At 50.7% G+C, this 71,471-nt stretch overlaps 1 long non-coding RNA gene across 1 annotated transcript; it reads right to left on the minus strand.

Annotated features, from left to right (window-relative positions):
* Positions 1 to 14,929: 14,929 nt before the first annotated feature.
* Positions 14,930 to 31,705, minus strand: LOC125151119 (uncharacterized). Its single transcript, XR_007146647.1, has 3 exons — positions 31,627 to 31,705; positions 16,874 to 17,020; positions 14,930 to 15,126 (listed from the first exon to the last, which is right to left on the minus strand). It is a non-coding gene; the product is annotated as an uncharacterized LOC125151119 (long non-coding RNA).
* Between the last annotated feature and the right edge of the window lie 39,766 nt (positions 31,706 to 71,471).

The raw sequence follows: 71,471 nt of genomic DNA on the forward strand, positions 1-71,471 counted from the left end.
GAAAGATTGCCCTGTGAGGGGCATGACCCCACAGAGGGGAAAGTGGATTAAAAGCCTCTGCTTTGAGACAAGCCCTCTTCTGTTTTACACTTAATCCTCCCCCAACCCAATGATGCAGGCACTATTATTATCCCCATTTCACAGATAAGGAAACCGAGGCTCAGAGAGGTCAATTATGTGTCCTTGCACACAGCCAAATGGCAGAGCTACAGTTTGAACCAAAGTTTGGCTGCTATGTGCTGCCCCTTTCTCCTGCCCACATTTTTTGGTGCCTGCAGAATGGCTCCAGGAAGCTGTGGCTCCTGGGGTAACTGTCCCCGAGGCCGGGAGCTCCTGGCCCCGCTTAGGCCTCAGCAGCATTGCCAAGTGGACACCCACATTCCTGGCCCCCTCCCCCATGAAAATCTGAGGTCTGAGGGAGAGCTGCTGGCAAGGTTCACAGCAGCTTAATTACCAAAGTGATTTTGATTTGTTTTTGTTAATTGAAATCTCATTAAGCAAGTAATTTACTCCAAAATAGCTCAGGAGTCCACAATTCTACGGGTGAAGAGGCTAAAGGGGTTTTTAGAACTCGCCTTCATCTGGGGATTGTGTGTCTTACTTTGTCCCGTGGCCTGTGTGTGTGTGTGTGTGCACGCGTGTGCATGTGACTGGGTGTGCATGTGAGTGGGTGTGCACGACATGCACCTCCTGTGGAAGGGCCCCTCCAGCTGGCCAGGGGCACCCTTTCTCCTTCTTAGCCTATACTCCCCTGTCCCACCACCCAGGGCCCTGGACTCCACCTGCTTCGTCCCGTACCGTGGGATGATGAGAAAAAAGTGAACCCAAGCCATCTGTCTATAGAGTGTGTGTGCACCCAGGTGTATGGCCTGTGATATAGACACACACACAGACACCATTTGGTATTCGTCTGACTTTGTGGCAAGCACTTTTCTAGGCATGAATTGGAAACACACTGGGGGCATAGACAGCACCTTTTAAGGGAGGTCTCTTCTGAACCCTGGACTTTATGAGTTCACCTGCTAAATGCCCCTCTGGGGTCCTCTTTCCTGACTCGGATCTCACACACTGGAACCCCTTGCCGTGGTCCATGGTCATGCTTCCCTGACTGTAAACTCCAAGAAGGTGGGAGCCACTTGGCTTCTTCATGGCTGTGGCTGTGGTTTTGCTGTGGGGGTTTCTTACTGGGTTTGGGGTGGGCGATTCTTCATTGGATGGGACTCTACTGGGAATTGCAAGCCTTTTAGCATTCCTGGCTTGCTTATTTAGTACCCGGAGCATGTCTCCAAGTAATTGTGATAACCCAAATGTGCCCTTTACATGTTTCCAACCTTCTCAAATGGAGTGGGGGTTTGAGACCAAGACAAGTGCCCACACACTGCCTGGCACATGGTAGGTGTTCTGGGAGCATTTTGTGAACGGGTGACTGAGCACGTATGAGTGGCGCCTCTGATCTGGTCCGTATTTCTCCACTGCGTGTGTGTGTGACTTAGCAATGCGTGTGCTGCTCCTGTGGCCTGTGCCCCTGGGTGCGCTGGGCAAGCAGGGGGTTCTGGGCCTCGTTGCAGGCCGGGGCCCTGGTTCTCCAGAGCTCTGTCTGCACCAGGCATCTTCCCTCTCTCCTCGTGGCCTCATTCCCTGTCTGCCTCTCCCAGTCCCCCGCCACCCAGTTGCCTCCTCCTTTTGCCCCCGACTACGGCCACTTGGTAGTTTTCCAGGCCTGACATTTCGAACATGCAATGCCATATGTATTGCCACTCTCAGGTAATTATCACGTAAAATTAAGCTAGTCTTGTACATGAAACCAGCAATTAGCCAGGGATTGAAGGTCAGGGAGAGCTCGTTTATAGAGTCGCTAACAAAATGTTAAGTGGAAGTGTGTGTCAGATGGGCCAGGAGGCTGGATTAGCCGGGGTCGAAGCGGTGGGACTGGAGAGCCGTGGAGACTCCCCGCTCTGCAGCGCTGGGCACAGCAGGAGGAGCTGGGGATTTATGGCTCACACTTTTCTCTTCCAGCTCTCAATCTGGGGCATGGCTTTGAAAGGAGGTCGCTAAGCCTGCTAAATCCTAGTGCACACCAACACCCCATTCATCTGGAAACCTGCTAGGTCCTGCCTAAAAGCCTGTGTGTCAATCCTACCTCCCGCCTGGCTGCCCACCACCCCAGCGTTTTACACTGAAGCCTTTCAGATCTGCCTTGGGTATCTGAAGCCAGGATGATCCTTCAAGACTCAGTAACTTTGCCCATGCCCTTCCCTTTGCTGGGAACACCTTTCCCTCTCTCCCAACTCTCTTATCATCAGCCTGCAAATTTTCTATTTCCCTTCCCACAATTTCAGTTCTTGTGTCTCCGGGAGCCTTCCCAGATGCCCCAGCCCCCGCCCTGCCGCAACGCCCCGACTTTATTCCAGAAGAAGTTATCTTCACTTTTGTACCATAAGCATATCTCCACTGTTGTGCTTATACTCGATGGCAATTGATTGGTGATTTGTCTGTCCCCCACTACTGGGCTGTGAATTACTTATCTCTTCTGGCAACCTGGAGGTGCTCAGTAAATGTGTGTGGGATGAATATAGAAATTACTCCCTTTTGCTCTCTGTTCTTTTACATATCCTTCAAGGTCCTGCCCAAATGCTACCTCCTCTGGGAAGCTTTCCTGAATTTCCTTCCCTGGTAGGATGAATCATGCCTTCTCTGTTCCCGTAGCATTTTGTATATATTTTATTACTGCACCTGCAAATTCATTATAGATCTACTCGGGGCTACCACGTTGCCCAACTCCAGAGGGTGACATTCACATTGAGGAAGGCAGTGCAGAGATGGTGCCGGTCCTTGCCCACTAGACAGTGACCTTCTGCAAAGCAAAGACCCTGTAACTTTGCTAAAAGCCTGCATATAATGTGCTCTCATTGGCCACCTTAGCGGCCATTCAGTGTAGGTATGCAATAGACATGCAATAAACGTGGGTTTAGTTATTGACCAGGAACAGATGGTTCAGTGGAGAGAGCCCTGATTTGGAAACTGGGAACTGGATTCCAGTTCTAGCTCTGCCACTAGATTGCTGCGTGGCCTTATGTGAATCACTCAGCCTCTCTAGTCCTTATCCTTTAAAATCAGGTTTTATGTGTCAAATTGCCTGGGACAAAGCCGGTGCTCAGTGCATGTTAGTTTCCCACCTCCCTTTTTTCATCTGTAAAATGGGAATTTTAAGATTCCTTGTGGTGTATAGAATTATGGGCCTTCAGGATTAGAAGTCTTGACAGGCATCTGGTCTAACCCCTTGCATCTCCGATAGATGGTCATCTGGTTCTGGTTCATACGTCTCTAATGCCAAGAAGCATTCTTCTTCACAAAGTAGGCCATTCTATTTTTAGACAGCTCTGCCTTCAAAGAGAGCCCCTTATCTGACATTTGGCTTTCCAGAACTCCCATTATAGAGCCTTGTTCTGCATCATGCAGCCAGGCCCATTGCCCAAGAAGATATTCATAGATGATGATCTGCCTCAGGCCTGCAGACACAGCCCCATCACCATCACCGTGACTTAAGTTCAAGCCCATTCACCCTCTTTGTTACCCTCCTCTAAGCTTGTTCCCCTTTGTCCAAAGACCTCTTGAGATGGAGCATCAGAACAGGATAGTCTATAACCTTCCTTTGCCTCGAACCTGTACTTCTATTAAAATCCGGTTGGGGGGCACCTGGGCAGATGGATTGGTTAAGTGTCTGACTCTTGGTTTCAGCTCAGGTCATGATCTCACGGTTCGTGTGTTCAAGCCCTGCATCAGGCTCTGTGCTGACAGCACCTGCTTGGGGTTCTCTCTCTCCCTCCCTCTCTCTCTACCCCTTCTGTGCATTCTCTCATTCTCAAGGTAAATAAATAAACTTAATAATAATTAAAGAAAGAATCCAGGTTGGAACCCAAGATCATGTTATTGGGACCTGTATCTCTCTCAACCCTAGCAAGCATTTCACCATGGAAGACAAAGCTGGGAATGAGCAGAATTCTTCTTAAATTTTATTTTACATTAAAAAAAGTCTGCAAAAAGAAAAAAAAACATGATAAACAAGTCCAACTACAAATGACAGGCTAGGGAAAAATTATTTGTAACTCATATCATAGGCTAATTTCCTTAACAGATATAGAGAATCCACAAATCAATATGAGAAAGATCCACAACCTAAAAGAAATAGGAGCAAAGGATAGATAATTGATAGAAAAGGACCTGAAAATTGTTGCTAAATATATCAAAAGATGTTTAATTTCATTAATCGCAAGAGAAATGCAAACTTTTAACATGTCACATTGGCAGAGATAAAAAAACGTGATAATGTTTTGTCAGTAAAGGGTGAGGAAACAGACACTCTCCTCCTACATTGCAGGGGTAAAACCTGGGACGACCTCTCTGGGGGGAAATGTGGCTTTATCTACTAAAATTTAAAAATGCAGGGAGATTCTGATTTGGGATTCCACCTCTAGGAATGTGTCCTGCAGATTTGCTTACACATGCACATCGGAAAGCATACTCGACAAGGCCAGGATATTTTGCCTGTTTTGTTCCCTTTTCTATATTTGCCACCTGGATTGCTGCCCAGTACATAGTGGTACTCAATAAATAGCTGTTTAATGAATGAATGAACGAATGAGTATGTAAAATGACATATATTCAAAGTTATTTATTGCAAAATTTTCGGTGAGAGCCAAAACCCAGAAATAATGTAAGTGTCCAATGATTATGGAATATAATACTGCTGTTAAAAAGATCCAGGCACCTCTCCATGTGTTGATGTGTATGGACCTCCAAGATATTAATCCTAGTATGTGAGAAAATCAGGGTGCAGTACAACGTATGTAATAAGAACACACCTGGATATTTGCTTGTCTATGTATGGAACATCTCTGGAATTAAGTTCCCAGAGTGGCCACTGTGCTTGCTTTTGGATAGAGGAACTGGGGTTGTGGTGCATGGTGTTGGGAGTAGCTTTACTTTTTCTGTTTATTCACTGAGATTCCTTTGGATTTTAGGTCAGGCAAGTGTACTACCTATTCAAATCAATAAATACAATTCAAAATTTAAATTCCTTGAGCCAGGCTCAGGAATGAACCCTGTGCTTTTGGGCCTCTACACTCGTGCATGCGCGTATCTGCACATCTCCAAGGATGCACGTGTATGTGTATGCATGCACGCACGTACAATTCCAATTTCCTTTGCTCACGACTGTGGTTTAGCCTTCCTAAATGAACACAGCTCGCGAGGCCTTCCCTTGCTCAATAATCTTCGACGGCTCCCTATTGTCTATAAAAGTCCAAACTCCCCGTCCTGGGTCTCAGGACCTGCTGTCATCTGACACGGCCTTCGCACGAAAAATGCTCTTTCAATGCACCTGCCAGCATTCCAGCTGCACCTTGGACTATGCTTATTGGGAAATCAAGAACCCCTCTCCTTCACAGCTGCAAATCATCCCCACTCTTTAAGACTCATCACACACCTCTTCCTCCAGGCGCGCTTCCTTGATGTCTCAAGCTGGAAGCGGCCTCTCACTTTTTATCTGCATCTCTCTTACAGCATTTAGGTTTCTTTTAGCCTTATATGAAAGCTATTTCCATACCTGAAAACTGTTCTACGCTATTGGAAGGAAGGCAGAGTTCAAGTTTGATTCCTGTTTGTATTGTCCTCAGACTCCAGTGAAATGTCAGGCACATAATAGGTATTCAAGAAATGCTGAAGGAATGCATAGGCCTAAGTCTAGGGGGTGGGTAAGTCTGTCTGGTCTTTGTATCGTCTGAGCCATCATTATCATCCTCGTCATCACCAGGGAAAAGCCTTTTGCAGACCTACTTGAGCATGGCCTGTGTGGGGCCTTCTGGAGAGCGGCTCAGCATGAACCCACTGCAGCCCATCCACGCCCACCAGCCTGGCTGCAGAAGAGGGGCCCAGACGTGACCAGACGGTGAGGCAGCCACATTCCAGACGGATGAGGCACGCCTGGCAAGTCACATGTCTGGCTCACCAACCCACCTGCAGGCACTCAAGCTTTACGGACCCTCAGGCTGACCTGGGGTTCGAGTCCTCACTCTCTCTGTGACTGTGCAAATGGCAATTCTATGAACCTCAGGGTCCTCACCTATGATATGGGAACATCAGGGCCTGCCTCATGTGCTGCTGTGAGGACTCAAGAGAGTGTCTGGTAGGCTGTAGGCCTGGCATCTGGCAGGTTCTCAGGGGCTGATTACCCAGAACCCAGGGCTGCCAAGCCACAAACGTTCAGGAAGTCACATCAGCCCAAACTAAACCTAGAAAGGTAAATGGATTGCCAAAAACCCCATATGCCAAGCAGCACTTTATTGCAAAGCCAAACAGATTTTTTTTGGCTCCACCACTGTTTGGGATTATTTTGCCACAGTTAATGCTCTGTGAGAAGTCGAGACCCACCCAGGGCGTGGTGTATATGGTGGATACACACGTGAATGGACTGTGCACAGGTACACAGACACCTGGATGTGTGTGCTTATTGTGTAGAGGTGTGCGTGTCCACTCACATGCCTGCGGGCTCCCCAGGGGTCATGCATGGGAGTATCCACGTGAGCGTCCACGTGTTCACACACGAGTACGTTTGCATACGGCCATTCACACAATAGTGTTGGCCTGGGTAGACTAGAGCACGCTGTCAGAAGGAATAAAGGCTGGGCAGAGAAAATCTGAGAAAAGATGGGGCAAAAAAGGAAAAAGACGTTTAAAGACTAAAAATGTGGGGGAAGGGTGAAAGGCAGTCGAGTGTGGGGGCTAAGAGCATGAACGCGAACCTCTCCTGGGTGGAGCCCTCCTTCTGCCGATCCCTAGCTTGTGGACTTGGGCAGGCCATGGAACCTCTCTCTGCCTCAGTTTCTTGAGGGCTGAATGAGTGAATACAGGCAAAGTGCTCAATGGAGCGGGGCACAAAGTAAATGCTGGCTTAACAAATGGTGGGGAGGGGAATGGTACCCACCAAGACTCTTTGCCCAGCTCCCAGCTTCTCTCCCTCCTCCCCTCTCTCCCTCACATTGAGCTTCCCCCCCCCCCCGTCCCCCCCCCACCCCGCAACCCACAACATCCTGGTCTTTGCCAGAGCCAGGCTGGGCACAGGCAGTGCATGCCATAGGCAGGGAAAGCGAGCCAAAGGGAGCAGGAGGAGGTAGAGACGCTGGCTCGGAAATGTGGCTTCTTTCTTTCCCGTTTCCCTAGCCATGCTCCCAGAGGCGGGAGGTTTGGGGGGCGGGCAGTGGGAGGGCTCCAAAGAACAGACAATCCCAGCTATTCCCTGGTGGGCTGGGGGTCAGGCCCCCTCCTCGCTCCATCTGCCTCTGCCACAGTCTGTGCCATCCGGCCTGCCAGCCCAGCCCAGCCCAGCCCAGCCCAGCAGGCTGGGATCCCAGGCTGTGCCAGCTCCGGCCCTGCTCGGGGTGGGAGTGGGCTACAGTCCGGGGTCTGTGAAGGGTTCTGCCACTTTTATTTTTCCATATCTCCTGTTTGCTTTCGGAGCCCTGGTCTTCCCAGCCCTGGGGCTCTGACTCTGGTCTGTGCCAGCCTCTGGCTGTCTCTCCGTCCCTGCATCTCTGCCACCACCTGCCCGGGGGCTCCTGCCAGCTCTGGGCTCAGAAAGCATCAGGCGCTGTCAGCCTCAGCTTCTGCACACACCCCTCTCCACCCCCTGGCTGAAGGCTGGCGGCCCCAGCATCTGGAGGGGCTGGCTCTCTGCTCCGGCCCTGGGCCTGGGGTCCCCAGCCCTGTTCCCCACCCCTCCTTCCTCTCTTCCCTCTCCCCAGCGACTAGAGTCCTCTTCCCACCCCTCTGCCTCCTCCCTGCCCAGGACAGCTTGCTTCCCTCCAGGCCTTGGCTGGAGGCTCACAATGAAACTGCCTCCCCCCACAGACTGGGAGGTGGAGAATCACCATGGCAACCAAGAAAGCCTCCCCTCCCTCCCCTCCCTTCCTTTCCTGGCTTCACTGAAGGGGCCAGAGGTCTGGTGGGGAGTCCAAGCTCTCAATGATGCAGGATGGGGTACGACAGGCACACAGGAGAGTGGCTGACAGGGCGTTTGTGTGAGAGATGGCCGATTGTGGGACCACAACTCTTGAGGAACAGGGGCCAAGTGTGTGACTAGTGTGGCCTCAGTCACCAGTTGAGTCCCCACACGTGGCTGCGATTCATCTGGGCGGCTGGGTAAATACACAGCCTCAGGCAGCGTGTTAGACCTACTCAAGCCCAATCTCCAGAGTTGGGTCCTAGGAACCTGTATTTTAGAGATTCTCCCCAGGTTGGTTAGTCCTACACACACCACATTTGGAGACCACCACCCCCCACCCGCCGCCCCGTATCCAGAAGGCTGAAATACAACAGACCTGTGTTTATTTTGTTATTATTTTTAAAGATTTTATTTTTAAGTAATCTCTCCAGCCAACATGGACACCCCCGAGATCAAGAGTCATACGCTCCACCGCCTGAGCCAGCCAGGCACCCCCAGGCCTGTGTTTGAATCTTAGCTTGCTCACGCAAAGACAGGTGGCAAGTCTTGCGATCTCTCAAAGGCTCAGTTTTCACTTCTGTAAAATGGGATCAAAGGGTCAGCTCCGCAGGGTGTTGTGAGAATTGGCCCTCCAGGATAAAGCACCTTCCACAGAGCTTGCCCACTGCTGTCTCCTGCTCTAGGCTCTGCCGATGGGCAGGGTCTGGGTGGGGAGCATGACCCCCCTTCCACCAGGGCCTGCCACGGCCTGGGCCTTCTCTGCCATTATGTGTTACAAGACACTGCGAATTCTCCACGCCAGAGCAACACGAAATCATTAAGGCAAAACAATAAATAAAGGCCCAGAAGTTATTACAGTGCTGACAAGCATACAATGCCGTCCTGCAAAGCAAATATGAATTATTTCAGAACATTTTAAGATGAAAAATCCTCTCTTCTTCCTGACCAGCCCTGTCATCCATTAACTCCTCTTTTCACCCCCTTTTTCTGGGAGGGGAGGAGAGTGGCCAGGCCAGGGGGGTCCCAGAACAGAGCTTCCTGTGCCCTGGGTGGACATGTTCCTCCTGCCGAGTCAGACTAGAAGCCAGCCTGCTGCTTTCTTGGCCTTGAACACCTTCTGGTTGGTTCAAACCCTCTCCCTGTTCTTGTCTCCACTTGGGGTCAATGCGCAAGCAGTACCGTGAACCTCTGCTACCCCCAACATCACACACGCTGTTCACAGTTGACAGAGAACCCCCCAACAGCTCCTGGAAGATGGGCTGTGTTCTTCCCAATTTAGAGACAGGGAGAGTGTCGGAAGGGTTCAGTGACAGGCCCAGGGTCTGGTAAGTCACAGAACTGGGACTCAAAGCTGAGTAGGTTTAAATGAGATTAAGTGAGATAGTGCATGCAGGGGATTTACATGGCATACTGGAAACTACCATTACTGTTGTCATTATTATTATTTCTAAGTACCCTTTCTAATAGGCCCCAGCTGTCCAGGACAACAATGGTACTGCTTCCCTGTTCTTCTGGAAGCAGCACCCCTTTCCTTTGGAGTACTGACCCCCTCTTCCCAGGTCACTTAATGAGCTTTCAGTCCTGTGCCTTGCCTTCTCCTGCTCTCCAGCGTGGACGCGAGGTCCCGACCATCCTGCCCCATCCTTCTGACCACAGGGATTGGACCTGAGCTGTGTTTCAAGCACTTGCTCTGATGGGTACAATGCTGTGTGTGCGTGAGGCGGTCTCATCACCTCCGCACCTCTCCATTGGGTATAGGAGTCTGTGGGTGCCCTGGACCAGGAGCTCAAGCCTGGGGGTATAATCCCAGCAAAGTCACTGATTCATCCTCTGAGTGGTTTAAACCCCACCTCTCTGGACCTCAGCTTTCTCATTTATAAAATGAAGGTTAGGACTATGTTATCTCAAAGGGGTCTTGTACCGATAATGTTCTAGAGTTCACTCTGTACGTCAGCGTGCAGTAGGCATGGCTTCCATGTTCCCACTCCTGCTCGCCTCTTCCCTTCCATCTCCCACAATTCTCCCACCATCATCTCACCCCCTTGTACTCTGCCTACCTCTGCAGCCCTACATTCTCATTTACTTGTAGCTCCTGGAATAAATCATCCATCTGTCTGTCTGTCAATCCATCCATCCATCCATCCATCCAAATAATCAATCCACACACCCATCTGACGAGCTCCTGAAATGTGTCAGGTACTGTCTCTGATGCTGTAGATAGCACAAGTCATTGCCCTCATGGAACAAACAAGTGCATGCAAGTGTGTTGAGAACTAGGAAAGGGGAGGCATAGGACACTATGGCAACATCTAGAAGGGGGCTGTAGCGCTCTCAGAGGAAAGGATGGTTCTTTAAGGCAAGTCTCAAAGGTTAAACAGGGAATAGTCATGGGAAGGAGGGAAAGAACATTTCAGGCAATTGGAGCAGCGTAGAGACTAGGGAGTAAGAGAAACTCGTAATGGAGAGTGCATAGTCAGCAAAACGATAAGTGCAATGTGTGGTCAGAGATGACAGGAGGCAGGCAATCATGATGATCTCTTTGCCATTCTGTCCACTTGGTAAACTCCTATTCATCCTTAAAAACCCTGCTGAGAAAGTGCCCTCCTTTGACCCTGGAGTTAATTGCTCTTTTCCTCGGTACATGGCTTGTATTCCTGTAACTGCACCTGTTCCCCTGCCCTATAATGACCTCTTTCCACATCTGTCCCTCCTCTCAGAATATATGTTCCTTTAGGGCATGAGGCCGTTTGTAGTTGCAGCGCCTGGACACGCTCAATAAATGCTTTTGGACTGAATTGAATCACATACTGTGTATGTAGCCCTGAGATAACTATGTTTGTGTTTGAGGAAGGGGCAGGAGGAGTGATAGGCATGTATGTGGGTATCTCTATGTTTGGATTTAAATTCAACAATGTTTCCAGAGAGCTGTTTGGAGTCAGTGGACTGTGACAAGCTGCTGACCATTTTCTCAACACTAAGAAAACTCGCTTGGCTGGGGGGTGTGAAGCCAGTCGGGCCTGAGGCTCAGCTGCCCGCCTCTCCGCTCCCCTACCCCTCCTTGTCTTCCTTCCCCCTCTCTACACACCTCTGCCCATTCGATGCCCTCAGCTCTTCAGGGCTCTGTGGCAGGGTGAAGCTGTGGACTGAGGCTGTGGCCCCACCCTGGGCGCCCACTGGCTGCCTGCCAAGCTGGCTTCTTTGGCAAAGAAGCTGAGCAGTGGGGACCCCAGGCCCCAGGTCCCAGGCCAGGGGAGGCCCTTCTTTCTAATCCATATCGACTGCTACATCCTTTGCCTGCCAATTTGGATCAGGTCACCGTCTGCGTTGGTGATGGGGAGCCCTGGCCCCACTCACGGTGGTCCGTGAGGGGCACCAGAGGCCTCTGTGCGGCTTTGGGGTGGGCAGCGGAGCAGCCCGACACAGGGGGACAGACATTTAACAAGCTTGAGTTCCTCCAGAAAATGGCGGCCCTGGTGTTCCTGATCTTCTTTATCTGCTTAAACTCTGAGGGGGCTGCTACTTTCCCGGAGTAAGAGAGGCTCGCCAGCGGGGAAGGAGGAGGAAAATGAGCCGCTGGCCCCTCACCCTGCCCCGCCACGTCACCGTCACCTGCACGCCAGGCCCAGAACAGAGGCCCTCTGCAGTCCCGGTGACCCACCTCCAGCCACCCCCATCAATCAAAGCACGTAGTCCACCCCGAGATCTCAGGGTGGGAGCAAGCCGCCCGCATTTGTGGAAGGTGTACCATGTGCAGGCTCCTGGCGCGGCCACATTTAATTCTCTCTACAGTGTTGGGTAGATACCATCATCCCCGTTTAGGAGATGGGAAAACTGAGGCTCTAAGAAGTTCAGAAGCCTGGCCGAAAGCCCAGAGCTTTGCTCTCTTCTCTCCTGTTCTGCTTCCCTGAGGCACTGATGCCTGACTTCAGGAGGCCCCCAACAAGGGAGTAGACAAGACACTTACCCCTGAAGAAGAGGTAACCGGTCATGGCCTCCACTTCCGAACGTGTGGCCTGCAAGCACTGTTTTTCCGCAACGACTGCCCGCAACGACAGTCCTCAGCTAGGACTCCCTGCCCCTCTCTCTGCTTCCAAAGATGCCTGGATCCTCTTCTCCCTCCTCCTCTCCTGGCCACTACTGTGGCCTTGGTGCAAGAATGAGGCCAGAAGGCCCCTGCTCCACTGTCATTGTGGGGCGGGAGGGAAGAGAGGGGGTTGGATCCCGGGCCTGGAGGCTCAGGTTGGACCCAGAATGACCTTTCCCATAGCATTCTCAAGGTGACGTGACCTTGAGCAGATCGCTTAAGCTCTGTTTCCTCACTTGTAAAATGAGGCTACACCTTGCAGAATTTTATAAAGGAGACAAAACGAGATAATGTGTCTACGGCGATGTTGCCGGCACTCAAAAGTTTGAAAATAAAAATGATGAGTTGGAGTATGGCGGGACAGGAGAGACAATGGAGCTGGTGCGCGCGGAAGGGCTGGCAAGGATGGGGGAGTACAGTGGTGTGGTGGGTGGGGGGAACCAGGAGACTGAGTCACAGGAGTGCGGCTGGGCAGGGAGAGGTTGGGGAGGGTTCTGAATGCCAAGCTGACTTTGGATCTTGTCTTACGGATTAACGTTTTTCACATCTGGAGTCCTTGGTTCAAATGAAGTGCTGTTTGGGAGTCCAACAGGGCAAGCAGATCATTGGTTAGACTGAGAATGGGGCCTCCAGAGCCCTGCTTTTAAACCCCCATCTGCACCACCCCCGGTCCTAGGAAGGGCTCCGTGGAACTCAGAGAGGGACACTGAGCAGGTCTGAAAAGGCTCCAGAGTGGAGAAGGAATCTGAGTAGAACCAGGGGGCCTGAGCAAGGAGGCTCAATGTCCTTGTCCTCAAACTTAGCAGGCACTGCCCTCAGTCCTCCTCGTGAGCCCCCTCACGCTCACACTCACCCTGTACACAAGTCGATTGTGGCACCTGCTGGGAAGGCTGGGTCCAGCTTTTAGTTCCCTCCTGGGTCCAGGTGAGGGAGTGCAGTGGGTGTCATTGCTGGCATTAAGGCTCCAAGGTGAACACCTTACGGGGTGCACCACCACAAGGTCAAGCGCCCATTACGTCCCCTCGGCACTTACCCTCTACCACTGACGTTCCCTGGTGGGGTTGGGCACATCCTTTTCTCGTTCCACTTCTCTACCTGGCCAGCTCCTGCCTGTCATTGGGCCCCAGCCAGGACAGAGCTTGCTCCAGAAAGCCTTCCTTCTCCCCCTCCACACTGGATTGGATGCCCTCACTCTGTACCTCCACTGCCCTGGGCCAGCCTCTCTCGTAGCAAGAGTCCCTGAGTGCTGTAATTGTCTGCCCATTTGTCCGTCTTCTCTGCTACGTTTTAAGTTTGAAGGCAGGGATCCTATTGCGAGAGCCTAGTATATTAGGCTCTGCCTGACACTGAGTAGGTGTTTAATAAATGCCGCTGCTGCATGGGTGCAGGGAGAGGTCAAACAAGGGTGTGAGCTCTTGACAGATGAGGGCTGAACTTCTAGAAGCAACAGTGATGGCTGAGAGGCTGGGTGGAGAATCCAGGCACTGGGGTTCTGGGGCTGGGGGCGACATGGCTCCACTAAGCATGTCTACCTCTTTACATTAGTTTTTAAATGCTTATTTTTGAGAGAGACAGAAACAGAGCACAAATGGGGGAGGGGCAGGGAGAGAGGGAGACAGAATCCCAATCAGGCTCCGAGCTGTTGGCACAGAGCCTGACGCAGGGCTCGAACTCACAAACCGCGTGAGATCGTGACTTGAGCCGAAGTCAGCTCCTCAACTGACTGAGCCACCCAGGTGCCCTGTGTGTCTACCCCCTTTCGCTCTTATGTCCGTCCTGCAGGGGGTTTGCCCTCCAAGCTGCACTTGCTCTCTGTGCTGTACACCCACCCATAGCTTTGCATCCCCATCTGTGTGTGTGTGCATATGTTGAGGCGTATTAGCTAGATCTTTGTGTCCCTGGGTCTGAGTGAACATGAGTGGGTGCAAAGCTGCCTGTGTGTGTGTGTGTGTGTGTGTGTGTGCACACGCACATGGCAGCAGTAAGGTTGGCATGCACATGTGTCTTTGTGACTCCAGGTATGGGTGTGACACCTTTGCGTGCACAGCTCTGGGTGCGGAACATGTCCAAGTGTGTTTTTGTATCTGTGAGTGTGTACGTGCTTGCACAGATGCAAGCGTGACCACTGGGGCTGGGCAGGGCCAGGTGTGTTCTGTCACAGCGCCCTGATTAGCCTTTGCTTGCAAGCATTTAGGTGACAATTTACAGCTGCACCTGACCCTGGCCTCTCTGCCCTGTCCCGCGTGTGCTGCTGCGGCTGGCCCCTGGCCCCCGCCACCCCCCTCCCTGCCCCCTGGCCACATAACTGTGATTTATGGCTGGCCTGTGGGGAGACCCCCCCGCCCCACCTCTCTGCGGCTCCTGCACCAGATGGGCTGCCGGCTGCCCCCGGAGAAGCTCCACTAGGGAGGGTGAGGCAAGATGACTGTTGCCAGGCCCCGCTTGGACCCCTCCCTCACCCACTGCTCACCCGCTTTCAGACAGTCCCTGTCATCCTGTCTTGGGCTTGTTCTTGGCCATTGGAATTGTGAACCGAGGTGGGAGGTCAGAGTCTGTGACACAGAACAGAAACTGCCCCCGGTCTTCCATGCATCTCCACCACAGACACAGAGAGCCAGATGGACAGACACACACAGATGAAGGCACCGATGGGTCCTCCTACAAGGATGCTTAAAGGGTCAAGTCTGACAAATGCACGTGTATACACACACACACACAGTGAGCATTCATGGGGGATCTGCATATGTGTGGGGGCTGGGAAGGGAGCCAGGCCCTCTGCAGCCAGGCCAAGCCTCCCCCACTCCCCGCTGGGGCCCTGCCTCTCCACCCCTGCGTCTACACTCCCTGATGCCAAAGGGTATCTTCTCCAGCTCGTGCCAATCTATTATGAAGGTCCACTCAACCAGCAAGGGCATTTCTGGGGGGGGGGTGTCCCGAGGTGGGCCCTTGGGGGCTGGGGTTCAACCCTGTACACTGAGGCTGGCGTTCCTGGGTGCAGGAGGTGGTAGAGAGACCCTGGGCTGTGTCAGGCTGAAGGTGAGCGCTGGAAACAAAAAGATTGGAGTAAATTATTATTCCCCCCATGGCTTTCCCAAGGAAAGTGGAAGCAGCAGCCTGAGGCCCGTTTTCCTATTTGATGGGGAATCAGATAAATGGCAGGCAGCTTGCTCTGATAAGGCCTTGCTCTGGGCACAACCTCTCTCTCTGAAACCCTCTTACTATGCATAGAGGAAGGCTATCTGTGCAGCTGCACCTTGACACAAATATATCTGCACCCGAGATGAAGCAATTCCCCAGAAATTACAGCAGGGGGATTGCATCTGAGGAGGGGGCCCTGGGGAGGGGTGGGGGCTGCAAGGGAGGGAGGGAGCAAGGGAGGGAAGAAGGAGAAGCCTGGGAAGGCAGGGAGGAAAAGAGGGAGGCAGCAGGGAGATTGGGAGCGGGGAGGAAGAGGTCAAGAGGACCGCACCAGGGAGGGGCCCAGAAGCATCTCTGTATAAAATTTATACATTTTTCCCCCTCCAAGCGGCTTTCACGGAAATGCTCTTTTCCTCCTGCATCATCTTCTTAACAGGGCAACCCCTCACCACTCCCCTTCCCCGCTGCCCTTACCACATTCTCCTCTGCCCATAGAATTAAAAAAAATATATATGTGGACAATAAAACAGATTTTACAATTAGTTGCCTAAATGGAGGAGGCTCAGCTGCCTTAAAATTTTTCCTTCCAGAAGGAGTGCGGGTGGTAATGCGATTTAAATAAAGTATACAAATAAATAAATGTTTTTGAAAACATGGAGACCACAGAGTTCTGAGTGTTCGGACATTTGAAACACTCTTCCAACTTCTCACATGGCTCTGTGTGTGTATGTGCGTGTGTGTGTGCATGCACACGTGTATGGGGGCAAAGACGTGCATGGACACACCTGCCTGTTTGTCTGGGTGTGTTCTCACATGGGTAACTTTCACATGGAGACGCACACACCCTCTGCTCTTTTTGCTTAGCCTGACAAGACACCACCCTCTCCCTCTCTCTCCTACCATCAGTGTCTGCCCATCTCTGTGAGCTTGGGTATCTGGTCTCCGCTCTCCCCCGCAACCCAAATCTGAAGAACTAGAGCCTCCAGCCCCCTAGGAGGTCCCAGAAAGCCCTCTGGCCCCAGTGAGAGAAGCTTAAGTGAGAGACATCCCATCAGGCACAAGGGTCCCGTCTCCTGCCAGACACCCCCTCCTCCTAGCTCCTCCTTGGCCGGGCAAAGGTGCCCAAGGGCGTTGGCAGCAGGCTTGGCAGCACAAGTAAATGGGGGAAGGGCAGTGGGCCATGTGGGATGGGGGTCCTGTCCCCAAAGTGCTGGGTCTTAGAGGTACAGGGTGGGCTTACTAGGGTGGGATGGGCACCAGGAGGCATTGCATGTGCAGGGGTGCGTGTGGAGGAGGAGGAAGTGGGGTGTGAGTGCCTGCGTCCATGTCCCCTCCCTCCCCAAACTGGCACCTGCCTTGGGTCTGACTGTTGAGCAGCTGCGAGACACAAGAGTCGGCCGACAGATGCTACGGCCAGGCTTTTGTCTGCGTGAGAGAAAAATCACACCCTCCCCTTTAGCCCCTGCGGCGGCTGAAGATGGGGGTTTACCCATCTCTCCCTCTGTCTCCATCTCCAACTCTGGAAAGCAACAGGGGCCTTCCTCCTGACCCCCAGCTTCTGGGAATTGGAAGATGATGGGGACGATGCAGGAAGGTGAAGGTTTGGGCTGGGGAGCTTTGCCCAAAATGTGTGATAAACTCCCAGAACTCACCTATGTCAGGGCGTGGTGGTGTTGGCAGGGGATGGGGGGATTCTGTCATGTCAACCTAATGCAGCTGGAAAAGGGCTGAGCCAGCAGGCAGGAAATCAGACTTGTAGTTCTACCTCTGCCACTCCTCTGTGGCCTCACTGTTCTCATCTGTAAAATGGGGGAAGCAATCATTCAAATATAATGACAAATATAAACGACAAATACAATGTTGAATGACATGAATAACTGGTTTTTAGACATGTATCTGACCAATCAAGCAAGAACTGACTAGTTGTGACTATATCTCACCTGCTATGGGTTTGGGCTCAGCCTGGGGGGCTCCTGAGGCCTGGTCTCTCTGCAGGAAATAATCCCCAGAGAGTAAGTAGCCTCTTCTGGGCTGGAATACTCCAGAGACAGGATAGGAAACAGGAGTCCTCCAAGGAAAACTGCTGTGGATAACCAGACTGGGCCCTGTTACAGGCAGAACACGTACCCCATCCCACATTTTTCTGCAGTGGAGGACTTAGCCAGAGGGTTGAAAGAGCAAGGGAGTCCGGGAACTGTAACTTTGGATCAAATAAGAGAAGTAAAAGCCACCTAGGGAAGCTTAGAGGGCATGGATAGGTACCCTACTGTTCTCCAATATTGGCAAGCTGGTGTGTACATTGGGGCATGAACCCTATCCATTCTGATAGTGGGACTTTGGCTATCATTGATCTCACATTGGGACACTGACTGTCACACCCATTGTTGTATATCATTGCCTCCCATTGATCCTGATACCGGGACATTGATTCCCTTTAACCAACTCTGAATTGAGGCATTGATCTCTACATTGGGATGTTGATTCCTTTCCCCATTCCTATGGTGGGACATTGATTCCTCTCAACCGACTCTATTGGGACATTGATTCCCACATGGGACACTGATTACCAGATTACATGGATCAACCAAACCTTCACTGGGGTATTGATCCCTACATTGGAATGTGGACTCCTTTCCCCTCCAACTCTGGATTGAGACATTGATCCCACATTAGGATGTTGATTTATTCTTCTCTCTCAGTATCTGGACATTCTCCACCACCCAACCCTGAATAAAAGATACTGCTTTTTATTTCAGGGTCCATCCATTCTATCAACCATTCATTTGTTACATCTACTGTGTGTCAGTTTTTGTGCTAATCATTAGGATCTCTGCTTTTCTTTCTCTTCCTACTGTCAGTCCCCATGTGAAGACCCCAATTCCCCTTCAGTATTCATGGCTGAAAACGGACGCAGCTTCCTGCATCCACCACCCTATTCTTCTGCCAATGACTTCAGTTCAGCTCAGTGGTCACCAGTTAGGTGAAGAGAGCCTAATGAAGTTGGGGGCCATGCGTAGCATATTGGAAAGAGCACAGACTCTGGAGTCTTTAGTTGGAATCCTAGACTTCACCCAATACTTGCCTCAGTTTCCTCATCTTTTAAGTGGGGATAAGGACACTGACTTTTCAGGTTTTCTGTGTAGATTAAAGGTGAGAATATAGATGTGAGAGCACTGAATGGGGACCTGAAGCATAGAGACGGCAGTACTTTCATACCAAGGCTTTCCTTTCACTCCTTTCCTTCCCCCTTAGCCCAGGGAGATGGCTCTTAAGTTCACACATCCATGTGCACATCCATGTGCACCCCCGGACCCCCATACAGCTGATGTGGCCGAGACCCTCCCTTTCCCCAAATCCACCACTGGCATCGTCCCTCATGAAGTGGGGCCCTCACAAAATTCCAGATCTCTCTCTCATTTAAAAAAATCCATATTCTATAGATAGCGAAGAGGAGAGCAACTTTTCCACCCCAAGCCTGTGTGTAATTACATATTTTGGCCGCGTGCTGGGCCTGGGATAAATCTGTATGGTAATGCAGGCCAGGGGCTTATGATGTAGGCACACATGCTAATTTTTAAACCACAAAATCGCGGCTGTTTTTCATTTTCATTTCCAACAACACTGGCGGAGATTAGGTCCCATTAAGCACCATGGGGTCTGTCCTCCCCCTGGCCACCTGCGGGGCTCCTCATGGCTTTCATGGGCTTTTTGGGCCTGGCGCTGAGGCAAACACAGCCTTCCTAATTGTAGGGCAAAGCTCTGCCCAGGAGGTGGTGCCCAGGTTGGCAGACCAAAGCTGTCTACTCCCCTTACTCCTACCAGAACCAGGGCCAGGTCTCACTCCACCTGGGGAGGGGGGACTTGGAGCCCACAGGACCCACAGGGATTGAGATTTCCAGACTGATCCTCTCCTCATGGGAAGGGAAAGTCGGCTGCCCTCTCCAAAGCCCAGAGGCTGTCCTCAGGACCCTGAAGAGTGAGGGCTTGGGTCACTGATTCCTTCAGTCCTAGCCCAGTCCCCTCCTGATGTGTGGCCTTGTGCAAGTCACTTCCCTTCCCTGGGCGTTCGATTTCCATGTGTCAAATCCATGAGAGTGCAGATGAGACAATCTGGACCATTCCTTCCGGTTCTGATGATCTGCATTCTAGCGCCCTGCTTCTCACTAAAGGGATGACAATGACTAACACGGATTACATGTGGACTATGTGTTGCACTAAAAATGTTCACCGTCTCATTTGCTCTTCCCCTTGACTCCCTGAAGTAGTAGAATGGTAAACAGCAACTCCCATATTCATCTTTCACTGGCCAGATGATCTGTTTTCTCATCAGTACAATGAGAGTGTGATTGATAACTGTACTACTGATAAGGTATTTCTGAGATCAAATGAATTGGCACACAGTATACAAGACTCTTAGACCGGTGCCAGGCACGTGGTCAGCATCATATAGATATGCTGGGTATCACTATTATTTTACAGAGAAGGAGACGGAAGCTCAGAAGAGGATGAGTGACTCACTCAAGGCCACACTATTGGAACTCAAACTGGACCCCAGGCCCCCATTAGCTCCTTGACTGATGCTTTGTCCCAGTCAGAAATAGTAAAGAAGAAGCAGGGGCAGATCCTCTATCTTCCTTAGTCCCCATTCCTGGGCACTGAACAAAAATGGCGGCAGAGATGCTGGGATAAGCCCAAGGGTCTGAGAGACCCACCGAATGGGGCTCTGGCCTGGTCGCCACCCCAACCTTGACTCTCTGGGGTCCTCTGGCCCAAGGGAGTCAGCCCAGACTCAGCCTGATGCTGGGGTCTGGCAGACCCTCTGCTCATGTCAGGAGACAGGAAGGCGGGGAGGGGCTGGGGAGGAGGAGCTGGCTCAGCCCCCTTCCATTCTCCCTCCATCTGCACCCAGAAGCAGCCGAGCGTGGCCCAGGCCACCCCTCCCACCCCGCCCCCTCGGCATTCTCCCCTCCTGGGCGAGGGCTGCCCTCTCTCTGGGGGGAACCTGGTCTGTGCTCAATTTCATGCCACTTAATTCCCAAGTCTGCCCGTGAAAATGGCGACAAATCGGCCCCAACTGCCCAAATGTCCCATCCCATCTCCGATGTCTCTCTGTACCCTCTCCTCCTCTGCCAGCCCCTCACCCATCAGACTGGAGACGGAGCGTCTGGGGAGCCAGCGAGCTGAGAGGGCCTTACTGCTACCTCAGACTCAAAAGGGGCTCTCTTCCCTGATCCCCAACACACATCCCTTCTCCACCAGGGCAGAGGCGACCCACTGCGTGCTCCCTCAAGTGCACGGCAATGTCTGGGCACTGTTTCATCTTGAAATTTAATGTTACTGCAGAATGCTTTTTTCTTTTACTTATTTGTTTCTTCTAAGAACAACTTATGTTTTGAATAGCTAACATATTCACATGATTCAAATTTCAAAAAACATAAAAGGGAGAGTGAAATGGCTCCCTCCCATGCTTGCACGGTCCCTGGGGGGCTCCCACAGCCCCCAGTTCCCATTGCAAAGGCAACCAACATCCCCAGATGCTCGGGTATTCTTGGGTATCTGTTCTGCAAAAATAAGCAAACACATACAGTCTTTGCTGCCTTTTCCAAAAATGGTGATACCTGCCAATCTGCATGTTGCTGTTTTCTCACTATGCCTCAGTGACCTGTCTCTTACCTTACCTCCCCCCCAACACACAGGGGCTATTTGAACTTCTCCGCTCCCTCCACCTGCCCATCATAAAGGTTTTGAAGCCATACAGACCAGAGTCCAATCCTACCTGTGCTGATTACTCTCTGGGTGACTTTAACAAGGTGAATTTCTTTGTGGACCTCAATCTCCAAATCAGTAAAATGGGACTATTCATGTATACCCACTTCACAAGACTACTGGGGGTGGGCTGGTAATAAAGAAGATAAAGTGCCAGGAGGTGAAGCATAACTGCTCGTTCCTTTCCCCTTTCTCTCCATCCTCCCATCAAATGAATGCTCACTCATCCTTGAGCTGAGTACGGGGACAGAGTCAGATATGGAGGTGAAGAAGCCTCCCACTCAAAAAGAGCATAAAGTCATCAGTGACAAAAGCTGGATCAGAATAGAATCGATCCACTTGGCAAGTGGTGGCAGCAAGAGGAAGCAGAGCCAGAGTTTTAGGAGAGACAAAGGAGAAAGGGAAAAGGGGTGTGAGAGGGTAGCAACCTATTAGACTTCAGGGAAATACAAGACTAAAGATGATTTTGAAAGAGGTATTTATTTATTTATTTATTTTTTAGGATTTTATTTTATTTTATTTTATTTTTTTAATTTTTTTTTCAACGTTTATTTATTTTTGGGACAGAGAGAGACAGAGCATGAACGGGGGAGGGGCAGAGAGAGAGGGAGACACAGAATCGGAAACAGGCTCCAGGCTCTGAGCCATCAGCCCAGAGCCCGACGCGGGGCTCGAACTCATGGACCGCGAGATCGTGACCTGGCTGAAGTCGGACGCTTAACCGACTGCGCCACCCAGGTGCCCCAGGATTTTATTTTAAAGTAATCTTTGCACCCAATGTGGGGCTTGAACTCACAACCCTGAGATCAAGAGCCACACACCCCTCCGACTGAGCCAGCCAGGCACGCTGATTTTGAGAGAGTTTTGCTGTCTGCTGTGCTATGTAATTTCCTTCTGCACTTTGCTGCTTGTCCAAGAGAGTTCTGTAAAGACTTTGTTGCAAATCAGTGCTTTCTGGATGATAGAAAGATGAGGAGGGTAAGTGGAGGGGGGAAGGGAGAATGCATACAGGCTGTGACTCTCAGTTCCTATTCTGAGCAGCCCATGTGATGGACAGTGGTCATGTGTTCACAGCAACATGCTTCCCAGGGAGTCCCCAGATTTGGATGAGCCACCTCCCCAGCCCCTGCTCCCCAAATTTGTAGTTTATGGAGCCCTAAGATTTCTAATTGGCACATCTACTAAGGACATATCAGGAATACTCCCTCCCAGTGGTTTTGGCACAGACAAGAGGGGATGGGTATTGGGTGTGATTCTCTACCAGCCTCTTTCTTTCTCTCCCTCTCAAGAAAGCTATCAGGAAGTAGGTAAGCTAGGTACTCCTAGATTAAAATGGCCTCATTTTATTCCTTTCAACAATCTTGTGATGTCCCCATTTTAATTTCAGTTTCCAATAGTTTCGCATGTAGAAATACAATTCATTTTTGTAAATTGACTTTGAATCCATCAGCTTTACTACAGTTATTAGTTCTAGTAGCTTTTTTGTGTGTGTGTGTGGGAGAGGGTTGATTCTTTGGGTTTTCTGTGAGGATGATCATGTCTGTGAATAAAGGTGGTTTTTCTTTTTCCTTTCCAATCTATATGTCTTTTATTTCTTCTTGTCCTATTGCACTGGCCAGGAACTCCAGTACAGCGTGGGATATAAGTGGTATCCCACTTGCCTTGTTCCTGATATTAGGGGGAAAACTGTTCCCATTTTGTAGTTGAGAAAATCAAGTCGCGGATGTTCAGTAACAAGCCCAAGCACCCCCGGGCAGTCAGGAACAATGCCAAAATCAGAACCCAGATCTACCTGGCTCCAAAGCTTGTGCTCTTTCTACTGCTCTAAGCTTTGCAAGCACTAGTAAAGTGCTGTACAAATATGTGGAATTATAATTTCCTCTTTGTAGCCCTCAGTTCCCTGCCCAAGGACCATAGCAGCTGCTTGGTGGAAATTTGCTCTCTGATTGGAAGTGAGGCACAAGTAGACAGCAACATGGGGCGATCTCCCACCTTGATTGGGGGTGCACAATGGAGTTGGGGTGGGAGAATTTCAATTCCTCTCCAGAGGCTCACTTCAAGAGGAATGGTCCCTTGGGTGACCGGAAAGGGTATTTCTCTGAGACAAATGACGGACTCAGTGTAGAAGATGTTGACGGTTGTGGGGGTACCCCTGGATCTTTGAAGAACAGGTGGTAGACAAAAATGAAGGCTGTGGAGACAGACTTCCTAGGCTTGAAGCCCAGTTTCACCACCTGCCAGCCAAGTGACCTTGGGCAAGTTACTCAGCCTCTCTGTGCTTTTAGTCTCATCTGTGAAACAGATAATTGCGTTTGTACCTCGTAAACTCAGTGTGAGGGTTACGTGAGTTAATACACAGTAAATGCCCTTGGTGAGTGCTATACAAGGGTGAGCAACTATTATTTTTATTGAGTCACAGGACTGTTGGTGGGAAGACCTCCAGAAGCCACCAGAAATGATTCTTCCTCCCACACACACGCACACACACGCACGTCCTGCTTCAAATTGCCACACATAACTGTATTTAGAGAAAGCTGTGTCACAGGTGGCCAAGTTACTTAACCTCTCTGAGCCTGTTTCTTCAGATACCAATTGAGATACGGAGCCCTAGCTCGTGTGGTGACGAGATAGCCAGCTAAGGCGTGGGAAAGCACTGTAAACATTTGGTAATGGCAACTTCCAAGTGCCTCCTCTCTTTGAGGCAACTAGGAGAGCTTAATCCATGTGCTCTCACTTCTCGCAATGCTCCTGTGAGGGAGACGGGGTTGCCTACACACTCCCCATTTTCTACATGAGGAAACCAAGCCCCAGAGGTCAAATGACATAAGGGCCTTCAGCCGGGAGTGAACCCAGGTAGGCCCATTTCCAAAGTCTGGATTTTTATTTTCGCACAGTTCTCCTCCTGGGACCGAGGGGCCTGAGCCACAGCATCTGGGTACAGGTGCCCCCCCGCCCCAGGCATCCCCTCCCAGGCCCTCCCCTGGGTGAGGGGCTGCCCTTCGGTCGCTCGCTTGTCCAGCCAAATGCGGGCGGGCAGCGGGCGGCTTTGGTGCATGAGGCAGATGGGACCTTCACAAAAGCCCCACACCTCTCCAAGCTGGTCCCCCCCACACGCCTGATTACCCCCCAATACCCAAGTTACCATTGATACAGTGGTGCCGGGTGATTCAATTAGTGCAGCCGGCATGAAGGCAACAGCACAAAGAGCTGGGGTAGTTAGAAACTCATTTTCTTTTGATTATTATAGCATCTCACACGTGGAAGCAGAAAATTATAGGCTCATGTGTCTTTGCTTAATATCCTCTGGGGCCAGATTTGTCGTCATGTTGAAGTTAGCTGTCAGAATTGACAAAATCATGTGGAGTTGATGGATTTACAGTGCCTGGGCCCAGCCAAGCTGGAGAGGTGTAGCCCCGCACAGATACACAGATATATAGACATGCACACAGACGCTCAGAGACACACAGATACTCACACTCGCACACGCTCATACACCCTGCTCAGACACAAAGATACACACCCCCTACATTCCAGATGCTGAGAAGCAGACACTCTCACAGTGTGCACAGATATACACAGATATACACACTCCCCACATACTGAAACACACCCGTCAGATCCACACAGAGATCCACGCACGCCGCAAATACTGATACACCTACACGGATGCACACAAATATACACATCCCACGCACTGCCATACACTCAGCCAGCCTCACATAGGATGTACATCCCCCACATACTGCTACAACCCAAGCATCCACACACACACACACACACACACACACACACACTCATACTGTGCACCACATAAACTGATAAGCGTGCCACTTGGTGGCATGCACACACTCACCCTCCAAGCTATTAAGTCCACCCAGACACACACTCACACATTCATACCCTCCCACATACTGATACGTACCTACCCACACAGGTGCTACAGCCATCCGCACTGATAGGCATCCATATCCCTACACCCCCGTACACCTGGATGCGCATCCAAACAGATGTACACACACAGAGGCACACACACACGTGTTGATTTACCCCAAATAGTCTTCCTCGGTGCTAGTACACACTCACCTGGACACACATTCAGATCTGCACACCCACACTGCAGACACACGCTCACACCCATACATACTGACACACACTCATTGAAACCTGTGAACACAAGCACATATGCATATACTATACGCTTCCATTCAGAAACATGTGTACGCAGAGACATCTCCCGATTCACACACACATATCCCGACCCATACATCAAAGATAGGTAGGCACACACAGAGCAAGGGACACACAGAAATCTACAACATGCACAGGCACAAAGTCACAGTGATACACTGAGACACGTACACAGGTGCCCAGACAAGTGCCCAGCACACATGGACAGGAGAGAGAGAGAGACAATATAGACTCACAGACACCTTAACAGAGAAGTTCACATTCACAGAGACACGTGAGCGTGAACACAGCAGGCAGCTTCCAGCTTCCATCTCTGTAGACCCCTATTCCTCCCCTTTCTTTCTCTGTCTCTCCTCACACCCATCCTTGCTGGCCCTGGCTGGGCAGGGAGCAATATGGAGATAGAAACATAGATAGGGTGAGAACTGGGGCACCCCTCACTTCTGCTTGGTGAGTAGATCTGGGAATGGGTTTCAGCCCCATTTGGCCCCTCATGTAGGGGCCAAATTCCGGGGAGAGCAAAGGAAGGCTGCTGGTGCTGGAAGTTTCCTTGGAGATGGCTCAGGCCCACTGCCTCTCTTTACAGAGGGAAATTCAAGGGCCCCATCCCTGCTCACCAACAGGTAATGGGGCATCTGCTGTGGGAGTGGTACTGAAGGCCACATTCCAAGTTTCTTGGGGAGGGCCGAGGAGATCTGCCCTAGTGGGGCCCTGCGGCAGAGGCTGGAGAGGTGTAGGCCCACACAGATACACAGATATATAGACATGCACACAGACACTCAGAGACACACAGATACACTTGCACACGGTCATACACTCTGCTCAGACACAAAGATGTCCTGGCCCAGACAGGCTGGGGTCAGGCCTTGGCACATTTTTTGGGAAGTACTGGGTTAATGTCGGCATTGGTGTCACACCAACAAAATGGAAGAGGAGCCTGGGCTCTGGGCTCCTGAAGGTGGGAGTAAAGACTTCTAGAATCCGTGAGCCTTGGCTTAGCCAGCCTCCGTCCATCCCTTCGTAAGGGGAAAATTTACCCTGTCTGAACTCCAGGCCACACACATGCTACCTGACCTCATCTCCTTCTCTTGGCAACCCTGGAAGTTGGTCTTATCCTCCCTCTTTGGCCAAGGAGGAACCTATCTGACACTCATAGGAGGAATACGACTTGCCCAAGATCACAGAGTTAATGAAATGGGATCTGAACCCAGGACCACCTGGCTTCCAAGCCCTTGCTCACTCGCCTCCACCATGTGAGGTCGGCCTAGTTCAGACAAAGTGGGTAGGGAGGGACTCCCTGGCTTCATCAGGCATTAGGGCCCAGGGTCCAGCCATGAACTTCCTTGGGTGAAGTCACCCAGGGGGTGGGAGGCAATGGCTAGGTGGAAAGCCTGGACTTTGGGGGTCAGACCAAGCTGGGTTTGAATCCTGACTCAAATTTGGGCAAACCACTTTGCCTCTCTGAGCCTAACTTCCTATCTTCCTAACTTCAAATGGAAATGATAATATCTCCACTTAAGGGCCAAACAGAATATATATATATATATATTCACCCACATATATGGCTTAGATATAATAAGCACTTGTTTTCAGCAGTTACCATCAAGGCTCCCCAGGTAGTCCAAGGGCACTGTCCTCCCCCTCCCCATTCTGGGTTACTCACTCCATCTTCTATCTCTCCACACCTCTTCCATGTCCCCCACCCTGGCCCCAGCCCAGGTCTGTGGCCTCCGAGTGCCCTGGAGACTGGGAATGCTCAACCCTGCCTATACTTTAGAATAGTCACCAGAACCCCTGAGCCGGGTCCTCTGAAGTGTGGCCTGTGGACCGACAGGCTCAGCATCACCTGGGAACTTGTTATGAATGCAGACCCTCAACCCGGACCCACTGAATCAGAATCTGCATCTTAAGAGGATCACCAGGTGATTTGTACTCATCTTGAAGCTTGAGAAGCCCTGCTCTGGGGCACTCTCGTTTGAGAGAAGAGCCAGCCGAGGTCCAGGGAGTCACAATGGACACGGCAGGATCAAGGCTCTCATTAAGGTCTTCACTGGCCAGTGCCTTACTGACAAAACCTTTTTTTCCAGAAAAGGCCATCAGGGAGCAAGTGTCTCGGGCCAACTACATCCAGTGGGAATCCTGGTCAGCGCATCCCCAAGTGCCCATCTCTGGGTGCTCGCCTCCACCATCTCGGTCTGGTCTTGAAGATATGCTAATCAGCATGGGAGTCCCCCTTGCACAGAATTATCATATATGAGCCGCTCTTCATCTCAGGATAATTTTCTCATCTGCATAATCGTATTTGACTTCCTTATGGATGTAAAAACCCCCTTACCTTGGGCAAGTTAATCTTCATTGATTGAATATCAAATTCATTCGAATGTGGGAGAAGAGGCTTTTCGTTCTCAGCAGCGGAGCTGGGCTGAAAGCCTTGCTCAGCTGGGGGCTGAGGGGGGTTAGCTTTGTCTCTGTCCTTGCCCAGCTGCTTGAGGGACCTTTCCCTTCCGACCCACTTTCCCTGTGGCGGCATCTTCGTGGCTTCTGATCATTCTTCCTCTCTCTCGTTCTTTCTGTGTTTTATCTCCATCTTTGTATTTCTGTTGTGTCCCTTACTGTCTCAATCTTTTGGTTCTGTTTTTTTTTTCTTCTATCTTACCTCAATTTCCTATCCTTCCTGGTTTCTCTCTTTCCCTTCTCTTCCTTCCCTTCCCCCTCTCCTGCTTCTCTTGGGTCTCAGATTCTCCCTTTACCTGAAACCCCAAGTGTCTCTGCCATGTCCCCACCCACAATTTGGTGAAAGAAAAAATAAATCCTACCAATAAGGTATGTTCCAGATGTTCACAACCATCCTGTGATTTGGGTAGGATTTTCCCATTCTACAGACAAGGACATGGTAACACATCCAAGTCCCAAAGATAGTGGAGGGATCAGGATTCGAACCCAGGTCTGCCTAACCCTACAGGCAGCTCCCAGCAAGCTTGGAAGCAGATGAATGAATTGGCTTAATGTGTCTACAACTTGTCACTGCTCCTCAGGCTTATGTTATTTTGAGTGTTTAGCAAACCATTTGGTACATAAAAAGTACCCAACACATGCTAGACCGCTTATCACCATCATTGTGGCTATTCAAAGTCAGGCCAGGGTTCAAATTCTCGCTCAGGTGCATGAAATCGCTGTGACCTTGGACATTTGGCCTCTCGGAGCCTCAGCTGACTCATCTATAATAAGTCACAATAATAGTAACTGCATAAGGGCTACTATAAGGACTCAGTAGCCAAGTACATAAGCTCAGTGCCAAGTACATAGTAGGAGCTCAGGAAATGTTAGCAACTGCTTTCACATTATTACTGTCATTAACATTACTATTATCACTGGTGTTACTCTCATCATCATGATCTCTGAGTGCCTAGCACCTAGTAGGTGCTTGGTAAATATCAGCAAATGAATGGTTTTCTGTAGAAGTTCCTTTTATGACTTTATTACAGTTCCTGACTGACTTCATTTTTCCTATGTATTTTGCAGGGCAATTGTTAAGGGCTGGGCTCTGGAATGAGCAAGACATGGCTACGCATCCCAGCTCTACCATCTGGTAGATAAGCATCTCTGAGTCTCTGTCCTTCTGTCTGTAGAATGGGATCATCAATAGCATACACTTTATCAGGTAGTGGGAGGCACGGGTAAGACTGGGACAGGGGTGGGAAGGGGTAGGAGCAGAGACAGTAGGTGGGACCAAGCTGTGAAGGCCTTGAATGCCAGGCTAGGTGGTGGTTCTAACTGCTTCCTTTTTCCCAGACTGCCGGGAAGGGACCTTGGTCTGCGGGCTCTGCCTGCAAACTCTTTGAGACAAAGCCAGACTATAGTCATTCTACAGAGGCAGGAATGTGTCTTCTCTGGACTCCTCTCCCTCAGTTCTAACTGGAGCTGCAGTAGGAGGGAAAGGACGGCTATTTGCATTTCAGATCTGGGGCACAGGTGGAGTCAGCTGCCTCACTTCTCACATATATCCTGACCCCAGACCAGCCTTTTCTGGTTGCTGCCCCTGGGAGCACCACCCAGACTCTGACCTGTACCCAACACTACTTTACATGAGCTAACTGATAATCATATGTAATATCATATACATATTACATGTTATAGATAAGGGAAATGAGGTCCAGAGAGGCAAAGCAACTTGCCTAGGATCACACAGCAATCAGTAGCAGAGCTGGCATTCGCAACAGACCTCTTGACTGCAGAACCTACATTTGTACTCACGTATCACAGGGCCTAAAACTCCCTCCCAATTGCAACCTTTCCACCTTCGGCCCCAAAGCCCTGGGAGGATATTGTATGAAGTGCATTCAACACGCTTTGCTGAGTTTCTACTGTGAACTGGACCAGGGTGTGCCTCCCACCTCCTTCAAAGCCCATGTAGCTCTCTGGGGCCGCCAGGACACCTTAGCAGACAGGCCATCCTACTCTGGGCCTCATGGAACCCCAGGATCATCAGAGGGGACCCCGGTGATCCAGTAAGCAACCAGACAGGGCAGGTGCAGGGACTCACAGGCAGGTTAACCAGTCTGGGATAACACAGCTCAGACTGCTGGGGGCTCCTGACTCCCTCTGCCTTTCCACAGAGAGAAAGTACACATGCTCATCACTGCCCTCCAGCCAGCCTGTGGTCCCAGGAGGCAGGCATTGTTCCCTCTATCTTCCAAAAGAGAAAATGGCTATTCCCACAAGTCTTTGCTCCTTGATGGAGAAAAAGGTCCACCCTCCATTCTTTTCCCTCCCTCTCCTCTCCCTGTCCTCTGGGGGAAGATGGACAGGTGGGGTGGTGGCTCCCCAACCTGGATGGTCATTTACCCTCTAAGGGGCTTCTATACTGACTGAAGTCATTCATCCAGGTGGGAGGCAATGTGGTGAATGACCGGAGCTGGTGACGGTTCTGGACAGGCCCTCTCCACTGAAGCCCTGCTGTGGTCCTCATAGCTGTGTGACCTTGTGCAAGCCACATTCCACGTTCTCTCTGCCACCACCTGCCCCACCCATGCAATGGGTAGCAGATTCCCTCCTCCACGGGACTGGATGGTGAATCCAATCAGCTAGCCCATGCTTACCAAATGAATGCTCCAACCACTGCCCCCCACAAGCTCTCGGTTCCCTAGTGGAGCCTGTCCTCCTCCCTCGTGACCTCTGACCCCTCCTCCTCCGCTTCTCAATTCCTTCTCAGCAGGGGCTGTGAGTCCCTTCCCCCGATGAGGCCCAGGGGGCCCAGAGAAATTAGACCGAATCAAAGCAGAAAATGAGTTTTCATTCATCTTGGAATGATGCGAGAGGTTACGGGCAAGACAAATAGCGGCCTCCCTCCTTCCTTTATCACTGTCACTGCAATTAATAGGCTGTGGCCTTCGTTACCCAGGCCTCTGCTAAGGAGGGCGCAAGCCCCTGGGCGACACTAACGAGGGAGAGGAAGCAGACCCGTCTCCAGCCAAGTTCTGTCATGAGGCCATATGCTCACCTGGCCCTTCAAACTTGCCGTTGGGGCGCGGATGTGCCAAGGGTGTGCAGCAGCGTGTGAGGCCGCCCCATGGAGCCACGCCTCGGCCTCCGTGAGAGGGGAGGGGAGCATTCATTCCCGATACCCCAATACCCCCGGAAGATATCCCTGGGAGTACCCGATACCCTGGGGAGCGCCTGCTGCGCTGTTGTGGTTTGGCCATCACTAAGGCCGGCTGTGCCCCTTGAGTGTTTCCAGTGTGGCAATTATGAGGCACGTGTGATTTCCACTTTATGCAACAACCTATGAACAAGGCATCTGGTGTCCGAGTTTTCTGATGAAGAACACTGGGATTCAGAGAAGTACAGCTACTTGTTTGAGGTCACACAGGATCTTGGAAGAAGAGCAGCCAGGATTTGAACGAACACAGGCCTGCTTGACCTCAAAGACCTGAAAGTCTCTGATTCTAGAATTATAGTAGGAAAAGAGCTGTGGAAACCAAGAGAGTTAGCAATAGCTCCCCACCCTGGCCCAGTCCTAGGGGCCTCAGACCATGGAGGGTCCTTGAAGTCATGACAGTCTTTAGCCTAAACCAAGTTTTTGTCATGCACCACAATGAAGGCCCTTTTTTCAAGTGTGAGTAGATACCATGAAGATAGTTTTTAAAAGGATTCCTGCAAAGGACTACTGAAAGTCTAGGAGGTTTGGCTCATTGGATATTTGCTTAATGAATACTGCATTACTTATCTATTGCTGTGAACAAACTTAGCGCCCCCCCCCCCCCCAATTAGTAGCTTAAAACCATAGTAAAGTTTTAGTATCTTTCATAGTTTCTATGGGTCAGGAATTCAGGAGTGGCTTGGCTAGCAGTTCTGGTTTAGGGGTTCTCATGAGGCTACAATCATATGTTGGCCTGGCCTGCATCCAGCTTAACTGGAGTTGGGAGATCTGTTTCCAAGATGGCGCACTCACATGGTTGGCACATTGGTGCTGACTGTGGGCGGGAGGCCTCAGTTCCTCTTCATTTGGAGCTCTCCACAGGATGGCTCACAACATGGCAGCTAGCTTTCTCTAAGCTAGTGATCCAATGGAGCAAGGCAGAAGCCACAATGCCTTTTATGACCTAGCCTCAGAAGCCATACACTGTCACCTCTGCTATACTGTATTGGTCGCAAAGACCACTCTGATTCATTGTGGGAGGGGACTACATTAAGAGTGTGAATACCAGCAGACAAACACTGCTGGGGGTCATCTTGGAGGCTGGCTACCACAGATACTTTTGAAATCAAAAGAGCATTTTGTAGAGGTTGAAAGGGGATCCTCAAGGTTCAAAAAAAAATCAGGTAAAACTTTACCTACAGTGTTAAAAATCAGGAGAATCTTTACCTTTGGGGGAGACCAGAACGGAGAAGAGTCCCAAGGGGGCCTCTGGGGAGCTGGTAAGGTGTTATTTCTTGATCACGACGCTGGTCATATGAACATGTTTACTTTGTGAAAATCCTTGAGTGTTGATGTGTGTACTCTTTTGTATGTACATGGTATTTCAATAAAAATGTCTCATCTTCTAGGAGAGGAAACACTGGGGCTTAGAGAAGAGACTTGCTCAAGGGACCTTGGTGGGTCAGGGGTGAGCTCTTGGGCTGGTCATGAGTATTCTGGCTCCTGGGGGATGGCCCTTTGTGGTCTCTGGTTGCAAGAGCTGCCGCCATCATAGGGCTAGGGCGGGGGGCCCCTTATCCTGTGCTTTCATGGCCCTTCCTCTCCCTAGCTCCCCTGGGGATGCTCCAGAACTGATGGGAGACTGTCGGGGTCCGACTCACACAGCCCCCTCCCACCTCGCCCTCCATGGGGTCTATTGAGGCACACTCTCTGCCCAGAGACTGACAGCCTGCATGTTCAGAGAAAGGGCGAGTCTCCCGAGAGGGCTGTGTCTGGAGGTGGGGAGGGGACAGGTGTTGGGGGTGTTGTTTTCTCTGTACACACCTCTGTTAGAACATGCCTCCCACCCAGATGACAAAGTCCCTCTCCCATGGCTGGACTTTGAGGCTTTTCGAAAAGGGCAGGCACCCAGCCTTTTTCAGCTCTGCGTGTCTTGTATCCATAAGCTTATCCACCCATCCAACCATCTAGCAAATCTTTACTGAGCACATATTATAGGCATTGGAGCTATGACAATGAACAATTGGCAAAATCCCTGCCTTCAGGGAACTAACACTCTAGTAAAGGGGAGACACCATAGATAAAATATGGAGTATGGGGGTGGGGCATAGGAGTGTGTGTCTGTGTGTGCACGTGCATGTGTGCAGTTGTATCTAGGAAGACTTTATTGAGAAAATGACATCTAAGCAAAGACTTGAAGGAGGTGAGGGGGTGAGCCTAAGGTTATCAGCAGGAAGAGTATTCCGGGCAGAGAGAACAGCATGAATGGCGGCTCAGAGCAAGGGCAGGCCTGGCCTGTTAAGAACTAGCAAGGAGGCCGGCAAAGCCTGAGCAAGGTGAGCAAGGAGGAAGCAGTTTGTGGAGATCCTGCAACTCAGGTGGCCGTCGGACCTGGGTTTAAGTCTTGGTCCTGCAGCTCCCTAACTGGATGACCTAAGGGCTCTTGGTTGTAGTCAGGATAATACTATCTATCTGGCAGGGCCTTTTGAGGCTTAAACTCAACCACACCTTTACTTTAGTGACATGTCCGTGAAGGGTGAACAATACAGACAATCCTGTTTTATCCCCTGCACTGGACCATGAGCTTCATGAAGGCCAGGGATTTTGTCTGTTTTGTTCCCCATTAAATCCCTAGACCCAGCATAGTATCCTCAACAAGGACCTTCACAGACATTATTTAAACAAATTAAATTAAAATTAATTAAACAAATAATGACAAGATACCATGAGGATACATATCTCGAAGAGGAATACAGGCAGCCAAAGGAGCTCTTAGCAAGAAAGCCTAACACAGACCCAGAGAATGGCAGGGAGGGCTTCCTGGAGGAAGCTACAGTTGAGATGTACTGATGAGTAAGAGTTAGCCAAGGAGTGTTCCAGGCAGAGGGAACAGCACATGTGAAAGCCCAAAGGCTGGAGAGAGCAAATCACTTTGAAGGATTTCAATACGGCAAAAAGAGAGCATTAGGAGAGACAAAGGGGCCATGTGGTAGGGGGTTGTGATGCAAGAGGGAGGGGTGGGTGGATGGCTAGAACTTACGGAAGCAGAGTGCTACGTAATAAGGGCAGTGGAAGATCCTGGTAGCCTTTATGTACATAACACAGCACCTGGTACATAAAAGTGGGATGGAGGAGGAGGGAGGAAGAAGAAAGGAAGGAGACAAAATTTGAACTAACCTTTCTCAACAGCAGCCCTGGCTGAAGCTCCTGCATAACCCCAAGGCTCCACAGGACTCCCTTGGCAGGCCAACAGAGCCCTCCTGGGCCTGGCTCCCTCTGCGCTCCTGGCCAGGCAGGGTGGGGTGGGGCAGACGGGCCCCAGGGTCTCAGCAGTGGACACAACGTTCTGGTTCAGTGGAAGGACCTTAAACTCTGAGACAAGGGCACGGCAGTAAAGGATGATGTGGCCGAACCCCCCAGTTCTGCGGCGAGCAGACCCCAGGTGTGTGATCGGGAGCAGTTAAATTTCATCATTACCCTTTCTCCGATGGTGTTTTTTATAGTCTTTTTTACTACTGGCACTAAAGGTTCTGGACTCATCCTGGCGGAGTGGAGGACATCACTCGTAGGGCTGACTGCTCCATGATATAAAAAAATGACAAGTCCCAGCTTAATCTTTCTGATAACTGTGTTCTGCGCCCCCATCCATCTCCACCAAGGGGTTTGGGCGAAGCTGGAAGACAAGAGCATCCCAGCATTTAAGGATGAAAAATACAGTGCCCTTTTTTAAGCCCAGCGTGGAGCTCCCTGGCTTGGTGCTATTCTGGCAGCGATGGGGGGCAAGGTGGAGGGGAGTGAAAACAAATATTGTCACCCCTGGGGCCCCGGATCAGGGGATGGACAGTGGGTCCCACACAATGTCGGGGAGTGTCAGTGTGAGCACGTATACTTGGAAGTGTGTGCGAGTCTTGTGTCCATCTGGGTGGCCCCTTGTGCTTCTGAGTCTCTGTTCTTGAAGGTGTGTGGCTATGTTTTATGAGTGTCTGGATCTGGGGGTGAGTGCTCTTTGCTATTGATTCGATTCCCAGCTCTGCTCTAATGACCTATGGAGACTTTTGTAAGTCATTCCTCCTTTCTGGGCCTTGATTTCCTCATCTGCAAAATTGGTGAGTTGGGACCACAGGAACCCAATGTCATCAGACTGAGCACTTGCTAGCTGGATGTTCCTGGGCACATCACAACTCTCCCCTTCACTTCTGCCTTCCCATCCGTCCTGTGAGATCCTTGCTCAGGATGACCTCCCACGCTCTTTCAGTCCCAAGATGTGAAGACCCTTGGCTGGGGCACCAGAAAGACTCCTTCAGGCCCAGGTTTCCCTGGCCCAAAGCTAGATTTCCAGTTGCAGCTCAGACTTTTCTGCTTGTGCTGAGGAGATCAGCCACCTGTTTCCTCTCCAGAAATGGCCAGATGCAGGGGTGGACTTTGGGAATAGGGTGTAGAGGGCAAGCGCACAGGGTTTGGAGCCTTCTGACCTGGCTTTCAATTCCAGCTTTATTTACCAGTTACGTCTGTGACCTTCTGAGGCTCAGTTACCCTACACATGAAATGCAAACAAAGGAGACAATAGGCCTTTCCCACTGGATCAAATAAGCTGTACCTAATACGTGATAAACTCTCGGGAAATGCTGGTCGTTATAGATGTCTCTAGAATGAGGGCACCCCACTCCATGCCTTTAGAAGCACACCAACCCCCAAACAGAGCTTACCCTCTGCCACTGCCTAATCCTGTCTTAGCGGCCTTCACCTCCTGTGGAAGTCCAACAAAGGGGACAAATGGCCCTCTTGCAAAGAGATGCAAGAGAAAGAGGGGAGGGGAGGCTGAGCAGGGAGACTGGCTGCCAGAGGACTGCTTTGTCCCGGAAGGGGCCAAACATTTGTCGTTAATAAGAGTGAGAGGGGGAAAAAAACCTGCGAGAAGCTCCCACCTGGGCCAGGCAGATGCAGCCCCACACAATCCCTTTATCACCAGCAACGTGGTTTGGAGAACAAGATGACAGGCTGATAGGCCTCGGTTATCTGGGGCAGGCAGTGTTTATCTGGGAAGCTTCCGCAGGCCAGGGGCCCCACTGGTGTGTGTGTTATCTGGGCCAGAGCGGCTGGGGACTTGGGGCCCCCTCCCTGAAAGGGCAGCTTCAGGATGGCAAGGGACAGGGGCACTGAGGATCTCTTGTGTGGCTGGGAAGATTTATGGTCAAGAATGGCCAGGGCCCTTGGGCATCCGGGGCTTGGGCTTGGGCTTGGGTAAACTTGTCCCAGGGATGTGGGGCCACCCCCACCGCAATGGGTATCAGTGCAGAAGCCCTTGTCAGGCATAGACAGTGATCTCATTCACTCAGTGGGCAGGAGTATTCATCCCATTTTACAGACACTGAGGCCTGGAGAGTTTATGCCTGGCCAGAAAATGGCAGAACCAGAGGCTGAACTCTGGTCTGTGTGATTTCCAAAAGCACGAACCCCTAGAACACATCCTATGGACCCCAACCCCTGGCAAAGGAGTGACACTTATTCTCCAAGATGGTTTGGGTCTGTTCACTCCGTTGATCCCACACTGGCCTGGGGGATAGGGAGTTATTCCCATTTTACAGACAAGAAAACAGAAACCCAGAGAGAATATAGATCTCTGGCCAAGGTCACCCATGTTAGGGCACAGCTGGGACTTTAAACCCAGCCTCCTGGCTCTGAGGGGGTAACATTCTCGAGGCCCTAACAAGGAGGGCTCCCCCTCTCCTCTGACCTGCTGAGACACTTACCATGTGCACCACCCACGTGGCCCTTGCCTGGTTGCTGCCCTTACAAACAGCCTTGGTCGAAAGCAATAAAGTTCTGACTTGGACAGATCAGGCCTTGTGTTGCTGCTATTGTTGTACATGTGGCCCACCTCTCCTGCTGACCAGAAGGTCCCTGAGGGCAAGAACCAGGTGGTTGTATATTTCTGTGTCTTCCCTGCTGACATGCTGAGGATGTTTGGTGAGCAAATGCTCAAACTTGGGCCTGAGGCTGAAGCTTAGCACATGGGGTGGGAAGAAGCCCCAGGGATAAGCACAACTGGGGAAGTTGGCACCTCACAGAGTTAAACCCTGCCCCATCCCCAGCAGGAGCCCTGCTCATTCCCTGCTGTCCCATATTTGGTGACTGGCACTGCAGCCACACCTTGTTCCCCTTGGCACTTCCTGCTCCCTCACCCCACTGACCAGTCACTGCCAAGTCCTGTTAAGTCTGCATCTTACACATGCTTTTTAGACCAGGTCACTGGGGCTGCCATCCCAGACTACTGTAACAGCCTCCTAACTGGCCTCCCCGCCTCCAGTCTGCTCTCTGGTTGCAATCAGAGTGGTCTTTTTCAAATACAAACCTGAACTTGTCCCTCCTCTGCTTAAACCTTCCAGGGCCTCCAAGGTCTTCAAAATGAAGTTGAGGTGACTTGATTTCCCTGTGTTCTGGCTCCGCCCACCACTCCAGCCTTATTTCCCACCACTCCTGGTCACACTGAGCCCTGGGTTCTCCAGGATGCCCCTCCTTGCTGGGCCTTTGCAAGTGTCGATCTCTGTCAGGAACACCCCTCCTTGCCCTTGTTCCCTTCAAGGCTGGCTCTTCCTCATCCTCCCGATCTCAGTTTGGTGTTGCTTCCTCCAGGAAGCCTCCCCTGACTCTTCCCAAGTTAGGTGCCCACTGGTCCATGTAAGTTTTTGCACGCACCTGTCACAGCCCTTACAACGTGGACTGGGGATTGCCTGTAAACTTGCCTTCTGTCTGTCTCTTCCGTTAGACTGTAAGCTCCGTGAAGGCAAGGCCTGTGTTCTGGTTTTCTGAGGCCCTTTCTCAGGGAATGTTTGTGAAGAAACAAGCACTTGATGACATCCTCTGTCTTCCTGGATTCCTTCGAGTTCTCAGAGGGACTTGGGCAGAGAGCTGCCGGGGATAAGGAACAGAGGTCATAGAGCCCACTCAGATTGGTTTTTTTTTTTTTTAACTTGGTCATTTGCCTTTTAATGTTTGTGACATACGTTTTAAACTTTTAACTTTTATTTTAAAAATGAAATAGATACGTACAAAAAATGCAAATAGTATATGCATACTGTTTGAATAATGATAATAATATAAGTAACCCTGTACTCATATCCCAGTTTAAGAAGAATATAGTTCCAGAACTTTCAAAGCCTGAATGAGCTCCTACCTATACCACATTTCCCCTTCTCACCAGAGGTAACCAATTTCCCTAATTTTGTTCTTTTCTTTATAGTTTTGTCACATAAGGACAAGTCCTAAACAATGTATTATTTGATTTCATACATTTTTGAACTATGTACAATGGAAATCATACCTTGGGAATTCTTTTGTGACTTCCTTGTTTTTTAACTCAACATTATCTACTAAAAGTCACTCATGTTGATGCATCCTTTTTATTTTTATTTTTTAAAATTTAAAAAAATTATTTATTGATTGATTTTGAGAAAGACAGAGTGCGAGTTGGGGAGGGGCAGAGACAGAGAGAGAGAATCCTAAGCAGGCACTGCACTGCCAGCTCAGATACTGATGCAGGACTTGAACTCATGAACCGTGAGATCATGATCTGAGCCAAGACTGAGTCGGACGCTTAATCAACTGAGCCACGCAGGCGCCCCGATACATCTTTTTTAAAGTGTGCGTGGTATTCTGTTTGGCCATATCTCAATTTGTGTATTCATTCTTTGGTTGTTTCCAGTTTTTTGCTATTTCAACCTGGTTTGTTCTTAACGATTATTTTCCCCACCCATTCCTGGGATCTGTCCTATCTTGTGCACATCTACCCGCCCTCTGCTGCCACACTGCAGCCCACCCCCCAGAGATGGAGCATGGGGGACAAGGCTGCCCCTGGTCAGGGTTGCCTCTACAGAAACCCTAAAGTCACCCATCAGACAGGGTGTGGTTGCCTGAGTCCCGGGGGCCTCCTGGAGGAGGTCTGGGGCTGTAGGGCTGGCTGAGTGCTCACCAGGCCTCCTCTTCTCAGCATCCCCTGGCTCCAGCCTCATGAGCTGCTGCACTGCCCTCCCCGCCACCCCCCCCGCCCGCCCCCAGCATTTGTCTGGGCCCTGGCCCTCCTGGCCCTCTCCAACTGCCGAGCCCTGGCAGAGGGCGTGGGACTGTGCATCCTGGTGTGTGTATCCAGCTGTTGCTTGCCACAGCTGGCTGCATCGGGCTCTGCCCTCCCCACTAGCCCCAATGCCTGAGATTGGAAGAGGGCAAACAGAACCTGGGGAGGTTTCTGGCTGGGGACAGGACACGTTTGTTCAGTTCCAGGCTCAGACTGAGGGCATCCCCTCTGTCCCTCTTTCTTGAATTCCTGAGCTCCAGCTCTTCTGGCTACCTTCACTCAGGACCTTGAGAGGGGGCACCAATCACCCTTCTGGGGCCTCCATTTTCTCTTCTGGACAATGAAGTATAGGCTGCTTCAGGAAGGCTCTCACCTCACGGGGAAAGGCCTTGACAGGCCAGAGAGGGTGTCCTCACTCCACTGAGCAGCTCCTGGGAGTCGTGGGAAAGGCTGGTGGGGGGCCAGGCCTGGAAGCCTGCTTGAGGAGATTATGCCTGAGCAGGGTAGGGGAGCAGTCAGAGGCAGAGAGGCTGCAGGGAGGAGGCTGTGGGAAAAGTCTAGAGGGGAGGGAAACCCAGAGCACCTGCCCAGGCTGCAGCGTGGAGGACCCCTCCCTCAGGCAGGGCTGGGGTGGGACCGCTCTGGGCCTGTAAATGGCACCATCCTCCATGAACCAGCAGGGCCAAGAGCCTCCACACTGGCAGGTGGGAGTAACTGAGTGGCCCAGGTATATGGAATGCCTATGTTCCATGCCTTGTCTGGCACTTTGCAGGTATTAACTCATTTTTAACCTTCACAATCCCCCTCCGAGGCAGACACTATTGTCATCACCCTCATTTTATAGATAAGGAAAAGTGAGGTACAGAGAGGCGAAGTTGCTGCCCAAGAGCACACAGCCGAACTCCCAGAAGAGCCTGCATTCAAACTTGGCTCTCTGGCTCCAGAGCACTCCTCCAACTTCTGTGTCCAGGAAATCCAGAGAAAGACACCTCAGGGCACCTGTCTCCTTAAATACCTTCTCCACGTCCTACAGAAGAGGGAGGCAGAGCTCAGAGTGGTTAAGTAACTTGCCCACCCAAGTCTAATCCCAGGAGATCCGACTTCAAAGCGATATGTAAATCCTGTACTGCTTGCGGTACCCTGGGAAGGTTACTCTGGGGCAGTACCCTGGCATTTATGACCTAAAGGTCAGGGTCAAAGCTTTCTTCTGGAGGGGCAAGTTTTCTCTGGCCAAAGGTTCCTCAGCCAGCTGGACTAAGGTTACCAGAAACACATAGAACATATACGTGTGCGGGTGTGTGTGCATGTATGAAGGTATATATGCACCTCATCTTTGGGCATCAGATAGCCAGCAACCAGGAGCCCCAGGTAAGGGGGAGACAGGGTTAGATATAGAACACTGGACTACAATGGCTGCCAGAAATGCTGCCAGACTTCCACTTACATGGTCATGAGAGCTTGGGCAAGTGGCTTCTCTTCTCTGACCCTCAGTTTTGTCATCTAAAAAAACAAACAAACAAACGAACAAACAAACCCAGGACACAAAGTAAAGGATCTGATACTATTTTTTTTAATTACAAAAAATTTGAGAGAGAAAGTGAGAACATGCTGGGGGTGGGGAGAGGGAGAAGGGGAGAGGGGCCGAGGGAGAGAAAGAGAGAATCCCAAGCAGGTTCTGCATCAGCTTGGAACCCAACACAGGGCTTGATCCCACGACCCTGGGATCATGACCAGAGCCAAAATCAAGATGTTCAACTGACTGAGCCACCCAGGCGCTCCTCAGTACTGTTTTATTTAATCCTCACAACACTCTCTGAGGTACCTTACATCATTAGTCCATTTACAGATGGAGAACAAGGCACAGAGAGGTTAAGTCACTTGCCCAAGGTCACACAGCTGAAAAGTGGTAGAGTCAGGATTTGAATTCAGGTTGTCTGACCCCTGAGTCCACAATTTCAACCTCTTTTCTGTTGTGAAATAATGACAATAACCCACCAGTTGAGGGCTTAATGTGCCCCAGGAGTCAGGCTAACCATTTCACCAGGGTTATCAGATAAATCATCTAGCACAACCCTTTCTTTTCCAGATGAGGAACAGATTCAGAGAAGGGAAGGGACCCACCTGGGGACTCCTGACTCCCGACTCTTGACTCTTCTGGCCACCACATGGGGAAGTCTTGGGGAAATCATGAAGCCCAGCTTTGTGAGGAGGGGCCTGGCCCCGACCTGCCCCAGGCAACCTGTGCTGGGAACAGATACAAGTCTATCTGTCCCAAGAACTGGGTGCCCAGCTCCTGTAGCCTGGCCTAACCCTCCCCGCCCCACCCCCATGCTCCAGCCTCTGCTGGTGCCATCGGGTGGGTGGCAAGGTGCCCACCTGGGGTATGGTGCCAGGGGCCACAGGGGGAAGACAGAGGCTCTGTCTGGGTTGCTGCAGGAGGGTCACTGCACTTCCCAACTCCTGAGACTCTGAGTAAAGGTCTTCCACTACCCTGCCAGCCATCACCAGGAATGAGCTTAATTTTTTTTTTTTTTTTTATCATCGGGAATTATCTTACCCTGCCTCACAACTCACTCCCGTGAAGGAACATGGGGTCCAAAGGCGCTAACCCAGATCCCCAGCTCAGTGTACTGCCACGATCTATCGAGCAGCAACAACCTTACTTCTGCAGCACTACCACCAGTTAACTCATTTACTCCTTACCCGACTCTATAAGGCAGGTGCAGCTATTATCCCCATTTCACAGCTGGAGAAACTGAGCTACCAAGCGGTTAAGTAACTTGCCCAAGATCACACTGCGGGTAAATGGCAGAGCTGGGATTAGGACCCAAGCAGTCTAAATTCTTAACATTGCTTTTGTGCTTCCTATAGGCCAGGCATTGTTTTGAGTGTTTCATATGGATTAGCTCACTTAATCCTCACAATGGTGTTAGTATCACTCCCATTTTACAGATGAGGAAACTGGGGGCACAGAGAGGTTCTGGAACTTGCCTAAGGTCACACAGCTAGGAGGAAGCAGTGGGATTTAAATCCAGGCAGTCTGGCTGATCACAAGGATCCCAAGGTTTGTGGGTGGAGGGCTCGGGAAAGTGCTGGAAGAATAAACAGAGGTGGGCTCCTTCCTGAGCCCTCCAGCCCAGCAGCCTCCTTCTGCATCCCTTCCCATCTCCCTTCTTTCCACCGTTGTGCACTCAGTGGTCACAGACAGAGGGACAAGGCCCAGGGACGAGGGAGCATCTGTGAGCCGGGCAGGCAGGCGGGTGCGGGCAGAGCCTGCACATGCTCAAGACGTCTCTTCTGTGGCCAATTAAACAAATTGCAGCAAAACAGCATTTTATTAGTATTTGCCCATAGCAGTCTGGGGCTGCAATAAATTTCTCGTGGCTGCAGTGCTGGAGAGGCAGGCGGAGGGGTGTGTGCATATGAGGGGGGAAGACTGGTGCCATTGGTAGGAGGTGTGGGGAGTAGGGTGAGGGAGAAAGAGCTGGCATGTTAAGCAGTGGATGGTGGAAGAGAAACATCAGAAATAGCCCTGGGGGCTGTTGGGTATCAGAGTGGCTGTCTTCCTAAACAACCGCTCCGCTTCATCATAAACACAGTGAGTTATGAGGCACCATTGTGTGCTACACAGCAGCAGCCGTGCCAACGAAGCTGCCTGCCCAGGTTGGGCTGGGGGTGGGCATGGGGGGTGCCTGGCTGTGGCTCCCACCCAGCTGGGGCCAGTGCTCACCATGGGATACCTGGGTGGCTGAAATGGCCTCCTCACTGGTTCCTCTTCCTCCAAGCTCTATTCGTTCATTCATTCAAGAAGTATTTATTAAATGCCTGCTGTTTGCCAGGTCCTGGAGTGAATTATAAAGCATGTCACTCTTCTATTTTAAAAAATCTCTAATGCTTCCCTGCTGCTTTCAGGATCAATCTTAAGCTTTTTTTTTTTTTTCTTAACTTTTTAAAGTTTACTTATTTTGAGAGAGAGGAGGGTAGGGGGAATGCAGAGAGAGAGAGAGAGAGAGAGAGAGAGAGAGAGAATCCCAAGCAGGCTCTCTGCTGTTAGCACAGAGCCTGACACGGTGCTCGAACTCACAAACCATGAGATCATGACCTGAGCCAAAATTGAGAGTCGGACGCCCAATCGACTGAGCCAGCCAGGCGCCCCAGGCTCAGTTCCAAGCTTCTGAACCTGGTGGTTAAGGCTCTCACAAGCAGGCTTCTGCTTCTCTTTGCAGCCTCTTCTGCGACCACTCCTCTCCACCTCTCTAGCAATGCTATAGTGTTAGCAGCCACCATTTATTGAGTGTAAAGTGCTTTCCCTGTATTAACTCATGTGTCCGCCACAAGCCCTGATCAGCATGGGCTAAGTTACGCTGTAATAACAAATAGCTCCCAGGCTTCATTGACTTCAACGACCAAGGTTCATGTCCTGCCAAAGCTATGTATCCAGTGTGTCGTCAAGGACTCTGTTCACTGGGGAGACCTGGGGATAGTCATGTCACATCACGATCTTGTTGGGCACTGCACTGTGCTAGAAAAAAAAAAAAAAAAAGGAGAAAGTGCTCTGGAGGCTCTCCCACTGATGTTCAGGCCTGGAATTGACACTTGGGCTCACAACTCATTGGCCTGGACTAGTTACATGATCCCACCTAACCACAGGAGCAGCAGAAAATGCACTCCTACCTGTGCCTGGAAGGGGAGGCAGACAGTGTTTGGCAAGTAACACTGATGATTACCACGACTATTATTAGCACTTGTGGCACAGAGAGGTTAAAGGAAATGCCCAAAGATACACAGCTAAAAAGTGAAGCTGGACCTCAAACATGGGCATTGTGGTTCCACTCCTGTACAGTGGCCTCACAGGGTCTCAAACCCGCTTTCTTCATCCCCACCGGTTGCTTGTCTTATGCTTGTCTCTGCCAAGAATGCCCTCTCGCCAGTTCTCTGCCTGGCAAACTCCTACTCGACCATCAAGACCCTACTTGATAACCCTCCTCCTCTCTCTAGTTCCAGGGAGAGGGAACCATTCCTATCTCTGAGCCTACACAGTATCTGTAGAAGCCATCCCCATGGCACTGCTCATACTGCCTTGAGTAGTTTCTGTGCCCTGCTGAGGTCTATAGGGGTAGGACCGACTTTATTGTCTTTGCATCCTTGGTGCTTCATGCTGGCATTGAACTGACATGGGGCTGCTTCGCAGAGGTCGGGAGCAGTAGACATTAAGGCCTAGCTGGGCACGTGTAGTGAGAATTCACCCCCTTCCATGCTGGAAGTCCCTGGGCCTAGGTCCTCTCTCTGAGGCCCCAGACTTAGTAGCCTAATGAGACATAAGGCTGGAGGAAGACAGAAAAGGCAGAGCTCTGGAGGCTGGCCTGGGCAGGGAGCAGAAGGCCACCCCAAAGCCTTCCTCAGGGCAAAGAAGGGTTACCAGATCCCGGGGCCTGCCTGTATGTGACTCTACCTCCTGGTTTGGTGCCCAGCCGTCAGGCTGTTCTAATGAAGAACTCTCAGCCACAAAGGCTTTTTTGTTTTGTTTTGTTTTATTTTTTAAGTCTAAACTACATTCTCTCTTCTTCCTGCCTACCTCCAGGCCCAGAGGGGCTAACTCAGATCAAACCAGTCCCCTGCCCCACCCCCACCCAGCATCACTGGATTTCTGGATCCAACCAGCCATTTTCTAGGGGCTAGGCCAGCTCTCACTTGGAGAAGGTCAGCAAAAGGAATGGTAAGTGGGTTAGGGATGGTCAGGGAGGATCAGTCCAGGCCCTGCCCACACTCACTGCCCACCATGACCATGGAGGGGGGGCACAGTGGGGGTGGGGCTTGAGGGTCCTGGCTACTCAGCCCCCCTCTCCTCCCTGCCTTCCCCTGCCTTCAATCAGCATTTCTTTTCCTTCAGAAAAATATCCTGACTTTTTAATAGCTGGGAGGCCATGTTTTCTTTATTTGATTGCCCTTCACTCTCCACTGCTGTGACCCTGCGGGCTGGCACATGGTGGGAATTCCGTATTTGTCAAGTGCATGAATGAATGGAAAAAAATCCATTCAAAAGAGACAGCATATCACTTTCTACCCCTGGAAAAGAACCAGGGCCTGAGAGTCCCCATCAGCTCATCAATAAAAGGATCATTATCTTGCTGATATGGAGTCATTCTACCCCACATCTTAATTTCTGAACTCCTACTGGTATCTAAATCCTGCTGGCCCCCCAAGAGCAAGGCAACTATATCCCTCCGGCTCTCAACAGGATTATACCAAAGTCCAAGGAAACATGCCCTCAATTGTTGGCCAACATTTACTGAGCACCTACTGTGGGCACAGTGCTGGGAGGGGCAGAGACAGGAGGCTCCGTGAGCTGGGAGCGGAGCTGAGTTGGGTGGGCTCCAGCAGGAGCAGATCCCAGAGCCCATCACAGAGACGGGGCAGAGGGGAAAAGGAGGAAAGCAGGAGCATTTCTGCCTTTCTTTTTCTGTACATTCCTGTGTTTAAACGTTTCCTAAGGAGAATGTTTTGCTCTTGTAAGTTTTCAAACAATATTGAATTTCTTTTACCAGGATGGCATGGTGCCCGTTTGCAAGAGGCTTGGGAGAAGGTGTGTGGAGGCCTGCTCCCTCTCCCAGACTTCAGTAGTCTTGGGGGCATGGGACTGTCAGACAGCAAGGCAGACAGGCCAGGTTCAAGGCCTTGCATGACAGGATGGTGGTGGAGGAGATGGGCCAGAGCTGCTAGGTAGGGAGAACAGAGCTGAAAACTGCAACCTGGCCTGGCTCAGCCACAGCGGGTGAGGGGCCCCCAGGGATGGCTCCAATCAGTGGAAAAGAGCCCTCGTTCTCCAGTGAATCAAGTCTAGCAAGTTGTGAGTGGACTCTGGCATTGACAAAGGGCCTGGGGGCTGGGGTGGGCTAGGAGATGATGGCAGTATGACTAGGTGAGACCCCTGTGACGGGCTGGAGAGAGGAGGGGGTATATAAACCTGCATGATCATGTGTGTGGTCCATTATATTTCCAAAGCACTTTCACATTCCTCAAGATTTGTCACCAACAGCCCGATGAGATGTTATCCCCATTTTACAGATGAGAATCTCAAGGCTCAGAGAGGTGAATTTGCCAGAAATCACATTAGTGAGGAGAGGAATCTTATAGCCAAGTCGCCCAATTACAAAGTGTTTTTTTTTTCTAGGGGTGCCTGGGTGACTGAATCAGTTAAGTGACCGGCTCTTAATTTCCGCTCAGGTCATGATCTTGTGGTTCATGGGTTTGAGCCCTGTGTCGGGCTCTGTGCTAACAGTGCGGGGCCTGCTTGGTATTCTCTATGTCCTTCTCTCTCTGCCCCTCTTGCACGCTCTCTCCCTCTCAAAAAGAAAGAAAGAAAGAAAAAAAACCCAAAAAACCAAAGCGTCTTTTTCTAGGAGGCCAATTTGAGAGTTCAGGGCCACCACGGGGACAAAGGAACAGTCCAAGGCAACTTCCAAGCCTCCTCCCGCGCATAGCTGTGGGGGAAAATCAGGGAGAAAGCCGGGGCCCCTGTGAATTTTGTGGGCCCACTGCAGCACCCACTGCTCCCAGGCTCTCCTCCAGGACACACAGACTCACAGCTCTGAACAGGAATGGCATTTCAGGGTCTATACGACACTCTCTGCAGCTTCTTGTTAGCCTGGAAATGTACAATCTTGGAAGAGGCATGGTTCGTTAAGACAGTCCAGTTGAAGAAGCTGAAACTCAGAGAGGTGAAACCTTTGGCCCAGAGAAACACAGCAAGTAAAGGTCTGAGCTGGGACTAGAACTGAGGGGGTAATTTGGAGGCCCTTGCTCTTGGGGTCCTCTCTGCCACCATCTCTCTCTCTTCCAGGGGCTGGAGCTGGCAGTTTCTGGGCACCAGGCTGTACCATTCCCCTCCCCCAGAGAACTGGGCCTTTATGGAGAACCCCCAACCCTTTCTCCAGAGAGAACCTTCAGGGGCTGGCACAGGTAAGTGGCAAGGCTCTAGCTGGGAGTTTGGGCCAGAGGTGGTAGGTTCCTTTAAAGACTCCCTGGGGCTCCCAGTCTCGCCTCCCTCCCTGTGTGAATAACAGTGGGATCCTGGGTCCAGTAGTGGACACAGGCCCCTGCTGGGTGTGCCATGCAGAGAGAGGTAACGATGCGGGCACCAGAGGGGTGACTGACAGTAGCCGGCCCCAGTGGAGGACAATGAAGATAACAGCTCTTGACAGATGAAGACGCAGCCCAGGCAAAAGCTACATCCTATTTGGCTTTTAATTTGGAGGCCCCAAGAGTGAATTCTGAAGCTCCTGCTCTTGTCCTTACGTGCAAAGTGGATCTGACTTTCAGGAAATGACCTGAAGTGAAGCCACATTACTTATCAGTGTGTCTCTGGGATTCGCAGCCTTCACACCCCCGCCCCCTTCCCTGCAGGGATCAGGGCTTGCCGCTGGTGTCCCCTCACACACACCTCTATCTTATCGAGGGGCAGCTAGGGGCAGCTAGTGTGGCCCCGGTCCCTGGTGACCACAGGGGCGCGTGGGTGGAGAGCAGTGTTCAGCTCTAAGCTTGTGATTGGGAAACCACCACCACCAATTTCATCTGAATCAGGAATCCGCAAAGACCAGCGCGTTGGCCCAAACTACTAGCCCATTGTACAGGGTCACAAGCTAAGAATGAAATTTGAGAAGGCTGAAAAAGTCAAAAGAAGAATGTTTGTGACATCTGAAAATCAGATGAAGTTCAAATCCCGGGGTCTGTAAATAAAGTGCTCTCGGAACACAGTCACGCCCGCCCACTTAGGGGTCATCTGCACTGCTTTTGAGCTATCACGGCCGAGTAGTTGAGACAGAGACAGAGCTGAAAATATTTACTCTCTGGCCCTTGATAGAAAAAGTTTGTCAACTCTTGATCTAAACTCTCATTTTGCCCAATTGAAAGCATTTAAAAGTCAATTGGTGGTGGTGGGGAACAGAGGAGGCATTGTCCCAAAGCCCCCCAGCCACTGGCAAGATGAGAGGCTGTCTCCTGCTTCTTCCCTCATCCACACATCTCAGAAGGAAACGTGCTCATCAGGGACTTACAGTTAAGCACGAACTAATCAGCCCCTCGATAGGGAGTGAAGATGGAAAGAGACTAAGTCCCTCTTCCTACAGTAGGGCAGCCCACCACGTGCAGGATTAAGCCCCAAGTGACAATGGTGAATGCCCCTTGCCCCTTCACTCAGGGTGTTCACAGTCTGGGGTGGGAGGTCTAGACAGACAGGTAAACAGAAAACCACCATGCGGAAGGGGTGACTCGTGGACACACACCCCAGGGAGCAGAGGTGTAGACAGAGGGGGCGGGAACCTCCCCCCAGCTGGGGCCCTTAGGGAAAGCTTCCTGGACAAATAGAGCTTAACCCCAGCCACACTTGAAAATCACCAAGAGGGCTTTGAAAACCATGCTGACATCTGAGCACCTCCCCACCCCCCCCACCCCCCACCCCCCACCCCCACCGCCCCAGGGATTCTGGTTCCATCCATCTCAAGTGGATCCTGGGCACGGGTAAGTTTTTAAAGTCTCCCAGGTAATCTGAATGTTCAACCCTGGCTGCAAACCCTCTAAAGGAGGGTGAAGTGCCTGGGTGAAGTGGACAGGAGGTGGTCCAGGCAGGACAGGAATAGATAGGGACAAAGGCAGGGATTCCCTGCACGGATGTGTAAGCTGCCTGGGCGTGCAGGCCACTGGGACCCTCCCCACAGCACATTCTGCCCCCCCCCCCCACCGCACCTCAGATCCTCAGGGGGCCCTTCTCCCCCATCGGAGTACTTCCCCCATCCTGATAACCCCCTTATCTCTTTAGGAAAAGTGCTGATCTGATCAGACTCATTCACAAACTGAGCCAATTCCCTGGGCTCAGGAAAAAGAATGTCTCTCAGTACTAAGATAAGGGAGGAAATGATAATCCACACATCATTAGGTCAGATGATTCCCCCAACCCTGCACTCCCTCCGGCCCGGGTGGGAAGACTGTTGAGTCTCCATTTCCCCTTCTCGCTGATCCCTTGGAATGCCCTCAGGAAGGAGGTCTGAAGGAGAGGGGCCAGGGAGGGTGCCATCCAGGCCTCCCTCCTCTGGCCCGTCCAGCCTGGGACCTCCGGGCGCTGACTCATGCGTCCTATCTTTGATCACTCAGGTAATGGCCTGGCCTGCTCTCAGCGGAGGCAGGGAATAGAGTTAGCACCCACGCTCTGGGAGCCCTGACAGCCCGTTTAACAAGGTGTCCAACATCCCATTTCCTCTGCACTTCCTCTCGCCTTAATCCTTTTATGCGAAACTCACTCAGGAGCAAGCCCTGTGAAATTGAGGCCTCTCTGTACACGCAGCCTGGCCCGCTCCCTGCCCTCCCAGCGCGGCCCCCTCCCAGCCCAGGCGCCTGGGAAAGTAGGGCTGGGCATGGGAAGGGGACCTGGGTGCCTCAGAGGGTCACCCCCAAATGCTGCAGGGTCAGGTATAGACTGGCACCTCAGAGATGGCTTTGAGTTGCCAGCCCAGAGGTGGGGCTTCTGGAGCTGCAGCTCAGGCCTGACACCCATGCCACCATTTTATCTCTCCTTCTCCTGGGTGGGGGGCCTTGGGCCCTGAGTCAAAATTGGAAGAAGGAAGAGGGGGCTCTTTCCAAGGAAACCTCAGACCCCAGGCCCAAGCCCTCCTAAGAAACGCAAATCGTTAACATCCTAGCATTAACACCCAGGGGTGGGAAGTGAGCATCCTCCTGGCCGGCAGCAGGGCACAGATAAGAGCCAGGTTATCTTAGACCAAGGTGGTAGGGAATATAAAATATTAATACTCAAGGAGAGGCGAGCGGAAAAGGCAAGCAGCCCAGTCCTCCGCCTTCTCTGGCTTGGCTTCCTTCCGTCCTCCAAGCCAGCCTCTGTTCCTGTCGGGATTCTGCCAGGATGCCACTCGCCACCTGACACTGGGCAAATGCCTCAGTTTCCTCCAGGCAAAATGGGGACAAGACTCCTTCACTAATGTGGGGAGAGCACCCGGCATACCGTAAACACTCCATTCATGCTGGTGCTCCCAAACATTTCCCATTCCTCCCCTCCCTTTGGCAAAGATTCTTTGCTTGACTGAACTTTAGTCAGGCTCTGGAACCTTCTTTTAGGCCCATCTGTGCACTCCCTTATAAAATCCAGTTTTAGCAAGAGCCCTGCCAAGTCAGTTTGGCAAGAGCCACCTGTGATATCTGATCGGGTGCCCCCCACCCCAGGGGATGTCTGGTCACCCTGGCCTGTCCTCAGCAGGAATCCTGTGAGGTTGGTTTATCCAGGACCCCACTCCCTCACCCTTGATGTTTCCTCTTATTTTCCACTGTCCCCCACCCTCTTCTTTGGGTATCAAGTCCCACTTGCCAATGCTGTATTTGGAGCTGAGCCCCAAATCCTGCAAAATCCCACAGCAGTGGTTCCTATACTTATCGTGATGGTTTTGAATCAAGTCTGCCTTACCATCTTTAACAAGTGTCATGAATATACACATATTTTTAACTCCTTTCAGGCCAGCTCCTGCCATCCACCCACTCCTAGGCCTGGTGTGGCTGGGGGGCTGAGGGGTGTCAGGACCAAATTCTTCTCCTCTGCTCTTCAAACCTGCCTTTGCTGTGGACACAGGACAAGTGAGAGCCACACCTGGGCAGTTAGCCCTGATGGGAAAGTCAGCTTTAGCTTGGGGGGTGGGGTGGGTGCAGCAGGGGTCCTGTGGCCTGCAGACTGTCCCCAATGCTTTCCCTCCCTGGGGCTCAGGGCCTGGCAGGTTAGCCCAGAGTGCGTCTTCCTCAGGAGGGCCTGTCCCCCTCTGCCCCAACCTCACCGCCTCATGTACATCTTGGAAGAGGGTCTTGTAGCTGTGCCCTTGGCTCACTGATGATCTCTGAGTTTAATATGTGCTGGTGGATTGCAGGTTACACGCCGGGCTGGCCAAGCGCATGCCGAGAGCACCAGCAAAGTGGGGCCACCTAAATGCAGTTTGGGAGAGAATTTAATATTCCAAAGGAAACATGTAAGTGATACAGGGGACTCGGACTTTTGCTGGCCTTCCTTACATCTACTTCCCCGAGTTGTTGGGTTTTAAAATTACATTGGGGGAGGGGCAGCTAAGAGTCTTAATGGGGCCCCATCACAGGTGGTGCCAGTGCCCAGACCCCAGGCAAGGTTTGTCAGCCCTGACTTGGCAGGGCTCTTGTGTCAGCTGGCACAGCTGGCCCAGCATGTCACCCCCCTCCTCAGCACTCATTTGCTAAAGGACGGTAAAGACCCACCAGTTCTAAGGCACCCCCTCTCCTGAAGAGCCTCAGGGCTCTCATCACCTTGAGGACTGTCACACCTGCCTACTTACCACTTCAGTCTTTTAAAAAAATTTTTTTAACGTTTATTTATTTTTGAGACAGAGAGAGACTGAGCATGAACGGGGGAGGGTCAGAGAGAGAGGGAGACACAGAATCTGAAACAGGCTCCAGGCTCCGAGCCGTCAGCACAGAGCCTGACACGGGGCTCGAACTCACAGACCGCGAGATCATAACCTGAGCCGAAGTCGGACGCTTCACCGACTGAGCCACCCAGGCGCCCCTCTACCACTTCAGTCTTAAGGGTCGTGGCATTTATGGAGGAGGACACAGAGATCCAGAAAGGTTCCATGATTTGGTCAAAGAAGACACACAGCCTGGACAGACGCTCTGCCAGTCTAGCCTTGCCCACCGCTGTCTCTGTCCCCCGGCCCCCCTGAGATTCTGAGAGGGGTGCCTGCTGTCAGCAAGCTTGTAAACAGGGCAGGAAAAGATGGTGAGGGGTTCCCAGGCAGTGGAAAAAGCATAGACAGGGACAGACAGGGCCCCGGAAAAAGGGGAGTGAGCTGTGAAGGGAGACAGAGGTAACAGGGAAAGGAGGCTAAGACAGAGAGAAACTGAGCGAGAGGAAGATGGAGTGGCCTGCAAGGAATCCTGATCTTTAAAGCTGACTGATAAAAAGCTTGTTCCAAAGACAAATTCTTTCAAACCAACAGCTCCAATGAGACTTTCCGTCATTCTCCCTATCACAGCCTGGCCCCTTCTCTCCAGGAAGAGGAAAGAATGTCTTCATCTCCTTCGCTGCTCCTGTCCCCCTTCCCTCCCTCCCTGCTCCTTCTGTTTTCCCAGCACTTGCCAGAATCAAACCTCCTCACCTCTCCCAGCCTCCTGTCCTGTACCCCCACCTTGTCCCTGCTGTCCCATCACCCACTCCCTCCCCATAATTTCCTGCTCTCATAGTGCCTGACTCTTTCTCCTCCCCTCTCCCATTTTCTCCCCTCTTCATTGTCATTACGTCTGACATGATCCCTACTCCCCCATGATGGCTTATGACCTGAGCAAAGGCCCCAGGCTTTCTTCCCCCAGGGTTTCTGAAGCAATCGTATCAGCTAAAGCTTCCTGACCCGGGAAACTGGGGCCAGGAAGGCCCCCTCCTCTCCTTCCTTCTCCTCCTCAATCCTTGCTGTCCTAGTCCCTCGGAGAATCTGGGAACAGGGGGCATTCCCTGGCCCTGGGTGCCTAAGCCAGGTCTCCTTTTGGGGTTAGGACGTGGGCATGCTCTTCCTCTTCTGTCTCTCCCTCCCAGCTGTGGCTGGGGTCAGGCATCTCCTCTCCCTGTTCCCCTCCACCTCCCCTTGCCCTCCACAATTAGTTCTGCTTAGTGCCCACAACTGGGAAACACCTCCCAGATGGATTCATCCCATCCTATGTCTTGGTCTAGGATCCAGAAAAGAATTCTATCTCTTTTTGTTACCAGTCAGTGTCTCTTTTCCATCAAAGTCTCCACTCCTTTCAAATTCTCTCTCTCTGGAACAACCCCTATTTATTCTTCAAGGCCCCACTCAACCGCCACTTCCTCCAGGAAGCCTTCCTGACTCACCCAACTGCCCCTTCTAAGTTCACTTTGCACTGTAACAACTTGTATGTGGATCCATCCCTGCTGAGATTGTAAATCCCATGAAAGCATCAACTTTGTCATTTTATTTAGCACACATTCGTTGAGCACCTACTGTGTGCCAGGCTGGGGATGTAATAGTGGCCCAAAGAGACACAATTCCTCTCCTCTGGGGACTTATACTCTAGCAGGGGATACAGACCCACAAGAGAGTTATCATGGGTGATGGGAAGCAATGTGACAGAGGGAAATGAAGGGCACTTTGGACTCCCAAGGAGGGCACCTTATCCTGCATGGAGAGTTGGAAAGGCTTCCAAATGAGATTTATTAAGGTGAAGAGAGGAGGTCCTGGGCTGAGGACATTGAAAGCTTGAAAGAACATGGTTGAGATGGGGACGTGAAGAAAGACAGGAGCCTTTGGAAGGAGTGGTGGGTGGGTAGAGATGGGGAACCGTGCCTCAATCATCATCTTTCTCCAGGGCCTTGTGCTGTGTGGACAGCCCAGAGTAGGAACCAGGTCAATTTCTTGATGTTGAGTGGATGAAGTCTAGCTAACACACACTAATCAAGTGGCTACCCCGTGTAGGACACTGAGGCTTGGGATGGAAGACAAAATCTCCAAGGATAATAACAACGGACAATAGCTAACATGTATTAAGTTGCTCACCTACTGTGTGCTGGGCCCTGAGCCATGTGCTTTATGGGTTCAACTCATTTATTCCTCCTGGCAGCCCTCTGTTGGGTGCTTATGATGATCCCTGCAGCCCGGTAAGTGCACTAAGGCTCAGAGAGTTTAGGTGAATTTTCCAAAGTCACACTGGAGCCAGTATTCAAATACCAGTCAACTGCTAGCTTACCTGTAACACAGTAGCCTCGCCCTGGACCAAGAAGGGACTGACCTTGCCAAGCGTGCTGACCGCTGTCTTGCAGGAAGCCTGGCATCCCAGCCTTCTGAACTGCCATCTTTCCTGTCTTGGAGCCAGCCTTCCCAAGAAACCCCATTACATCCTTCCTCCCTCCTTCTTTCCTCTGCCCCCACAGCCTGGGTACTTCCATTCCTCCCTGGCCTGCCCCCTCCCTGCAAAAAGAGAAAAAATGGAGAGAAAATGGATCTTTAAAGATACATGTATCCATCACTATTATTTACATTCTAATGTGCGTCTGTGGCTCAGCTCCAGTGGGGGAAATGTAAATCAGGTGGACACCGCTCTCGAAAGCCCTAAAGAGCTTGGCTCCCCCAAATTAGAATAGAAAATGCTCTTTTAAAATGCACCTTTAATATGTAAAAGCCCGCCGACCTGGGCTCTAAATAAACCAAACTTGAACCAGATGCCAAATAGAGTAGATGAAGGACAGGTGCACAGAGGGTCCCGGGCTGGGGAATGAGGCCTAAACAGCTATTTATATTAATGCAAAGAAAGTTCAACATTCTTCCCCTTGATATATGCTGCAGTGGGAGGTGGATTTTGTCCCACTAGCAAGAATAAAACGTACAGCTCATGATGGGCAGGGTCACATGTGCGAGATAAAAAGCTCTGGGTGTAATATATGTCTCCACCGCGTATTCTCGGCAGGGTTTGCGCTAGATCTGCAGATGACAACAAGAAAACACTTACTCAAGGTTAGGCTCTGCTCACCAGGCTCCCATCACAGCCACCCGCCCTGAGGGAATGCAGCTGCCTGAAATAAGCCCAGCAGAGCCCCAGGCTGGGCTCCTGGGGCATCCTGTCTCCCTTGGTGTTGGGCCCCCAGGTGGGCCCTGCTTGGGGCTGCAAGTCTCCAGGAACAAGGAATGCCCGTGTTTGTTGGCTGGGGTGGAGGAATACCGTGTCCTTCCCCCTGGGGACACCACTGGCGGTCCACAGACTCCCTGCAGACAAGTTCACAGTTTCCCCGGGCAGTTTACAAAAAGCAGCACAGATCACAGGTGTGATACACAAAGCCCTGACCTCTTCTTGGTGTAGAAGTCAGAATGCACTTATTCATTCACTAATTTCATGCGAGCAACATTCGTTCATTCAACAGAGCCTTATTGAGAAACTGCAGGGATGGTAAGGGGAGGCCTTAGAATGTAAAATGAAGATAACAAGAGAGCTCAGCCAGGTATGGTGTGCAGCTCAGGGCAGGGCCGTGGTAGGTAATCCAAAAATGTTGGCCTTATTGTAGCTGCTGTCAGGCAATGTGTTGTTGGCCATGTGTGGAGTGAGAGGGGAGACCAAATGATGAATGAGGTGCCAGCCATGTCATGAGAACCTTACAGTCTAGGGAGGCTAAGCATACAGACAGATAAGCAAATAAGTGCAAGTTCACACGATAAGTCTATGGTAGAAATATTGCCAAGTGCTGCGAGGGGTACAGATCAGGATTGACTGGGGAAGACAGGTAATATTTGACCTGGGACTTTATTTTTTTTTTAATTTTTTAAAAATATATGGGGCGCCTGGGTGGCGCAGTCGGTTAAGCGTCCGACTTCAGCCAGGTCACGATCTCGCGGTCCGTCAGTTCGAGCCCCGCATCGGGCTCTGGGCTGATGGCTCGGAGCCTGGAGCCTGTTTCCGATTCTGTGTCTCCCTCTCTCTCTGCCCCTCCCCCGTTCATGCTCTGTCTCTCTCTGTCCCCAAAATAAATAAAAAAAACGTTGAAAAAAAAATTTTTAAAAAAAAATAAAAATATAATTTATTGTCGAATTGGTTTCCTTACAACACCCAGTGCTCATCCCAACAGGTGCCCTCCTCAATGCCCATCACCCACTTTCCCCTCTCCCCCACCCCCCATCAACCCTCAGTTTGTTCTCAGTATTTAAGAGTCTCTTATGGTTTCCCTCCCTCCCTCTCTGTAACTTTTTTCCCCCCTTCCCCTCCCTCTGGTCTTCTGTTAAGTTTCTCAAGATCCACATATGAGTGAAAACATATTGACCTGGGACTTTAAAAGTCACTAGAATGTCCTCAGGAGGAGATGTGAGTGGAAGAACATTTTAGGCAAAGGGAGCAGTATGTATAAAGAGATGGCTTGTGCCAGAGCTAGATGTGATGAGGGAGTGAGGAGAAGTGTAGAGTCTCTGGGTCTGAGATGTGAAACAGGGTTGGGAGCAGCAGGATATGTGGTTGGAAGGCTAGGCAGGGGTTGACTCGCAGAGAGCCTTGTAGGCCAAAATATGTTAAACATTTATTCTGTTGAGTATGGAGAACTTACAGTTGAAGAACGGTTTACCCTGATTTGGGCAGGGTATGCAGTTGATCCAGAGGCAGCTATTTCCACAATGGTTCAATTCATGGCTTGGCCTGGGCAGAAAGATTTGCTGGACCAGCCAGAGGCTCTTCCTTGGTGGATTAGTCAGAACAGGCTAGGCTATACTGTAGTAACAAACATCACCAAATCTCAGGAGCTTAACACAACCAAGATCTACTTGCTGCTCCTGCAAATTCCCTGCTGGTTCTGGGCAACTCTCCAGAGCAGCCACCACCATGAGGGGGTGAACATTCCAGGCCAGTTCTGCCACAGTACCTCTATACCGACAAGTGCTTCCGTGGGGATCAGGAAAGGAGGCATGCGGACTGTACATCAGCTCTTAGATACTTCAACTGGAAGTGACACATACCACTTCCGTTCACATTTCATCGGCCCAAAGAAGTTACTCAGCCTTGCCCGACCTCCGTGGGGCTGGGATTTCCTGTGTGCCCAGGAGGCGAGCCAACAAACCCCAAATACTGTTGAGCACTGGCCACATCTATTGCATTTTGGAACTACAGAGAGAAAGAGCTAGTTCTCAGTGAGAGGGAAGCTGAGAAAGAGACTGAGAAGTGAAGGAGCCCCAGACCCTGTGGTCACGGCTCTGGCCGTGAACCAGAGATGGTTACAGTGGTTAGCTGCTAACAAGCAGGTCTTTCTCTTCCTGCCTCCTGGCTTATGGCATTCAGTTGCTCTTTTGGGATGCTCCTGCCATTTCCAGACCTTGGGGATTCTGAGAGTTCACAGAAGCCTCGTGATCTCCAGGAGTGGGGAGGAGATGCTGCTAGTATGGAGGAAGGTGGAGGGGGCCCCAGCCAGAAGTCGGGTCTTCTCTACCCAGAATTTCAGCAAACCTTGGAGAAGGGTTGGGTTGAGGCGCTGCCACTCCAGGCCCCACATCGAGATCTTCTGGTAGATCTGGACTCGTAAGTTAATAACGTCTGGTTGGCAGAAAAGGCAGGCTTGGGTGGAAGATGGAAGGGAAGGGACGTGCTGCGTTTAGAATGTCTGAAGCCAAAGACCTAAGTCCCCTAAGTCCATACGCTGCTGGCTGCAGGCTTAGAAGGGCCACAATTTGGGGGCAGGAGGTATAAGGGTGGAGAGTGGGGTTCTCCAGTTGCCTTGGGTCCCAGGGGGTCCTGGTAGATGAGTGAAAGGCCAACGCAGACCCTTTCAGGGACACTTTGCCAGCAAGGCAAACCCCACAGCACTTTGCGTTGCCTCCCACCTCCCCTTTCCTCAGAGGAGTGGTGGGAGTGGGGTCATAACCCCTGCCCCTCATTCCCTCCAACATCTCCGGATTGCTCCAGGGTCTGGCTCCCAAGGATGCCACAAATCACAGAGGTGGCAGGTCAGCCTAGGTGGCCTCTGAGGTCCTTCACAACATGGATGGGAATGGAGAGGCCAAGAGCTGGGTCCTGCGGGAGGGCGGGGGAGGGGCAGCAGCCCAGCGGGCCGCTGCTCCTGAGGGATCATGGGAAATGTGGGGAGGAGCCTGATGCTGCTGCCCAGGAAGAGGCATGGCGGGGAGGGGAAGGGGAAGTCAGGCAAGGAAGAAGAGATAGAGGAAGAGAGAGAGGAAAGCAGCGGATGTTAAGAAGGAGGAAGGAGAGAAGGAAAAAGGAGGGGGAGGAAAAGAGATCAAAAGGGACAGAGACGAAAGTAGGAAAGAGACGGAAGAGCCAGCAGGGAGGGGAAATGGAGAAATAAGGGGGAAGTGAAGCCAAAGAAGAGAAAGGAAAGAGCTGGACCCTGGGAGCCAAACTTGGGGCACCCTGGCTGTCTGGAGGGGAGCCCGGGGTTGGCCGGCCCTCCCTCCGTAGAGGAGAGCACAGTAGGCCGCTAGGAAGATCTATCGGGCCCCGCAGTGCCATTGTCTTCAGAAGGAATTAAAAACAAATTGCTGAGGGCCAGCACATAATTTAAAGACTCACGGCAATTTTATGACTTGCTAATGTTCCTAATTACATGCCCGTGAAAGGCTTAATTAATTGGGGGATGTAGCAAAAAGTGGAGCCTGTGTTTGTTATCATGGTTCCACTGCATTGATTTTAGTGCCTATGGAGAATTTAGGGCCTCTTTATTTGCACAAAGAAAATGCAAGTCTCTCGAAAAAATGCACATTAAGATCAACCCCTCGCTGCTATCTAATATACTTTCCTCTACTTAACCAAAGCGCTTGTAATCATATTTTGTAAATGTTGGTGCCGTTAATTGCATTGTGAGGGAAAATAGGTTCCGCTTGGCTGGTTGTGGAGAATTTTATAAAGTTCGCTCCCTGCACCCCATTCGGAGGAACTCTTCCCAGGGAACTTGTAGAGAAGTTGGGATGCCCCGCGCGGGAAGTTTGTGAGGCTACTCTGGGTTTCCCTGCTCCTGGCCAGAGCTTGGCTGTCACTCTTTCTCACTGCCAGAGCCCTGTAGGTGAGCAGAGGGCAAGTGGGCTCAGGCGGGACTGGGAGGGAAGGCCATAGGCCCAGAGGAAGGCCGCACATGGACATTCCTCTTAGAGCATTGGAACAGAACACCTGGTACCGAGGTAGGTCCAGGGCCTTTACCTGTGAGGCCCTAAATAAGGCACTCAGCTTCACTGAGCCTCAGTTTCTTCATCTGTGAAGTGGGGTAATGATCCCTGCCCTGCTGACATCACCAAACAGGGGAATGGAAATGAAGGAGGCCCAGATCAAAGGCTCAGAGTCAGCGGTCAGCGTCATTAGCTTTTGTCTCCTCTCTTCCTTCCTTGGCGCCCTCAGGGAAGTTCTCTCTCTAACTGGGGGCTCCTGGTGAGAAAGGTACAACCACCCTACACTCTGCCTTTTATAGGGAGAGGCACGAGAAGTCTCGGCTGGAGATGCAGTGGGTCCTGGGAACAGCTCGTGTCCCCTCCTTTAAGAAATTACTCCTGACACTGTCTCTCCCTGAGAATAGGCTCTCACTCTGCCTCTGTGCTCCCAGAGGCTCTTGCTGGCCCAGAACCTTCCCCCATGGGTGATCATTGTCTACTGACTGCACACTCTTTCGGGGCAGAGGCTAGGCCTCTCAGCTCTCCATCTGCAGTGGTTACCTAGTACCTGGTGCACTTAGTATTTTACTGAATGAATGAATCAATAGATTAAGTCATTATTTGGGGCAGTGGGGCTTGGTCAGAGTGGCTATCCAGGCTCAGCAACCTTTCTGTCTCTGTGGCTGAGCTCGCTGCTCAACAGTCCCCCTTCCCCATCTCACACACTTAGTCTCCATATACTCCTCTGGGATCCCTCTCTGGGTGAAGAGGGTCTTCTTCTGGAGATGAGTAGAGCTGGAATCTTAGGCTCTAACAAGGACCCTGTCACCATCCTTTCTCCACATGGTGACCAAAGTGATCTTTTAAAAATGCAAAACATATCCTATCAAGCTTCTCTTTAAAGTCTGTAGGCTTTGGCTTGCACTTAAATAGAAGCCAGACTCCTCACCAAGGCCCACAGAGCCTGCCCAGCCCCATGATCTTGATCTTGTATCACATTCCCTCAAGTTCACCCCAGCAGTACACTGGCCTTTTGCAGCTCAACAAGCCATGAGGGACCTTCGCACTTGATGTTTCCTCTGCTTGGGATGTGTTTCTCTGTCAACTTGGCATGGCTGACTCCTTCTCCTTATTCAGGTCTTATCCAAAAATCTTCTCAGAAGCTCTTCCCTGCCCACCAATCCAATGTCACCTTCTTTAGTCATCCTCTTGTATCTCTTTATTTAAAAATTTTTTAATGTTTATTTATTTATTTTATATTTTTTTAATTTTCTCTTTTCTTTTTTAAAATTTACATCCAAATTAGCATATAGTGCAACAATGATTTCAGGAGTAGATTCCTTAGTGCCCCTTACCCATTTAGCCCATCCCCCCTCCCACAACCCCTCCAGCAATTTTTTGTTTGTCTCTATATTTAAGAATCTCTTGTGTTTTGCCCCCTCCCTGTTTTTATATTATTTTTGTTTCCCTTCCCTTATGTTCATCTGTTTTGTCTCTTAAAGTCCTTATATGAGTGAAGTCATATGATATTTGTCTTTCTCTGACTAATTTCACTTAGCATAATACCCTCCAGTTCCATCCATGTAGTTGCGAGTGGCAAGATTTCATTCTTTTTGATTGCCGAGTAATACTCCATTGTATGTATGTATGTATATATATATATATATATATATATATATACATCTTCTTTATCCATTCACCCATCGATGGACATTTGGGCTCTTTCCATACTTTGGCTATTGTTGATAGTGCTGCTATAAACATTGGGGTGCATGTGCCCCTTTGAAACAGCATACCTGTATTCCTTGGATAAATGCCTAGTAGTGTAATTGCTGGGTCATAGGGTAGTTCTATTTTTAATTTTTTGAGGAACCTCCATACTGTTTTCCAGAGTGGCTGCAGCAGCTTGCATTGCCACCAACAATGCAAAAGACATCCTCTTTCTCCGCATCCTCGCCAACTTCTGTTGTTGCCTGAGTTGTTAATGTTAGCCATTCTGACAAGTGTAAGGTGGTATCTCATTGTGGTTTTGATTTGGATTTCCCTGATGATGAGTGATGTTGAGCATTTTTTCGTGTGCCGGTTGGCCATCTGGATGTCTTCCTTGATGTTTATTTATGTTTGAGAGAGAGAGAGAGAGAATGTGAGCAGGGGATGGGCAGAGAGAGAGGGAGACACAGAATCTGAAGCAGGCTCCAGGCTCTGAACTGTCAGCACAGAGCCTGATGTGGGACTTGAACTCACAAACCGTGAGATCAGGACCTGAGCTGAAGTCTGACACTCAACCAACTGAGCCACCCAGGCACCCCAACTCTTGTACCTCTTTAAACATGTTAAATATACTCAGCCTGATGGCTCCGTTAGATGAAACTTACAGGGACCTGAATCTGATGCTCATGATTTTGGCAGACTCTCACGGTTGCTTATTTCCTTGTGGGATGCATAGTTTTGGAATGTGGCCTCATGTTTGAGAAGCTTTATTTATGATGCCTGCGTCGGAGGTAGGTCCCACCAAAGAGGATTTGTCTTTGCCTCAACCCAAAGGTGGCTCTGAACTTAGGTCAGTTCATTTATTACCTAGGGTTTTCCAGCTCTTCATGAGTGGTGGAGAGAGGAGCCCCACTCCACGCAGCCCTGTGGTTATGGAATTCTTGGGTCAGGCCTTTTCATTTTCATTCACCCTTTTACTGAGAGTGTAGAGTTTCCAGGGTCTCGGCCTTATGGGTGTGTGTGGGAGATGAGTGTCCAATCCCATCTCCCTACCTTGTCTCCTGCCCTTCTCAAGACCTTTGGAATTCAAAGTTCCATGTTGCCAAAATCAGCAGAAGCTTCAGGTTTCCAGGTTCTTCTTTGATTTAGACACCTCATGATTTCCTTCAATTCTTTTTTCTTTCTTTTTTCTTTTTTTTTTTTCCCACCCAGATGTACCTGTAATGGGAGGTTTGTTCTATTTTGCCCATAGTTTTTAGGTGTTGTGCATGTGTGTGTGTGTGTGTGTGGTTTTTTCTGTGTGTTTTTTTTTTTTTTTTTTTTTTTTTTGGTAGGGGTCCAGCTCATTGAATGGTGAGGGATGGAAGTCCCTCTGGTGCTCTCAGCCGTATTTCCCGGTTGAGTGTCTTTATAGCACTTGTCATTACTTGGAATGATGATAATCATTTGTTTATTTGTTTGCTGCCTTTTCCAACTGCCTGCCTTTTCCAACTGCAGCGTAGGCTCTGCTAGGACAGAAACCCTGACCGCTGTGCTCACTGCTGCTGTCCTCGGCACCGGAAGCAGTGCCTGGCTGCTATAAGAAGTATTTGTGGAGGGACTGAGGCAGGTAGAGGGCCTCCGTTCTGACCCCAGCTTAGCAACCTGGTAAAGTCACCCAGCCTCTCCGAACTCAGTTGCCCCACTTACAAAGTGAGAGTAGTAATTATTATCTTATGGGAGATTCTGAAGTTAAATAAGACAATATTTGTCAAGCACTCGCCTGAATCACAGCTAGACACTCAGTAAAAGGTAGTTACTATGACTAGTGACTTCTGGGTACCATGTTGCCCTGTCCCCCCTCCCTCCAGGAAGCTGCAGCTCCTCCCATCCTCTGGGTTCTGCCAAGAGGAAATCAGGGATCCACCCTTCTATCCCTGTGCAGGAGCTGGGCAGCCCTCTCTGACTCCAAACCCAAGGGACAAAGCACTTTGCCTCCCAACACATGGCCTGCCTGGTTGGCCCCTGTGTCGCTCACAGTCCTCCTTCCTGCCTCAAGAAAGGCCCCTGGGCCTGGCGGGAGATAGGGGATGAGAGAATGGTGCTCTTCTGTGTAGAGAGGTGTGGGAAGAAAGCCTGGGAAGAGAGACCTGAGTGGGAGGCCAGAGGAGTGATGAGGGTGATGCTGCCAAGTGTTTTTAACCACATGGGACCTCAGACTTTCCAAGACTATCTCCGCTGGTCTTGGGTGAGACAATTAATTGGTCTGTGCCTTGGTTCTCCCATCTGTAATATGGGATAATAACAGTGCCTACTTCATAGAACTGTTGTTGAGGATAAAAAAGTAAATAAATGGAAAATGCTTAGAAGTGGGCCTTGGGGCGCCTGGGTGGCTCAGTCGGTTGAGCGGCCGACTTCGGCTCAGGTCACGATCTCGTGGTCCGTGAGTTCGAGCCCCGCGTTGGGCTCTGTGCTGACAGCTCGGAGCCTGGAGCCTGTTTCCGATTCTGTGTCTCCCTCTCTCTGACCCTCCCCCATTCATGCTCTGTCTCTCTCTGTCTCAAAAATAAATAAACGTTAAAAAAAAAAAAAAAAGAAAGAAGTGGGCCTGAGATTTATGTGTTGATTTTTACTATGTGTATTTTGTTCGCTGTTGAGTTTCCAACATGTTGCATGTGCCTGGCACATAGTAAGTACTCAATAAATGTTTCTTGAATGGGTGGGTGGATGGATGGATGGATGGATGGACAGACTAGCCTGAGGGAAAGCATGTACAGCTGTGGATAGAACCTGCCACATCATAGCACCCTACAATACTGGGACTGGAGGGTTCCGAGAGCCAGGTGTAGAAACCACAATCCCCAGGGGCTTTTTCAGATAACTGCTCTTCCCCCCCCACACCATGCAGAGAGACTCTGGGTGTCCTTGGCCGGGTGTGAGGGTGCGGGTGTTGATTCTGATAGCTCTGCCCTGTTGACCGATCTATTCCGCTAATCTCATACTGCACATGAGGAAACTGAGGCAGAGAAACACCTTGTGCAAGGTCACACAGGCAGTCGTGAAAGTGTTGGGACCCACACTCAGGTCTCCTAACTCCTGGTCAGGTGCCCCAGTAACAGTTTGCCTCCCTGTTGTCTTAATAGAAAAGGGTGGGGGAAGTCTCTACAATAAGGGCCCAGAGAGGACTTGAGGAACACATGGGCAGAAGTACAGCTGGTCCAGGGAGGGGGAGGGGGGACCAGGCCTAGGAGGTATCAGAACCTTCTTTCCCTATCTATTTCCTCTCAAATTATTATTCACCATTCCAAGCCTCCCACCTTCATTTTTATTTTTTAAATTATCTTTTTTATTATGAAATATTTCTAACACAGAAAACTACAAATAATATAATGAACACCCATGTATCTTCTACCCAGCCTTGTTAAATCTTAACATTTTGCCATAGTTGCTTTGGATTTATTTTTTTTAAAGAAACAAAACATCATAGATGCAATGGAAACCCTGGTCTGTTCCTCCCAAGGCTCATTCTTCCCTCCCTTCCCAGAGGAACCACCCTACTGAATTTAGGGTTTATTCTTTCCATGCAATTTCTAAGTACAGATTATAAGTACATGAGCACCACAGTGTATGGGTTTACATGCTTCTAAACTTTATATAAGTCGCATCCTATATGGGAACTTCTGCACCTTGGGGGTTTAGTTCAGCATGTTTTATTTTATTTCTGTTGTTATGTGTGGCTCTGTGCCATACTCATTGAAGGAAGGTCTATGCCTCAATTGATCCCTTACTTATTGATAGGCTGCAATAAACACCCTTGTGCATATCTCCTCCATGCACACATGTGCAAAGGTTTCTCTGGAGCAGTCAGAAATGGAATTGCTGGTGACAGGTTTGTCTGTTTTCTTTTGTTTTTAAACTTATTTATTTACTTATTTATTTAGAGAGTAAGCACAAGTTGGGGAGGAGCAGAGAGAGGGAGAGAGAGAGAGAGAGAGAGAGAGAGAGAATCCCAAGCAGGCTCCACACTGTCAGCGTAGAGCCCGATGCAAGGCTTGAACTCACAAACCATGAGATCATGACTTGAGCTGAAATCAAGAGTCAGTTGCTTAATGGCCTGAGCCACCCTGGTGCCCCGGTTTGTTTGTTTTCTATTGCTGCCTCATAAACCACCCCAAAACTTAGTGGTTTAAAACAGCATCCTTTCTATTTGCTCACAATTCCATGGATTAGGAATTCAAGCAGGGCACAGTGGCGACAGCTGGTCTATTTCTACAATGTCTGGGTCTCAGCCTGGGCAGCTTGAACATCGGGGACAGTTCACCTGAAGCCCTATGTGTGGCGCTGTCAGATGCGTTCCTCACTTTTCCTCCGCATTGCCTTTCCCTGTTGGGCTTCCCCACAGCAGGGTTCCAAAGGACAAGTCATATTGTGCTTATTAAGCCTCTGCTTGCCTCACTTCTGCTAATAACCCATTGGCCAAAGTAAGTCACATGGCCAGACTGAGCGCTCACTGTGGGAGTGGATGATTCACTGGGGACTGCCCACAATAGGGCAAAGCATCATCAATTTTATGAGATATTACCAAATGGCTCCCCAAAGGTAGTATCAATTTATAATCTCCCAACTCTTGTACAGTCCCCTCCCAAAGGCATCTGGGTTGTTCTATATCCACACCAATACATGAATATTGCCAGACTTTTGATTTTTGCCAATCGAATGGATGTGAAAGCTATTGTTTAATTGCATTGTCCTGTGCTAGTGGCATTGGGTATTCTTTTTCTCCCCCCAGGCTTTATTAAGATATAATTGACATATAACATTGTATATGCTCCAGGTGTACATGTCCAAGTTGATTTTTTTCCTGTTTATCAATTATTTATCTGGGTTTTCTCTCTGGTGAATTACCTGTTCCTATCTTTTGCCCCTCTTTCTGTCAAGTTCTTTTTCTTTGTCATACTAACTTGTAGTCGTTTGTATTTTCTGTTCCCCATGCTTGCGTGTTTAACTTGACCTTGTTGGGAACGTCTTCTTACTCTCAATCTTCTGGAATAGAAGGCTGTTACGGAGGACCATGGCACAGGAACTTAGGTGGGGAATTTGGGATGCTAAGATTCTTTCAGCTGTGACTCTAAATGGCCTTAGCACTTGTCCTGCCCTCCAAGTGTCTTTGCCAGAGTCAGGGTGCGGACGGGGAGTCCTGGGGCTGAGCCCACAGCCACTTGACTTCCCTCCTTGCTTGTTCCTTCCCTTCCCATCACTTCAGATGGGCCTCTTCCTCTAGCACTTAAGACTACCATAGCCCCCTCTGGGAAAACTGGACAATGACAGAGCATGACAAGGTGAAAGAGACTGCAGCTCAGAGGACTGGGAAATCTTTCTCCTGCTGAGCCTATATATAACCTGTGCACTGGACATTGACTGAAGATGGACATGGACATTGCTTAAATATTGACTCTGATACACTGACCCCTACCCTGAGTTTCCTGTCTCGTGCCTTTTGTTTATGCTGCTCCTGCTGTCTCCAAGGTCCACCTCCATGGCCCCTCCATGAAACTCTCCCTCAGGTGGCCCTCCTACCCCCATACTAGATGCAATCGACCCTTCTTCTGGCACCTTACAGAATTTTCCTTGTACCATTTGTCGCCTTTTACAGACCCAAATTTGTGTTCTAGATAGGGCAAGATGACTCAATAGGCAGAACGAGTGGTTTAGGGTGCTCTTAAAATAAAACCCAAATACAGAAGTTTAGCTTTGATGGACATACCTGGAATTTTATAAGCAAAACCTCTAGAATGAAGTGGAAACTCTGAGCTGTCCAATTCAACAGCTAGTAGCCACATATAGCTATTTCAATGTAAATGTAGATCCTTTTAAATAAAATAAAATAAATAATTTAATAAATAAAAAGTTCATACCCTCAGTCCCACTAGCCACATTTCAAATGCTTAAATAGCCCCATGTGGCCACTGGCTACCGTTATGGGACAGCACAAATACAGACATTTTCATCACTGCAGAAAGTTCTATTGGACAGTGCTAATTTTTACTAGTTCTATGCTTTACAGTTTCACACTGCTTCTGTTTTGAAACACCTGTGCCAGGGGAGAAACAAAATCTCTTCATTATTTTGACTTCCAAAGGTCTACATGTTGCCACTAATTCTCTGTGTGACCTTAAGAAAGTCCCCCTCTCTATGAGCGTCAGCCTGCTCAGCTGTAAAATGAAAGAGCTGGTGGGGAAGGCCCCTGCATCTCTGACCCAGTCTGGTTCCACCTCAGGAAACAGTTATTTGTGTCCTGGCAGGAAGAGCAGTCTTAGGGGTGGGGAGGGGAGACAGAGAAAGGAGGAGGAGGAGGTGATTGTTAATGGCTCCCAGATTCTTGCCTTTGATCAGGTAGTCTGGAGTGAGGTGAAGGGCCAGGAGGTAGGATGGTGGGAGGAAGGAGGAAGCAGAGGGACAGGTGAGTGATCAGGTGGGAGAGGCAGCTGCCCGAGCTGCAGTGGGATGTGGGGGGGGGGGTGTGGCCTGAAATGGGGGGCTGTCTCCCACCTGCTAATCTCCATCAGAGGGAGAGCTGAGTCCCTGCCTAGAGGCCAGACCCTCCCACCCTTCCATTATTCTAAGGTGGTGTTCAGTGGTGAGACTGGGTACCCTTGCTCACCCCCACCACCAGCTCTCCAGTCCCTGCTGCCATCCAGAAAATACAAAGGCAAAGTGAGGACCGATGTGCCTGGAGGAGAAGGAAAATGAACTCCCTGGTGGGGACCCCTGGATGCCTGTCCTGCCTGTGCAGGTGGCAGAGGAAGGAAAGGGGCTCCCTGAAATAAGCACACTTTGAAACAGGAAAGAGGCAGCCTTTTGTGAGCTGTTGGCTTTGGGGACTGAAGCATATAACTGGGTTGGTGACCAGGAATTGAATGTTTTCTTCATCTTTGGGGTGAGGTATAGGCGTTTCCAGTGGGGAGACAGTCCTGGGTTGGGGATCAGCTTTCCAATCCTAATTCCGTGAATAAGACTATTTAACTTCTCAAAGCCTCTGTACAAAGGGGCCCAGGACACAATAACTGGGAAGAAGAAGGGAGTCTCACCATCTGGGTAGATACCCTGATACGTGTTTAGAGGCAAATGCACTCTGGAGCCCTCTGAAATCTGAGCTTGAACTCCGGTGGGGCACTCTGTACATCCCACCCTGAGGGTCACTCCAAACCCAGGGGTCTCACTGCTCAGTGGGGTGAAAGCCAGGACCCTTTGATCTCACAGGCTGGAAGCCACAGGGGCATCTCTGGTGGGCTGGGCAGGGTGGGAGAGGCGAGAGGGCACTGGAGGCGTCTGGGCTTGCTTGGCTCAGACCCAGGAATCCAGGTTTCAAAGGCATGCTTCAAAGGCAGGACTCTGTTAATGTGACTTCTTTTGTACCTGCTTGAGGAAGGCAAACCAGCCAGTGCCCCCTCCTGCCCCAGGATGGCAGCTCAGATCCCACGAGATATTCCCTGCCCACTTCATGCCCCAATACAGTTAGTTTGACCTCTCCATCCTTAGGATTCCATCTCATCAAAGCAGTGATGAAGGGCTTGATTAGGGTGGGCCCTGCCGGGCTCACCTGTGGCCTGGGCTACCCTGGGGGTTATGGCAACAAGGGATGGGACTGGGAATGAGAAGGCACGTAGGCCAGGAACTGCTGCTTTAATGGGCGGGGGAGCAGCCGCAGTGAAGCGGAGAGGGCTGAGAACCAGGAAATTGGCTGGGAGTGCCAGAAGAGAGGTGCCTGCCTGGGGCCGGTGTTGGGGGGAGGAGGCTGAGAGGGACTTCCCTTCCCCCTTCCCTCCTCCAGCCCCCATAGGAGGCCCCTTCCCTGTCACCAGACCTGAGAGGTCCCTCCCCTCCTCTTTCTTCCCTGGCTCAACCCCACCCTGATCTACACAGGAAGGGGGGAGGCAGTAGCCAGCATCTGGGTGACCCCACAGGTGCCCTGGCTGGGCTCCAGCGGGGGAGAGGGGTGAAGGGAAGGTGAGCATCCCAGCCCCTCCCGCAGTGGAGCCAGAGTCACTCCAGTGGAACAGGGCTGGGGCAGGAGGTGGCTGGAAGATGGATGAAGTGCTCATTCTTCTGTCAAGTTACCCACACTTGGGCCTGAAATCCTGGGGCCTCAACCATGCGCATAAACCCTGCCCTTTGGAGAACAGCCTCTCACTGCCTGGCCCCCTGCCTCCAACCCTCCCAGTAGAAGTTTCAAAAGTTCTGGAACCTTGGACAACCAGTCTCTTGGGATTGGTTTGCAGCTCTTAGATGACTAAGTGGACCACCCCTTCCTCTCCCAGGGAAGGGCCTGAGGGTCCATTCATTCATTTGGCCAGCAACATTTTACTGAACACCTACTTGCGCCAGGACTCATCAACACAGGCCTATAATTTAGGTCTGATTATCCTCATCTTATGCGTGAGGAAACGGAGAGAGAGGTTAGGGGCTCGCCCAAGGTCACACAGCTGCGCTGCCAGGTTAGTAGGCCTGTTAGCGCTCAGAGCCCATTGTGTTGCCGAGAATGTTCCAGGCGTGGCTCTGCTGTGGACCCGGAGCAGGCCCTTCTCTTTGGACCCAGGGTGCTGCTGTTATCTGGGCCACCCTTCCTCATTGGTAAAGTGAGGCTGATGAACTGGCTCAGAGGTTCTTTTGACCCTGGCTGCACATCAGTCAGTATTTAAAAAATACTGATGCCTCGTCTCTGACCCCTCACCTAGTCCAAGAAATTCTGATTTAACTGGCCTGGTCTGGGCAGTAGGCATAGGTATTTCTTAAAGCTCCCTAGGTGATTTAAGTGTGAGTCAGGGTTGAGAACCCTTGGCTTCTTCCCTAGGCTCAGGGACTACATGGGGAGGTTACTTTGCTAAGAAACATGAAGCAGCTATCTCTTTAAGGAGATGGTGCACGGGGAGCCAGCAGAGGGCCCAGCCCTGCAGGCCAGGTGGCCTGGAAAAAGCTGGGGAGGGGCAGGTGTCTCAGCAGGAGCCTGAGAGGCAAACTTCCAAAGGCAGGCAGAGAGGAAGGGAAACTCCTTCAGGCCTGGGGGGGGGGGGGGTACAGGTGGAGCAGAGGACTGAGATTCCTTTTCTGGAGAGAAGCAGCTCCTTGGTCTGACCCTCTGGGGCCAGCTCTGGGAGTGCAGGATCAGAAGGGGTAGGGACAAGCCATGGAAACAGTGGTGCCTTTGGGGAAGGTGAACCCAGTGGCCTTGGCCACCTGCCCTGGTGTCCCTGCACACTGCATTCTTACACTGGGTCCCCACGTGAGAGGGGAGGGAACTCGGGGCACCTTGACTCTCCTTCCAGAAAGATCTGCTGACTGAGACAAACTTCCCCACTCCCACCCTCTCTGGCTGTGGCTGGCAGGCACCTTTAGCAGTTTAGGTTTGGTGGGGAGAGTGCGGGGTGGGGGTGGGGTTCCTCCTTCCCTTCTGTGCCCAGGGCCACACACCATCAGTCTTCAGCAATCCTAGGGTCCATGTTAGCTGCTTAGAACTTGGGGGCCCAGGCCAGGGGGAAGACAGGGGCCCTTGAGACCTGGGCTGTCCTTCCTCTAACTCAGAGTGCAGCTAGAGCAGGGCTTCTCAAACTGCAATGGGCAGACACATCACCGCCAGATCTTGTTCAAATACAAATTCTGATCCGGTAGGTAGGCCAGATACCGCATTGCTAACAAACTCTCTCAGGTGATGCTGCTGGTCTGTGGACCACACCACGGGAAGCAAAGAGCTAGAACACCCTCAGGGCTGTTCTTTGAGCCCAGCCCTTGGCCGTGCCCGCAAGCATCTGGCACTCACCAGGGTAGAGCCAGGCTGGGCGGACGGCCACCAGCCCCTGGTGCCCCTAAGGAACAAGTGGTCCTCACCAGCCTGGCACGTGGCACCGCTGATGGCTTAGTGCCCAGAATGGGGAAAACATAAAATCTCATTTCAAGCCCCAATGATGGTTTGGTTCAGCTTTCCTAGCTTTTTTAGGAACTTAATGCCATGCATTTTTCTTAAATGCAAGGCTGTAAGGCACCTGCTTAAAATGATTTTCTCCATCTACATTTGAGTAGAGACAGGCAAAGGAGGGCAAATGCTTTTCCTCCCCCTTTTCAGGTCCCTGCCTGGCTGTCTCTGCTGTGTCTGTTTTGATGTCCGTCCATATAGGAGTTTCCTGTCTGTTTCTGTTCTTGCCTTGAAATAGTGCAGGGCTTAGGTATAGACCTGGGTTTGGGCCCTTCTTTTGTCAGAGTGGATAAGTGCTGTGACTTTGGGCAAGCCTTTTTAAACTTCTCTGAGCCTCAGTTTCTTTATCTATAAAATGGGCTCACTAACAGGGGCTCACAGAGTAGTTATGAATATTTTTATGAAGATCATAAAAATTAAAGCATCTTGTGAAGTGAGAAAGATTGGCCAATGACACATGATTGTTATAGGGCAGTGGTTAAGAGCACAGGGGCTGGAGCTAGTATCTGGAACGGAATCCCAACTTTACCAGCTGTCTGTGCAGTCTCAGGTGAGCTACCGAACTGCTCTGAGCCTCAGTTTCCATATTTATAAGAAAAAATATTATCATCCCCTACAGGCTTATGAGGAGGAGGAAGTGAGATGAGGTGTGGATACTGCTCAGCACCTGGTCTTGACACAGTCTCACGCACATACCTCTCCTGAACTGAACTTGTACTGTTGGCAGGCTGATTTTCCCCCTTGATGTTCTGTGATGTCCCGTCCTGCTGTCCCCGTGTTCTTGTGTATTGTTGATGGCCTTATAATATTCCATCAGGCGAAGGTATGGAGGTCGGTGACCTAAATCCTTTACTGTTGGTCATTATGGTTGTTGAGCTGAGGGTCTAGAGTACAGGTTTACCATGAAGAGAAGGAGGGCCTAATAACCATTTCCTTACCTTTCTTTTCAGCCCCCCTGGTAAAAGGCCACTCTCTGGCCCAGAAGCCCCTCATGTAAGGCTTTGACCAGCTGGCTTCATTACTCGGTATGTCCTGATAGGGAGCACAGAAATTTTTCTTCGTTGGCGTTCCTTTGCTAACTTTTCCTTTGCCGTGCTAGGGGACGGATGCTATAATTTGCTTATTGCTGTCAGAACCGGACAAGTGACCCAACAGAAACACTCAAGATACACAGACAGAGAGGCCAGCAAGAAGTGGAAACCTTCTGGGTGCTGAGAAAAACAGTGCAGGCAGGGATGAGGGATGGGGGTGCCCAGGGGCTGCAGCCCTGTTTCTGTTTCTGTGTCTG

This window comes from Prionailurus viverrinus, chromosome E1 (genome assembly GCF_022837055.1).
Source record: "Prionailurus viverrinus isolate Anna chromosome E1, UM_Priviv_1.0, whole genome shotgun sequence".
NCBI classification, from domain to species: Eukaryota; Metazoa; Chordata; class Mammalia; order Carnivora; family Felidae; genus Prionailurus; species Prionailurus viverrinus.